The sequence below is a fragment of the Eucalyptus grandis genome, chromosome 2 (genome assembly GCF_016545825.1).
Source record: "Eucalyptus grandis isolate ANBG69807.140 chromosome 2, ASM1654582v1, whole genome shotgun sequence".
NCBI classification, from domain to species: Eukaryota; Viridiplantae; Streptophyta; class Magnoliopsida; order Myrtales; family Myrtaceae; genus Eucalyptus; species Eucalyptus grandis.
The window spans coordinates 39440698-39510950 of record NC_052613.1 but is presented as its reverse complement, the minus strand read 5'-3'; the positions used below and the strand labels follow the sequence as shown (position 1 = coordinate 39510950).

The 70253-nt window shown below is 40.2% G+C and overlaps 9 protein-coding genes, 1 non-coding gene and 1 pseudogene across 11 annotated transcripts; 10 read left to right on the top strand and 1 right to left on the bottom strand.

Annotated features, from left to right (window-relative positions):
* The first annotated feature begins 11525 nt into the window (after positions 1 to 11525).
* LOC104432766 (zinc finger protein ZAT8) lies at positions 11526 to 12335 on the top strand. Its single transcript, XM_010045288.3, has one exon. The coding sequence runs from the start codon at positions 11618 to 11620 to the stop codon at positions 12137 to 12139; it is 522 nt and encodes a 173-aa protein (XP_010043590.2). The 5' UTR covers positions 11526 to 11617; the 3' UTR covers positions 12140 to 12335.
* Positions 12336 to 17365: 5030 nt separating this feature from the next.
* On the top strand, positions 17366 to 18202 carry LOC104432765 (zinc finger protein ZAT8). Its single transcript, XM_010045287.3, has one exon. It carries the CDS (start codon positions 17466 to 17468, stop codon positions 17982 to 17984), a length of 519 nt encoding a protein of 172 aa, XP_010043589.1. The 5' UTR covers positions 17366 to 17465; the 3' UTR covers positions 17985 to 18202.
* Positions 18203 to 22336: 4134 nt separating this feature from the next.
* Positions 22337 to 22410, bottom strand: TRNAV-AAC. The gene has a single exon. It is a non-coding gene; the product is annotated as a tRNA-Val (tRNA).
* Positions 22411 to 34915: 12505 nt separating this feature from the next.
* Positions 34916 to 35616, top strand: LOC104430367 (annotated as a pseudogene). Its single transcript, XR_005547602.1, has one exon. The product of XR_005547602.1 is annotated as a zinc finger protein ZAT11-like (transcript).
* A 5723-nt stretch (positions 35617 to 41339) lies between these two features.
* LOC104432762 (zinc finger protein ZAT12) lies at positions 41340 to 42099 on the top strand. Its single transcript, XM_010045285.3, has one exon. It carries the CDS (start codon positions 41420 to 41422, stop codon positions 41936 to 41938), a length of 519 nt encoding a protein of 172 aa, XP_010043587.2. The 5' UTR covers positions 41340 to 41419; the 3' UTR covers positions 41939 to 42099.
* Positions 42100 to 45472: 3373 nt separating this feature from the next.
* On the top strand, positions 45473 to 46193 carry LOC104432763 (zinc finger protein ZAT8). The gene has a single exon (XM_039307797.1). It carries the CDS (start codon positions 45563 to 45565, stop codon positions 46079 to 46081), a length of 519 nt encoding a protein of 172 aa, XP_039163731.1. The 5' UTR covers positions 45473 to 45562; the 3' UTR covers positions 46082 to 46193.
* Positions 46194 to 47430: 1237 nt separating this feature from the next.
* On the top strand, positions 47431 to 48219 carry LOC104432761 (zinc finger protein ZAT12). The gene has a single exon (XM_010045284.3). The coding sequence runs from the start codon at positions 47572 to 47574 to the stop codon at positions 48088 to 48090; it is 519 nt and encodes a 172-aa protein (XP_010043586.1). The 5' UTR covers positions 47431 to 47571; the 3' UTR covers positions 48091 to 48219.
* A 5178-nt stretch (positions 48220 to 53397) lies between these two features.
* Positions 53398 to 54148, top strand: LOC104432760 (zinc finger protein ZAT11). Its single transcript, XM_010045282.3, has one exon. The coding sequence runs from the start codon at positions 53490 to 53492 to the stop codon at positions 54015 to 54017; it is 528 nt and encodes a 175-aa protein (XP_010043584.2). The 5' UTR covers positions 53398 to 53489; the 3' UTR covers positions 54018 to 54148.
* A 2374-nt stretch (positions 54149 to 56522) lies between these two features.
* Positions 56523 to 57324, top strand: LOC104432759 (zinc finger protein ZAT8). Its single transcript, XM_010045281.3, has one exon. It carries the CDS (start codon positions 56599 to 56601, stop codon positions 57124 to 57126), a length of 528 nt encoding a protein of 175 aa, XP_010043583.2. The 5' UTR covers positions 56523 to 56598; the 3' UTR covers positions 57127 to 57324.
* A 4003-nt stretch (positions 57325 to 61327) lies between these two features.
* Positions 61328 to 62062, top strand: LOC104432758 (zinc finger protein ZAT8). Its single transcript, XM_010045280.3, has one exon. The coding sequence runs from the start codon at positions 61406 to 61408 to the stop codon at positions 61931 to 61933; it is 528 nt and encodes a 175-aa protein (XP_010043582.2). The 5' UTR covers positions 61328 to 61405; the 3' UTR covers positions 61934 to 62062.
* A 4176-nt stretch (positions 62063 to 66238) lies between these two features.
* Positions 66239 to 67028, top strand: LOC104432756 (zinc finger protein ZAT8). The gene has a single exon (XM_010045279.3). The coding sequence runs from the start codon at positions 66319 to 66321 to the stop codon at positions 66844 to 66846; it is 528 nt and encodes a 175-aa protein (XP_010043581.1). The 5' UTR covers positions 66239 to 66318; the 3' UTR covers positions 66847 to 67028.
* The last annotated feature ends 3225 nt before the right edge of the window (positions 67029 to 70253 follow it).

Here is a 70253-nt window from a genome sequence, read left to right as displayed (position 1 = left end):
TAACCCTAGAAACTAAGGCGAAATATAAGGGTTGACCTAGGCTGGGCGTTGCGCATTGCAATTTGCAAGGCACGGGAGCACAGCAGGCTCGAGTACAGAGGCGCAAAAGTCGGTGATGGTGCTATGGACTCTGATAAAGAAAAGCCTCCCTCTCTCTCTCTCTCTCTCTATATACGTATATCTGTCCGTCTATGCTTGTCCGTTTTCAACTTGTAACTTTTGGTCATCGCTAACCTTTGCTCTCTTGGTACCTTAATTTTTGGCGTTTAGTCTCGTTTCGTTAGCTTTTCTCTAAGCAAATGCCATCAAAGCTTTGATGATAGGATTGATGATTTGACTTTGCAACGTGGGTGCGTCTAGGGTTTATCGCCCCCCCTCTTGACTTTTAACGGGCTTTGAGCACTCACGTGCGAGGTTAAAGAAAGCAAAGTATGGGGAGAATGCTGTGCTAATTTCCATGTATAGCGCCTGAAAATCGAGGAAGAGAGCTCGGAGAAGGAGAAGGTTCACCGTCCCGAGAGAACTGAGTTTCCATGGCAAATTTTTGAGTATCAAGATATCATGCGTCTCTTCAAGAAACATTATCTCGCACTCATCTCGCCCGGAGTCAGTTTTATGAGGATCGAGGAATGGCCGGGACCGTGATAATCCTCTGAGCAGTGGTACCATTGTTGAAAAGACCTATTGATACAGAGCGTGCACTCTTATCAATGCATAATAATTCTTTTAAGCGGAAAAATCATAGGGGACCACCGTTATAATGAAGATGTACGTTTAAATATTCTGACGATTTCCTTATACTTAACCTGGATTTTGACCTATGAAAACATGTAATAGAAGAAGTAAATAAGGGTATGGAAATATTTGAACTTATGAAATTTTACTCTAATCCCATGTTGAGATTTTGTGACACAATTTTCATGTAGAATTATGTAATTTAGGAGACAAACAGAGACCTACAAATATTTGAACTAGGAACCCCGGCTCTATTGCCATGTGAGAGTGTGATTTTCTCAAATTATTTATCATACGATATAAATATTTATACAAGGTATTGCTTGATAAAAAGGGAAAAAGGAAGAACTAATCAAATATCTTTGACTAATTATAAGAGATTTACAAAATGTTATTCTAACTAAGAATCAAAAAGTAAATCCTAATTAACGATAAGAAGGACACCAACTATTAAAAAAAAAAAAAAAAAAAGTGAATCTTCACCATGTATAAATATTTGTATTGTACAATGAGCAATACAAGCAAATCATGATTTCTCACATAGTATTAAAGCATGAGATCTTGGCTTCACTTCACTTAACTACCTTTTTGTGATTTTGATTGGGCAAGATACCCAATCACTTGGCGATCAATTACCTGTCACTCTGCTGAAGCTAAATATTGCACTATGGCAATATGGCAATTGAGCACTTCACTTGCATCCCTTGGGATATTGCACAACAAAGCAGTGGCTTATTATCGGACAATCGAGTTGCCTTATACACTTCACAAACGAACAAAACACATCAAAATCGATTGCCGCTATTTTGAAGAACATGTGCAATCCATTATCATTAGAATTGGGTACATATCTATTTGACTTCAATCGATAGACCTTCTTACCAAGGCATTTGGTTGAGGTCGGTTTACATTTCTGGCTACACAAGTTGGGCTTTCATGACCTCCATTTGTCAACTTGAGGGAGAGTATTAGGGAAGATTTAATGAAGATTTACTTTGTGTGTTTTTTTTAAATATTTGGAGTATCTTTTGTCATTAGTTAAGATTTTCTTTTTATTTGTTAATTAAATAATATTCGGTATATCTCTTGTAATTGGCCAATATTTGCTAGATTCTTCCTTTCCCTTTTCTGTGAAGTAGTACTTTATACAATTTTTTTTTATTGTACAATGAGCTATACGAGCAAATTACATTGTCATATCTAATTAGAGCATGATGTCCCAAATTCAAATATTTTCAGACTCCTATTTGCTTTCTTAGTTATATATTTCCACCCTTTGAGCTTAGATAAAAATCTAGCCTACATGAGGTAGAATGTTACATGTATGATAATTGATATGTAACATTTTGCTCCATCTGAATTTTGCGGACATACGTTGACTTCCTTAAAATTCAAACATTTGATAATTTGACACGCATATATACATACATGTGACGTTTTTACATTAACCTTTAGGAAGCACCTTTTCAAAAAATTATAAATGTATGTAATAATATAGTTTTTTCCATAAAAGGGAAAAAGTACCTTTTGCTTTTGTCGGATAATAAACAAATAGGGCTAAGATTCTAGCTATTTGAGACGACACCAGCAAAAATTAATGCTTGCGACTTTCTTGCCGAAACAATTTTCTTTTTTCTTTTTTAAATTTATTGAAGAAATCCATTGTGACTTTACTTTTTTTTTGGTCGAAGAATCCATGTGACTTTAGTTGTTAGGTGACAGGATTTTCTACTTGGTAGGTCATGACAAGGTGATCATATCTATTTTAAGTGCTATAGCGGGTAATGTAAAATTGGGGACCCGGCCCAGGTCCACCACCGAATAAATTCGTTTCGTCAATTATCACAAGTTGGTGCACTACGGCCCAACCGACGTGCTTTGCACGTTTGACCGCGGACCCTCCCATGGGGTGCTTGTCACGGAAAATCTTTCCATTCCAATTAAACCCCATCAGCATGCCTACGTACACACACAAACACACGCACATTATCGTTGTTCATATATCTAAGGATTTTTATTTTTTAACATTCATTTTACAGTAATTTATGTATTGGTTTTACATGACGTCTTGAATTACTTGATTTCAATCGCTCCTCCATTGCCTTGGAAGGACCCCTTAATTCTTAAAAAAAGTGAAGAAACTAAAAAATAAGATGTAAATGAATCGATTGTTTAGATTATGATAGCCGGCACAGTTTTTAATGCTTGACAATTTAATCAGACAAGTGTTACGTTTGATCGATAGCACTTGTATTGCTGCAATAATATCATTTCTTAATTACGTTTTCTTTGTTTGGAGGAACCTGCAAAAGTGCGTCCGTCATACCTCCTTTTGTTTTGTTCATATTTAGAAATTCATGGGAGGACATAAACGGAGAGCTTTGTTGATAAATTTGAAGAATATACAATGATATTCTGCTTACAAGTTATTTCGGAGAAATTGCCCGAGAAATTGCCCTTAACAATCAATATGTAATTCTGGCTCTATAATTTATTTATTTGATCTATTAGAATGAGCCTAGCCAATAGCCTGTTCGCTTTCGAAATTAGTTCAATCGCCAGATCTTTATTATAAATTAATCCGATTGAAAAAATGTGATAGCTTGAAATTTTTACCTTGGATTAAGATTTTCAGGGAGCCTAAGATTAGGAGTGCAACAACGCGTAATCGTTCACTATCATACTTTCTTCCCGTTGTTTTGACCCGTCAAGTCTCTCTCCCTCCCCTGTCCCTTGATTTGGTTCCACGAAGGTAAGCTGTACTGGCCTCCGACCATCTTCACGTGTATCTTGCACAAACGTTTTGAGCTTCAGAAACCTCGTTGTCCTCCTACTCATTAGGCTTCTCTTTCTGCGAAACTGCTGGGAGTTGTTGCTCCTTTTCTGGTCTGAAGCTACATAAGAAAAGTTAGGATAACTTTTCTGAATGGTCCAAGCTCAAGTCTAGAGGCAAACACGTTCTTTTCCATTTAGACCTTGTCCAGGACTCAGACAGTTTGGATGCGAAAGTGCAGAGCGCCCATCATGACTAAAATATACAAACCGCGTGTTATGTTTATCCTGAACGTGGAAGTGTCTGCCACTCGGAGGTTGACTTGCTCCAGGATAATTAAAGATCTGTTCGATGAGATGGACTCGGGCATTCAGCATAACGGGAAGAATGTAAAAGCACGACCGTGGTAGGAAGCTGCCGTCCGTTGCGGGTGAAAGGTAAACACGCAAGAGACTTGCGTTCGGGTCTCAGCAAAAGTAATTTTCTTGGTTTGAACACCAGGGGGCCTAGTGAACGAAAAGTAACACCGTAGAAAACACGGGTGCGAGTCTCAAGGAAAGGTGACGTTCTTGGGATCGCAACGGTGGACGTAACATGGGATTAGTCTCGTGTCTTAAGCGACCCAATGTGTTTTGAGTGATTCTACAGTGGTCTCGTTTCAGTGGATCGGGCGCGCTGCCAAAAGAGCGGCAAATGCTCTTGCCGAAGGGGCACTCCGGATGGCTCTTTCTACACTAGTATCTTTTCGTCCCCACCTTTCGTTGCTGATGTAATTCTCATGTTTACAACGGGCCGGCTTAAGACTAGTTGGACTCATAGGTTGGGCCTAATATGTTGTCCAAGTTTGCACGTGACAATAAAATTTATTTAAGGAGTGGGCCATGGGAGGCTACGATCGTGCTACTTACGAAATGCTTTATAAACGATGTCGAATTTAAGTTTGGCAATATAGAAGATAGGTTGTGGGTTAGGTACGCTGTTACAAGTTAGTTGCACGATCTTGACCAGGTTTATTTAATTACATTTGACCACGCAATAGGAGGAAAAATGATGTTTTCCTTCTGAAATGTTACAAATAGACAACCATGTTGCGTTGAGGATAACAAAGCCGAAGCGAATAAAACGCCATGGGCGGGAAGAGAGAGATGCGTTAAATTTCAGAGAGCAAAAAGCTCACGTTTCATTTTGGACTTTTCTGCGAAATCTAGAAACTCGTAGTCGTCGTTCTGGTCGAGATGATAAACGATAATTCATCATTTCACGTTCAGAAGGACACCAAACAGCGAGATCCATGTGAACAGGCAATATGCTCTTTACACGAGGAATATAGCTTAAGCCGCTTTGAGAGAGAGAGAGAGAGAGAGAGAGAGAGAGAGAGTTCCCTTTCCTCTTAAGTCGGGACTCAACATAAGAAAAAAGGAATATCATAGGTGCGCGTCCCACGCCTGCGATCAGAACTTACAAAACAAAAATCGACTTGCGATGGTTCCATGTATGGTATAAAGTGAGTGTGGCAACGGGAAAACGAAAAGCCCTCATGTGGTTTGGCAACTGGGAAGAAGTTTCCCTCCCCAACCCCAAACGACCAGACAACAAGAGGAAGTTATATCCGCGTTTCGAACAAGAAGACTCAAGACGATAAGGAACACGAGTGGAGGAAGCACCCCAAACATTCCTCGGTTTAGTTTCCTGAGCTCAGTCGCTGGTGGAAAGTGTTGGGCAAGTGAGAAAGAAAAGTATATTATACAGCGGTGACCCGGACATTCAACTTTTTAAATTTATTTATTAGTTATTAATATTCTTGCGTTTCAAAATTGAAATTTGTTGGGGGTGATCATCACGTCAGCGAAGTAGGGAAATTCAATTGGTCGAATCACATCACCGTTACACTATATTTTTTGTAAACAAAATAATTAGTTAAGTGATTAAGTGCTTACTTTATTTTTTATCACGATTATCTTGGTTTGGATGCGGTGGATTTCTAATTCATTTTACAGCTTGCATATTGAGAATAATTCAGAAGGTCACGCCTAAGCCCGTGCCCCGGGCCTAGTTGATATTTTTTGTATGGTTCCTGAAATGTGGCTGCTGAAATAATTAGAAATGTCAATTAGTTTAGCATCACCTTAGATAATGCAACGCTATCATTTCCCTAGTCAGGATCTAGTCTAATAAGCTAAATATCGTTTGCAATAGTATTTTTTTCTACGTATGGTGCAGGTGCTACTGTATTTACTCGTTTGTGTAAGACGCTCCGATAGTTTTATGGTCCTATTTCCACACTTGGGTGGGCTCAATATGTTATATCCATAGGACTTGAGAACCAAGAATGAGAGGTCCTCTACATGACACAAGAAATGCAAATTGAGAACTTCTTCTAGATGCAAGAATGAGGTGGAATTCCACGTACAAGATGGTGAAGAAGCTATGTGATGAGATAGGCGTGTCGATGCTATGAAAGTCCAAATTGTGATTTACCGTTTCAATGACGTCGATCATATTAGTAAATAAGAAGAGTGCTTTTCTCTTTGGTGAAGTGAAATTGGCCTTTCTCAATTTATAATTTTTTGTCCAAAAAAGGGCCCGACACAGTCATGCTTGCTGTGTCACGTAAATAACTTACTTGGTGTGTACAGTAACAATTTTGGATATATCTCACTCTAAAAATTAGTTCAACAGGTAAATTTTTTTCTCATATTTATAAATCGATTACTAATTTTTTTTCAAAATCGATATAGGATAATCTCGGCATGTTTACGGTAGATCTATAGAGATTAATCGGAGTCAAAGGATCTCGGATACGTGGGAAACAGGAAGCAGGTGAGCCGTACATTCAATTTTCCAGCAATTGACCATTGAGATTTCAAGTGTGTCACTTTAAAAAAGTGCAGTCACGTCATAGCTTACGCTCTGCCGTGTCTTCTTTTGAATTCGCTTTCGTTAGGCTGCTGTCGCTAAACGTTGGGAATCTTTTGATTTGTCAATCGTTCCCATAGCGGCGCATCGGCCACGTTCTTCCATAACGCGTGACTGCAGCTTCCTCGGGCCCGCCCTCGTATGGACCACCTTTTGGTATTCTACCTTATTTTATAAGCTTTTTGGACCGAGTAAGAAACGCAGCCTGTTCTGACAAGCTTTGATATACCCGTGTTCTTAGGTTCTGGCCTCGGATGTCATCATCAATTCAATCCTGACGAGCCCTCCTCCTACTTTCTCCACATCCTTCAACGGCTTAAGTTTTCAAAACACCTAATGATGACCTCACCAAATTTTACTTGACATTAGAGTATGAAAACCTGATTTCAAATCTTGGTAGACTTCTTATTCGTCTCATCTATTAAATATTTTTGTGATTAATCTTGCATCGAAGTTGATCTACGTGTAAGAAGGGGAATTACAATATTTATATATTAAATCATATATTTATCTAATAGTTTTTTTTGAAGTATTTAAAATTGGTTTGTCAAAATGAAATCGTCTCCACCACTCTTCCTAATATGCTAATAGTTGAAGTATTTAAAATCGGTTGAAAATGCCTCCACCACTCAATATGCAAGTCTGGTCCTATCCTTCCCAGTTTGTTGCAATGTCAATTGATTTGATTTATTAGAATAGTGAAACCTTTATCATTCATTAATCCTATGCAAAACATGTGACATCTTGAGATAAACCTATTAAAGTTTTTGGGGAGCTTAAGATGCAAGTTTGGCACAATCGTTGACGTCATATTTTCTTGTTGTTGTTTTGAGCTTTCAAAACCTTTTTCTTTTAATTTGTATATGTAGGTTGCTGGTTGTGGACTTGAGTATGTCCTAAAACTATTTCGTCTTAATTCTAGGACATAAAACATCGAGAGTATTCCCTTTTGGGTGGGGAAGACACGTTTACACTCGAGAATTAGGGACCCTTCAGGTGGGGGGTAGACTCCACCGCATCTCGTAAGGGGTATTTGAGATATTAATAGGCTGGTATAATAGCTGCCCACATCGGTGAAGGTGGAGGGGTGGGTGAAATACCCACTGCAAGGTCAGCTTATATTTCGCATAGTGTCTCTCAACCAACTTGTCGGTCTTGTACCCTCGGTTTTCAGCTTTCTTCCCATTGTTTTGAGCTTTCAAAACCTTTTTCTTTTAATTTGTATATGTAGGCTGCCGGTTGGTCATCCAAGTCTTTACATTTGCCAATAAAGGTTCCACGAAGGTAAAGATGCCGTACCAGCCTACGTACATTTCACGAGCATCTAACACCAAACATTGAGCTTCAGAAGCCTCATTATCCTAATCCTTGAGGCTTCACTTTCTGCGAAACTGCAATGACTTATTGCCCTTTCCTTCTAGCTACATAAGAAAAGTCAGGCTCAACGTTTCGACTGGTCCAAGTATAGATCCAGAAGAAAACATGTTCTTTTCCATCTAGAACTGGCCGAACACAGTCTGGATGCAAACTGCAGACCGCGCATTATTTCCAAAGCTAGTCTATTACATAATAGATAACGTTTTCACCCAACGCAGTGGGTCCGACAATAATTAAAATGCGTGAACCATGTATTATGTGGAAAATGCATGTTGACATATCTGGCACTCGTAAGATTTGTTCCATAAGATCTTGGACTTGGGCATTCAGCAATGCGAGAAGAATGTGAAAAGCATGACCGGCATAATTATCAAAAAAATCTAATCTATTGCATATGACAATTTGGTTTTAGTCTTTTCAATTTGGTCAAATTAATTATAAATCTTTTTGACAATTTGCCAAAGTAGTTATTTTGATTTTTAGTTGGATATCATTGATATGGAAAAAAAAAAAGAAAAAAACCAAAAATTCAGAAAATTTAAAAACAAATTGCAAATATTGTCTATGTCAATGACTGCTAGCCAAAATTGGCTGAAAATTTCACTAGTAAATTGTTAAAATATTTAGGACTTAATTTGTCAAATTGAAAAGTTTAGATTTGAATTAACATTTGTACAATAATATTCAAAACATTTTTTGGTAATTTTTCCAGCACAAGGTATCAATCAAAATTTCATGCTTGGATGTTGTTGAAATCCAAATTGGAATGTGTGAAGTTACACTTTCGTTGATGAGGTTTAACTTCTCCAACCCCCATACATCCGAGTCAAAATTACGTGCTTGGATGTTGTTGGAATCAGAATCAGATATTAAAGCTTTATTTGTCAGTTGAATTAACCTAGAGGAAGGAACATAGCTTCTCCTCCTGAAATGTTTGACGTAGAAAGACCATGTCACGTCGAGGATAATAAGGCCAAGGTGGATAAAACACGCATAGCCACAGAGAGAGAGAGAGAGAGAGAGAGAGAGAGAGGCGTTTTGTTTCAGAGAGCGAAAAGACCCGCACATTTCATTTGCACTTTCTCCGAAAGGTAAAAGTAGTAAAAGTCGTTCCCGTTGAAAATATACAGGAGCAGTTTCATCATTTCGCGTTTAAAAGAACACCAAGAAATGAGATCCATATGAAAATGTCATATGCTTTTTGAACGAGGAAGGCCAAATCAGAGCCAAAGAAAAGACTAGTCCAAGTCGCTGTCACAGAGAGATAAAGAGAGTTGAAGGGTCGGTGTTAGGCAGCGCCCGCAGCATGTGCATACAAAGGTCGGTCAATCAATTTTCCTTAAGTGACGCGCTGGAGAACAGTCTTCTGACAAGAAAACACAAGAGAGTTTCCTTCCCTCTTAAGTAGGGACTCGATAAAGACGACAGCATTATAGGTGACCGTCTACCAGAAACATTCAAACACCAAAACGCAAGGTGGCATCCGATGCATCACACGGGGGGATCTCGTCTCATTTGAGTTGTAAAACACAAGCAAACTAAGCAATCGCGTGCACGAACCTTCCGTTTCATTATTCTGTCTTTGCGCTCCTCCAAAAGTAACTGGGAATTGCATTTGCCACTAGCCAGGACCTGATTCTGTTCGTGGGGCCCAATCGATGCCTTCGATAAGCTAACTTCAAAGTGATCGAATAGTCGGACAATATTCGTTTGGACGAGGTATAAAGTGACAGTGGCAGTGGGAAACCAAAATCTCATAAGGCGGCTTGGCAGTTGGGGCGAAGTTTCCCTCCCCGACTCCATCCGACCAGACAGGGAGGAGAAGTTATATCCGCGTTTCAAACAACAAGACTTAAGGAGGAAAGGAAACATTCATCGGTTAAGTTTATTGAGCTCAGTCGCTGCTTGTGGAAAATGTTGGGTGAGTAAAAAGAAACAAAAGTATTTCACACGGCCATGACCCAAATTTTCGCACTTCTTGAATTTCAAACTGCAAATGGGCAATCATCACTGGAGCGAATTGGGGAAGTTTGATTGGTTGAATTAGACCACATCAATGACACCCGTGATATCATTATTCGCTAGATTTTTTAAAAATTCCGAAAGTTTTGGTCAAGTGATTAAGTGCTTTATTATTTTCTTTAATTCAAATTACAGCTCACCCGCTGATTATTATTTAGAAGGTCGCGTCTAGGCCTAGCATCACGCTAAGCACAACCTAGTCAATATTCCCATATGGTTACTGAAATGCGGCTGCCGAAATAACGAGAAATGTCAATGAATTTGGCAACTCCGAGAAAATCATTTGCGTCCCCTGGTATGAATCTGATCTAACAACAAAATGCCGTTTGCAGTAGGATTTTCTTTCCGTGGATGGTGCGTGGGCCATTGCATTAACTTGTGTGTGCAAAACGCTGGCCACCAGTTTTATCACTCCCGCTGCCTCACGTATCTCACCTATTCCGTGGGCAATTTCCGTACATCTATGGATATTAATCTGACTTAAATGATTTTCGATACGTTTGAATCAGGAAGCAGGTGAGCCGTACTTTCAATTTTTCCAGGAATCGACCACACTTTCAAGTTTATCCATACAATGAGCGCGGGCGACGTCGCAGCGACGTCGCACGCTCCACGTTTCCCCATTTGGATCGGTTTGCCCTGCAGGCTGCTGCTGTCATGTTTACGTCTCTGGTGACTCGTTCCCCTCGCGAAGCATCGTGATTTTGTGACGTAATCATAGCGCGTGCGTGACTCCTTCCCAGTACCCACCCCCCGTAACGAATGGTCCACCCCCTTTTTGGTGATTTCAGCCCATACTTTTTACGAGCTTTTTGGAACGAGTAAAAGATGAACGCCGGTCATTACGAGTTTGGTGTTACCGTGTTCTTAGGTCTCGGCCTCGGATGCCATCATCATCATCAATTCGGGCGAACCCTCCTTCCACTTTCTTCACGTTCTTTCGAAATGTATTGGATGGTTTCGTCCCATTGCAGTGGTTGACAGACGGTTGACCTAATTTCATCTTCGTCAGTGTATTTCATTGAAATTGATTTGTGAGTCGCATTGAGAAAGTGGGGTGCGTTAGCATATCCGAATCCTAAATCACACATTCATTTTAATGATTTAAATTTTTCAAAATAGATGGTAGATGCCCCATAAAATGTTGTTACGTAGTATTAAAGTCAAGAGTTGCTATTTTGAAATTTAAATCTTCTCAAACTCTTCATTTGTTTCACTTATAATATATTTTTATGGTTAGTTTTAGATCAAAATCTGATCGAGAGTGAAGAGGAGTATTAAAATACTTGAATATTACATCACAAAGTTGTCTTCCGAGCAGTTGGAATTGCTCTACGCAATAAAAAAAAAAAGAGTTAAAATATCGGATACTCTTGAGCACACGCCTGGACAACTCCAATGGGGCAAGGGAAATGCTTCTAGAAAAGTCAAAGAAACTACGGCATCGCTCCCTTGTGAGTTGTGACGACTTCCCAGTTTAACAAGCGGTGACGCGCTATCCTCGCTCACCCATTGGCGGCCCACATTGCCATATTTGCCCTTCACATTCACGCAAAAGCGACCACATTAATCCCCCCTACTTGCTCCCCAAGAAACTTCAAGGGCCCTTTCGCCACTTGGCGTGAGCGTACGGGTCATCGCTCGCCCCTTGCTTCTCGCCCTCTATATAAGAGAGTCGCACTCCAACCCCCAGTGTCATACTAGTCATCCCGATTCCCGACTCAGCAAGCAAAAGAGGAAACCAGAAAAAAGCAGACACCTCGGTTTCACGTTCTCTACTACAGAATTCCGGAGATGGTGAAGAGAGACAGAGAGGACACGGAGGTCGAAGCCCTGGCCCTGGCCAACTGCTTGATGCTCCTCTCCCGAGTCGGCGAGAGCGCCGACTCGTCATGGCTGAACCACAAATCCCGGCCTACAGAGCGGATGTTCGCGTGCAAGACGTGCAACCGCGAGTTCTCATCCTTCCAGGCGCTCGGAGGGCACAGAGCCAGCCACAAGAAGCCGAAGCTGTCCGGCGATCTCTTCCACCTAGGGCGCTCCGCGGATTCCTCACCGGCCAAGCCGAAGACGCACGAGTGCTCGATATGCGGCCTCGAGTTCCCGCTCGGCCAAGCCCTTGGCGGTCACATGAGGAGGCACAGGGCCGCCATGGCGGAGAGATTGGCGACGGCCGAAAAGCCTGTGCCGGTGTTAAAGAAATCAAACAGTAAGAGAGTCATGTGTTTGGATTTGAACTCGTCACCGACGGAGGACGACTTGACCTTGCGTTTAGGAAAGGCCGCGCCACCTTTGGTGCTAGATCTCGTTTTGTAGGCCTTAGAGAACGTAGATCGTGTACAAAGCAGTTTTTAGTGGATGCCGGACTGTTCCTTTTTCGTTTTTTTGGGTATTCATCGATTGATATTTTGAACCTGAGTCCCTGTATTTTGCGTGGACATTTTTGTTTTGTTTCATGAACACATATTATGTCTGAACGAGATGAGTGAAAGGATGATTACGTTCTGCAGTTTTCGTGGTGCCAGCGTGCATATATGCGGCTATAGTTTTCTTTGTTGGCCTCTTTGTTATATCCGAAGATGATTTACATCTGGGTTGTGCTCGATGATTTATATCAAAGGCGAACCAAAAATACTTGACGCGGAATCGTTTTCAAGAGACGGGCGAGTCTTGGAAGACGGGCGATCATGGGTCCCATTTCCGTTTACCTTCTATTGAGCCGTTAGATCCGCGCCTCATGTGAAAGCGAAAAATTCTCGCCTCATTCTCAGTCTCAATAATCCTCTCGGTTGCTTCTGGCTAGCTCGCCTCGTCAGGCGCTGAAGCACACGGCAACCCGTCGTTAATTTTCCGGCCACCCAGCATCTTGCCACCTACCTTTATCGTCTTTTCTTGTGTCCTACTCCAATCAGTCTTCTTCACGTCTCCGTATTGGACTGGGTTTACTTTCAAGCATAATCCATGTGGAGAAATAATGAGAGGCTTTATTTGGCCTAAATTAACGGGGCTTCTCTCTATTTTTATGTGATATCTGCAAAAGAATTATTAGGCAGATGTAGTAGCAAGAGAGAAAGAGGGTGTTGTCTGGTTTTCATTAAGCTGATAATTGAAGGTCGATTTGTGCTCCAAACATCAAGTTTTTCGTGGGTTGAACTGAATCCGTGTTTTAGTGAGATTTATCATTGATTCCTCAAGTTCGTGTGTATTGCTAATAATGGTGTTCTTGATGTTGTTATTGTTGCTATGTACCTTTAGTATTAGCTAGAGAAAAACTTTGTTTAGCCGATTTTATTGATAGTGAAGATTTTGGATGGAGTCCAGTTTGACCGGGAGGTTTTTCGCATAAAATTACCTTCTATTTGCATACTTGGTAATTGCTTTATCACATGTCATTTTTCTTTTTCCCTTTCTTATTCCTCTTTCCTTAGCCGGTGGCTAGCGTAGTGATAGCCAACGACCGACCAGGCAAAGCTTGAGCTCACTAACCTCAAGCAAGCTCAAGGTCGTCGACGACTAGCAAGGCTTGAGCCTCATCGATTTGGTGAGACTTGGATTTTAGGTTGATCACTGCCGATAGAGGAAAAGGGGGAAGAAGAAGGAAGAAGAAAAAAGAAAAGAAAAAGAAGAAAAGAAAAAAAAAAGAAATAATAATGAAAAATTCAAAATTTTAATAATAATTACAAATTCTATTTTTTAAAATATTTTTCGTAGATGTGTATCCATTTACATACCGGAGAAGTATTTTTAGAGAAAGCTTGGTGTTGTCCACATCAAAATTCAATCAATATCGAAGTAGAAATTCTAAACATTACAATATAATTTTTAATTTGATAAATCCCAATTAAGAAGTTACGCATTCTTGCATCCGAGAAGATTTGATACAAACAAATATTATTTTTCATGTCAATCATTAACTAATCAAACTTTTTCTTATCAAGAATTTTTCGAAAGTATTTTAATTTAAGGTTTTTCACATTTTTTTTTAATTTTATTTACTAATTTTTATTTTTTAATTTGATGTGAAGTTTTTATTGAAGTAACGTCCGTGCGTGCGTGCGTGTGTGAAGAGCTTAAAGTGGATTAAATAGGTGTGAGTGGGTTTTCTTGATTAAGTTAAATATTATTGTGTCTTTATAATATGGGTTGGGTCGAGTATGACCATCAAATTTATACTACATGAAAATGAGTTAAAACGGGTTTAATGGGTCAATATGGACCGGACCATTTTTTACCCAACCCATACCAAACTCAACCCACCCAACTAGGTTACCCTCGGCAAGGGCTTGTCCTCAAGACTTTGTCAATTGCGGTGGCTGTGAAACAGACATATTAGAGACAGAAAGTTGCCGTTGGTAAGGAATACGTTAAGGTTGGTAGTAATTTCATAAACTTGGAGTCATGGAGAACTGTAACACGAATTCAACTCTATGCAAAATGGTAGATGGAAATCAGGCCTTCAATTCCTTAAAATCGGCATAAAAAGTTCGCTCTGTCAAAAACGCTAGTGTTTCCTTTCCTTTGAAGTAGGGACTCAGTAAAAGACTTGAAAACATTATAGGTGACGGTGACAACATTGCACAAGTTCGATCAGAACCTACAAAAGCAAAACAAGAAAGCGACTTACAATGTATTAAAAGTCAATGTACAGATTTGAGGGATCCTATCTGATTGAGTTGTAACACACAAGTATGCGCGTGCACGAAGTTTCCTTCATTTTCCTTGTTTTCCGCTCCTCTAGAAGTGGCTGGGAATGCATAGCCACGACCCATGAGCTCATCGATAGTTTAGGTAGACTTTAATCCATGTGATGTGATCTAACAATTATACAATATCGTTTCTGACGAGGATAGAGTGAGAGTGGCAGTGGGAAACCAAATGCTCGAAGGCGGTTTGGCAGTTGCGAAGAAGTTTCGCTCCCCAACTCCATATGACCGGACCACACGAGGAACTTATATCCGCGTTTCGGAAACAAGACCAAAGAAGAAAAGGAACAGTGGTGAGGAAGCAGCGCAAGATTCCTCAGCTAAGTTTCGTAAAGCTCAGTCGCTTGTGGAAGGTGTTGGGTACGTAAAAGAAACCAACTATTTTTACGGCGATGACCCGGATATTGCCATTTCTCGAATTTCAAATTCCAAACAAAAAGGGCGATCATCTCATTTCGGCGAAGCGGGGAATATAACAGGTGTAGCACACACGATATTGTTGTCATACAATAGAGGTCCTCTACATGACACTAGGAAGGCGGGAAAATTGTCCAAAAAAGGCTAAATCTTTACTAAAGATTTAGTCAATTGAGTCCATCTAATTAATTTTGGTCGGAATTTGCTAAAGTGGACGCCGGCCGCTCTCGCATGGCACGATTAGTTTTGACAAGGACAAATTTTGATGATATTTTACTTTTTATTTCTTCTTTCTTTTGTCAATGGGCAACCACCAGCCATGGCAAGGTGGGCTAGCCTTGCTCGCCATAGGTGAGGTCTGATTGGGCGAGCCCTCACCCAAGCCAAGGCAACCTTGCTAGGTGTCGCCTTTGCCTAGGCACTGCTTAGAGAAAATGCCCTAGCGCAAGCGATAGCCGACCTTGCTAGATTTATTGAGGGGAGCCCTTGCCAAGGCTCTCCCTTGCCCAAGCGAGACTTGGCAAGGGTCGATTGTGCTGAGGCTAGCCCTTGCCCAAGCTAGGGTGGCCTTGCTTGGTGTTGCCTTTGATTGACTAGACCACCTTAGCTTAAGCAAGGGCCGGCCTTGCTAGATTTGCCCTGGCGAGGCTTGACCCTTGTTGGGTCTTGCTTGGGTGAGGGCAAGCCTCATCGAGCCACGTGTAGCCTATCGCTAGTGGCCGGCGACCGGCAAAAGTCAGGAGAAAGAATAAAAGAAAAGAAAAAATTCAGAAAAATAGTAAATTTTTTGAAAAAAGTAAATTATTATTATAAATTATCCATATTAGCATTGACTATCCTATGCGGTAATATTAGCTTCCATATCATCAATTTTTGATTAAAATTGATCAGATGAACTTAATTGGTAAAAAGTGAAAATGTTTATAAATGAATTGATAAAATTGGAATGTTTATGACTAAATTGTTAAAAGTATAATAAGTTTAGAACTTTTTAAACAAATTTCTCTTAAGAAGGCATGTTAAGAAATTCCCTTTAGATGCAAGAACGAAGTCGAATTCCATGGACAAGATGTGGAAGAAGGCATGTAGTGAGAAATACAGGAGGGTTGCTAAAATGTCAAGAGACTTCGTGTAGGTTTTCAGCATCGCAACGCATGCTTTATCGTTTTAAATGCAAACGTATTTTCTTATATATCTTAGATATTATTATATTTCCATTTCTTGTGATCTTTATTGAGTATTGCAATTTACAAATTAAACTCTTCTGAATTTTTCTTTGGAAAAAAATTAAGTTTCCCATTTAAGAAGGGTCGACCCAACCATGCTAGGCCCCACATGGGTGGCCAGTCCTAGTCGCGCATGTCGCCTTGTGTCAAAAAACCCGTCAATACGCAAATTCTGTACATCCGTAGAGATTAGTCCGATTCAAAATGTTATCGGATACGTGTGATGAGGACGCGGAGAGGGGAACGCCGTGCGTTCAATATTTTCTAAGAGGAAACGGACCATTTGAGTGCAAGTTTGTCGATTCGACAAGTGTCATGCGGGTGACGTCACAACTCACGCTCCACCGTTTCCTCTATCGCGTCGCTTTCGCCCCGCTCCCCTCGCTTTCCTTTCCGAGCTTTTCGGAGCGAGTAAAGAACGCGAGTCGGCTCCTACAAGTTTGACATTAGCCGCGTCCTTTCGCCTTGGCTTCGGTTGCCATCGTCATCGATTCAGGTGAACCTTCCTCGTACTTTCTTCACATCCTTCCAGATGTATCGGTTAGTTCATCCCATCGCAATGGTCGACAAATCTTTGACCCAATTTTATATATTTCGCCAGAATCAATCGGCAAGTAACATTGAGAAGGTAGAATAAGTCAGTCTATTTGAATACTAAATCATTCTTTAATTTAAATGTTTAAAATAGTTGGCAATGATCCTGATGTAGAATTAAGATTGATTCAAGATTTCAATTTCAAAATTCAAAATTTTCTAGATTCCTTTTTGTGCCTCTCCCAATATTTCCACGAGTATTTTAGTGGAGTATTAAAATGCTTCAGAGAAAAAAAAATCAATTGGAATTGCTCTTACAAAATTCTACGGAATAAAAGGAGTTAAAATGTCCAGATATTGTTGAACACGCGCCTCCACGACTCCAACAGTGCAAGCGAAAGCTTCTAGAAACTTCGGAGCAACTACCGCCACGCTCACCTGTGACGACTTCCCCGCACTGCACTTCACGCGGTCACGCCATCCTCGCTTCGCTTCGGTGGCTAGTAGTTGCCACGTTTGTCCTTCACATAAACGCGTCCTCCTTACTTACTCCACAAGGAGCACAGGGGTATTTTCGTCACTTCGCTTTAGCGTGGGACATACACGTCATCGCTCTCATCCTATATAAGAGACTCGCGCTCCGCCACCCGCTCTCCATCCCAGACATCCCGACTCAGCAAAGCCAAAGAAAGAAACCAGAAACAGCAGACCAGACCATTCCATTCCATTCCATTTCGCATTCTCTACTACAGACTCGCAGAGATGGTGAAGAGAGACAGAGAGGACGCGGAGGTCGAAGCCCTGGCCGTGGCCAACTGCTTGATGCTCCTCCCCCGAGTCGGCGAGTGCGCCGACTCGAACCGCGAATCGCGGTCTACAGAGCGGATGTTCGCGTGCAAGACGTGCAACCGCGAGTTCTCCTCATTCCAGGCGCTCGGAGGGCATAGAACCAGCCACAAGAAGCAGAAGCTGATCCCCGGCGGCCTCTTCCACCTCGGCTGCACCGCGGATTCCTCGCCAGCCAAGCCGAAGAGGCACGAGTGCTCGATATGCGGCCTCGAGTTCCCGATGGGCCAAGCCCTTGGCGGTCACATGAGGAGGCACAGGGCCGCCATGGCGGAGGGCTTGGCGGCAGAGGCGGCGAAGCCTGTGCCGGTGTTGAAGAGATCGAATAGCAAGAGAGTCATGTGCTTGGATTTGAACTCGTCGCTGATGGAGGACGACTTGACCTTGCGTTTAGGAAAGGTTGCGCCGCCTTTGGTGCTAGATCTCCTTCTGTAGGCCCGAGAGAACGTAGATTGAGTACAGAGCAGTTCTTAGTCGGTGCCTTACTGTTCTTCTTTTTTTGCTATTTTGGATTCATTGATTGATATATTGAATTAGACACTGCATTTTGCCAGCGAGTACATATGCGGCTATATTTGGACTAAATAAACAGGGTCTCTCTCTGTTCAAAAAAAAAAAAAAAAAAAACAGGGTCTCTCTCTATTTTTATGTGGTAGCCAAAAGAGAATGATTGAAGTGATGCAGTAGTAAGAGAGATAGAGAGAGAGAGTAGAAAATCTAGAAATAAGGGTGTTGTCTAGTTTTCATCAAGCTAACAATCGGAGCTCGACTCGTGTTCCTTGCATCGGAATCAAACCTTTGTTTTAATGAGATTTATCCTTGATCTCTTGTGAAGTTTGTGTATTGCCAAGAATGGTGTTCTTGAAGTTGTTATTGCTATGTACCTTTAGTATTAGCTAGAGAAGAACTTTGTTCACCTAATTTTGTTAATAGTAAAGATTTTGGATGGAGTCCGGTCTTGGGGTTTTGATTTCCTCATACTGAAGAGGTTTTCTATGTAAAGTTGCCTTCTATTTGCATGCTTGGTAATTGCTCTATTGCATTATTTTCTATTAGGTTTGCACAAGAGAAGTGATTATTTTATTTCATTACGTTAATATGATGTTGTCAGGATTGTTATTGTTCTCCCAATAACCCCTTTGGCTGCATTCCTTCGTTGATGGGTCTCGGTTCAGGGAGGCTCCAGGGTCGGTTGCCATTGGCGTGATTCGAGGGATATGACATGTAATCTACTACAATTTGAGACGAGAGTTGTCAGCGTTGGCAAGGGCTTACCCTCAAGTCCTTATCAATTGTGGTGGCTACGAAACACACATAATAGAGAGAGAAAGTTGCCGGTGGTACCGGAAGGAAGATGTTTAGGTTGGTAGTAATTTCATAAGCATGAAGTCATGTAGAACTGTGACGCGAAATTCATCTCTATGCAAAAATGACAAATGGGGATCAGGCTTTCTCTTCCTCAAAATCAGTATAAAAAGTTTATTTATAAAATTTGTCGAATTCTTATCGAGCCACTTACTTATGACCAATCTTCATATCGCTTCCCAAATCATGTTGTTCTGGGTAAATTGAGGATTTCACTCAAGACTAATCAGAAGCATATAGTCCAACTATAACACAGTAGTACAAAGGGCCTATGTAGTAATTGCCCTATTTTAGGAAAGGTGTCAAAAAATTTCTAAACCTTTTTCATTTATGCTAATTTAGTCATAAACCTTTCATTGGTGCCAAGTTAGTCCTAAATCTTTTCACTTGATGTCAATTTAGTCATAAACTTTTGACTTGATGTCAATTTAGTCTTTTTCGGCTAATTTTAGCTGGATTTTGTCGACTGGGCACTAGTCAATTGGCGTGGCATGATCGGCACTTACGGCCAAGGAAGCATGGACACGTTCAGAGGGCCTCCGTGTTGTGTCGTACACCTCAACACGTGTCCGACACGCTCGGACACGGTGGGACATGGTTGGACATGCAATCAACTCTTTCCGACACACACGTCGGAGCGTGTCCGGAGGTTTGTGGGTGGATCTGCAGGTGCGAAAGGAAGAAGGTGATGGAGGGTGGAGGCAAGGGTGAGGGAGCCGAGGCGACGCTGTGAGCCACGTCTAAGGAGGGTTGCGAGCGACAACGAGGGAGGGCTGTGACTGCCGACTGTAATATGGAGAAGGCTATGACTGCCGACTGCAACGTCGAGATGGAAAACCGCAACGCCACAATGGAGGGCTGGATGCGAGGCTACGATGGCAAAGGGGGGAACGGAGGCGAGGCAGCAGTGAGAGAGGTGGAGACCGAGCAAGGGAGAGGAGAAAAAAGGCAATTGCTAGGGTTTTTGCCATTTGGGCTGTTACTTTATTGAATGCTTTTTCAATTTTACGAAGAAGAGCAAGGAGAGAGACGACGCGTCGACGGCTTCTAGGGAAGAAAGAAAGCCTCGTGTAGTGTGACTTTTGGGAAGTGATAGGCGTAGGCGGTGGGTGGGGTGGGGGAAGAAAACAGAGGCTGAAATAAATGGGTGGGACCCATTTAGCCCTAAAAAAAATATTGAACGTTAAATAACTTTATTAATACATGTAAGGCTAAAAAATAAATAAATAGACGGGTTAAAAAGTTATTTTGAAAAATAAAAGCACTAGATGTTAAATAATAATAAATTTTGATCATCGTAGAAAAATATAAATTTATTTTGACTCTAATTTCTCGTTAGTTATTTATTTCATCGATAACTTTTGTTAAAGTCAAATAATGTATTTTCAAATTTTTATGAATAAATTTATTAATGTTATTAGTATAGATTTATTATAGGCACTTTTTTATTATTTATTTATTTATTTATGAATTTGAGTAAATAAATTTAACTATAATAATTAATCATGTATATATAAAAATATTCATTTAATATATAACGTGTCGCAACGTGTTGAAATTCTTTACTTTTTAATAAATAACGTGTCGGCATGTCGTGTCGTGTCGTGTGTCTGTGTCGGTGCTACATAGCTTACATGGACAACTTTTAATAGTATTTTAATATTTTTTGATTTTTTGATTTGATTTTATTTTATCGATTGGTTGGAGGAAGGAGGAGGAGAAGGGACAAAAGAAAAAGAAAAAGAAGAAGAAAATAAAAATAAAAATTCAAAAGATATTAAAATATTATTAAAAGTTGTCCACGTTAAGATCGGTCATGTCATGTCTAAATGACCGGTGCTCATTCAACAAAATTATGTCAAAATTAGCTGGAATGACTGAATTGGCACCAAATCAAAATGTTTATGATTAAATTGACACTAATAAAGTGTTTAGGATTAAATTGGCAGCGATAAAAAGTTTATGACTAAATCGGCATAATTACACTTTTCCCGTCCTATTCTTATTAGCTAAGAGCACAATTTTCAATTTCATTGGGTATATAACGGAGAAAAAACAACTTTACGAGGAGTTTCAATCCTCATCTTAGCAGGCCTATTCATACACTAATCGGCTTCTCTCTTATATATGATCGGCTAATAATCCTCTAGCAGATTTAACACTCCTTGCATTCATGCAAAGAAAGGGATTATAAGGAGCCTACAAAAGAAATGGACGATGAGGACATTGAAAAAAAGGGAGACAAGTGAGATTCGGCAAGAAGCTAAAGTTGCTGAGGAGGAACTGGAACCAGAGGTACAACCGCCGGTAGAAGAGATGGTAGAAGATACAGAGATGATAGAAGCCGCAGAGGTAGCAGAACAAACGGTCAATCAATCCGAGGTTTACAGAATTATGAAGGAGATAGAGGAAGAAATGGGAAAAGAGAGAAGACAAAAATAGAACTGATTAAGGTTCTTGATGGTGAGAAGAAAAAGAAGAAACAAAAGATGAGATTCAAATATCTGTAAACTGGTCAATTCGATGAGGGAAGTGCGTGCAAATCAGAAGGAGCTGAAGGGAGAAGTTCAAACCTTGAATGAAGGCATGACCAACTTGCAAGATTTGAAATATGGAATGGCCACATTGCCAGACTCGAAGAATGGATCGGCCAGCTTGCAAGACTTGAAGGTTGGATTGGCCCCTCTATAAGGAGTCGGAAATTATTTGATGACGATCGAACAGAAGCTCCACGCTCTGAAGTGCTATGATCCCATCATAGCCAAATTGGACCATTCTCTACAAAGAAATCTTTCCCATTAAAATGATTTTAAAACATCCTTCCTAGCAACACTTGGAATCAATAAATCTCATTCAAGGATGGACCGTGCCAAGTGCGCTCCCACATGATTGGATGACAATACTGGACCTGCAAATATGATGAGACCGGCCTTTGGCCGGTGAGGTCACATTGACAATAGCCCATGGTCGTCCTCTGCAATTAGGGGGAATTGCTCCAAATCCCCATTTGAAAGCGATATACCACACTGGGAAAATGGCCATGCCCAATGGCCATGCCAACTAATGCATGGGTAAATCTTTCAGGCTTTGGACCAAATCGCTTAAGCATGGATGGCTCATACTAAGCTCAATCGCCCTAAATCTAAAGATGGGTAACGCAACAGGCCTCAAATATGAGCGAGAGAGAGAGACAATAGCTACATGCACGTCTGGCATAAAATTCTGCAGTTCCATATGTGCAAATATATTATCTCAAGATTACTCAACAAGGGCCAATGCACAAAATCTATATAAAACTCTTTTGCCAAGTAATCAATTGTTAGATCTAAAATCAAATCGGATCCATGCATGATTAATTTCTTTAAGCAGACGGTGAAGTATTACCAAACTTACCAGGCAAAAATATTTCCAAAAGGCACATTTGGCGTCGCCCGGGTTCGAACCGGAGACCTTCAGTGTGTTAGACTGACGTGATAACCAACTACACCACGACACCAGTTGATGATGTGTGGGACATTTCTCTATAGGTTGACTAGATCGTCTTATTAAATCATTCCTGTCGCTGGAAACCCTCTCTCCACCGCGAGATGACGTGTCAAGCGCTCTCTGCATGTCTCTCGATGACTTCATCCAGAGCAACAAAAAGTCCGGATCCGGCAACACTAGAGGTCACGCCCGCGGTTCTGGACCGTGCTGCCAACCGCACGAACCCTTACGCCGCCACAAAGGTCAGGTCGCCATTTCCGATCTGCTCCTACTGTTTCAAGACTCGCAATTTCTGTGTGACGAATCAGTCGATTCGATCCTGTCAAAGCTTCGGTGCCACGTTAAAATTTTGAAGGCGTATTTTGGTTGTTTTTCCCTGAAAAATTCTGGGTTTAGGCGCCGGAGACGATGTGGCTGGCATGATGGCTGGCACGATATGTTAAGATCACTACCCATAACTCGACTTGTCGCAATTTCTTCTTCTCATAACGGAACCTGAAGAGCTGATGCTAACCTTGAAATCAGAGTGACCAGATAAGTGAAGAGCGATAGAGTTTTGAGTTACACGATGAAAAGTAACGAGTTTGTGGCCACCGTTCGTAGCTCTATTGAAGACGATTTCGGAAGAAACGAACTCCCTGTTCATAATATAGTAAATTGTGAATGTTGGACTTCGAAATATCATGAGGAAGAAGCTATAGGTAAGATGATGAGGAAAGCATCTTGTTCCAATACCTGCAATGCCAATGTGATATCTGCTTCACCAACTTTTTATGCTATTCTTCGTAGTTTATCTTCTCGAGATTGACCTACTTCGAGAGGGCCCAGCAATTTCAGTGGTGGCCATCAATTGAGCATGTAATATTTGAATTTGAAGACCAATCTCGAAGGTAAGGACAAAAGAAAGATCACGCATTCGGCGATGGTGTACTACCTGATCATTAAGGACTCTGCACATACTAGAAAACTCTAGAAATCCAGCTGCAGGTATGTGCATTGAACTGCAGACGTCCAGGTAACCTCTGTATAACTGTATTTCTATACCAAGTTAGCTAGCAATAGCAACTGCAAAATACTTCTGCAGTCAGAAGTCGAAAATGAGACGCACCTCTCCAACAGTTGTATCCTTCTTCCGAGCACAGAATATTTTTCACAGCAGAGCAAAGTATAATCTGCAGTCCGGTTGTTAAGAAAGTGACAGAAGTGTCAATAGCGTGGCCAGACAAGGAATAGTAAGGAAGAAATGAAAAGCCATGGATAAAAATGGCTAAAGCATTGAAAACATTACGAATGCTCGTGAGATTCGATTTTATACCTATATATCGAACTGTTAGATATACGATGTAATTTGATGCTACTTGTTATTTGTTTAAGCATAGCTGTTGATGTTGTGGAAGAATCTGAATGGCATCCACCACTGGTGATCTAAATGCTCTGTGGATAATGCAAGAACCATGTGATCTAAATGTTCTGGATAATGCGAAAAGAGTTTAGAACTCAGAATTGGCTAAAGAGGTGATGGACAAAAATATTTTCTAGCAATTTTAGATAATATAGTATTTCCACTTGGAAAAAGTTAAAGATGATAAAATGACACATCAACAATTATATGAGATGAAAACAATCTTATCTACACTTTTTCCAGCGAGGCCTATACCTTTAAATCTCCTACATTAATTCAAGTGTCTTACTCTGCTGAAGAGATCTTGTAAGATGCATTATGTAGGCCTGATTAATAGGTTGAAAAATGAAAGGACTTGTTAGCTCGAAGATTTTTTTATTGTAAGGTTTGAAGCTAGTGATCATTTTGGCATCGTTACCAATCTTCTCCTTCAACAAGCATGGTCTTCTTGTGTGGATGCTCTATCGGCTAGGAGAGTCCAACACTTCTTTTCGTTTGTAGATGTTGCTTTATTAGGTAGAATTTATGGATCAATTACTCTGTCGTCTCAATTTCAATTGCTTGTATTTCTTCGTTGTCAAGGAGATCGAAGACGGAAGCAAGCACATGTAGCTCTCCTTCATTGAGAAAGCCTAATCCCATAGCTTTTTCCCTTTTCCTATGAGTGCGCTAGATTGATTTTAATAGATCGATTTCTTTTTTAATTTGTGTGTGTTTTAAGTGGCCATTTGTCTTTAAATATAGGGAGGATTTTAAGAAGCGTTTTATGGAGGAGTTCGAATCTGCGGTGAGTTTTGAAACTCTAATTTTTCTTAGTTCTCAATCACTGAATTGAGTCGACCTAATCAAGCCTCAATTCTCAGTGAAATGCAGCTCAAATAAGGTGTGCAGATCTGTGCAAAAAACCCTCCAAGAGCAAGTAATGGAGCATAAGGTGGTCATGTTCCTTCTCACGGAGCTACGCAATCACCCAGGTAGGCCCTCTCTTTCGTTTCGTTCGTAGATGTGACTTTATTAGATAGAATTTATGTGATCAATTACTCTTGTCATCTCAATTTCAATCGCTCGTATCTCTTCGTTGTCAAGAAGATCAAAGATGGAAGGAAGCACAAGCAGCTCTCTTTCATTGAGAAAGCCCAATCCCATAGCTTTTTCCCTTTTTCCTGTGAGTGCACTATATTGATTTTAATACATCGATTTCTTTTTTAATTTGTGTGTGTGTTTTAAGTGGCCATTTGTCCTTAAATATAGGGAGGATTTTAGGAAGCGTTTTATGGGGAGTTTTGCGTGAGTTTTGAAACTCTAATTTTTCTTAGTCTCAATCACTTAATTGAGTCGATCTGATCAAGGCTCAATTCTCAATGACATGCAGCTCAAATAAGGTGTGCAGATCTGTGCAAAAAACCCTCCAAGAGCAAGCAATAGAGTGTAAGGTGATCATGGTTCCTCCCATGGTGCTACACAATCACCTAGGTAGGCTCTCTCTTTCGTTTTGTTTCATCTCGTTTGTAGATGTTTTTATTAGGTAGAATTTATGTGATCAATTACTCTATCGTCTCGATCTCAATCGCTCGTATATCTTCGTTGTCAAGGAGGTCGAAGATGGAAGGAAGCACAGGCATTTCTCCTTCATTGAGAAAGCCTAATCCCAAAGCTTTTAATACATCGATTTCTTTTTTTCCTTTTTTTTTTAATTTTTGTGAGTGTTTTAAGTGGCCATTTGAGGATTTTATGAAGCGTTTTATGGAGGAGTTCAAATCTGCGATGAGTTTCGAAACTCTAATTTTTCTTAGCTCTCAATCACTGAATTGAGTCGATCTGATCAAGCCTCAATTCTCAGTAACATGCAGCTCGAATAAGGTGTGCAGATCTGTGCAAAAAACTCTCCAAGAGCAAGCAATGGAGCGTAAGGTGGTCATGGTCCCTCCCATGGAGCTACGCAATCGCGCAGGTAGGCTCTCTCTTTCGTTTCATTTGTAGACTTTGCTTTCTTAGGTAGAATTTATGTGATCAATTACTCTGTCGTCTTAATTTTGATCGCTTGTATCTCTACGTTGTCAAGGAGATCGAAGATGGAATGAAGCACAGGCAGCTCTCCTTCATTGAGGAAGCCTACTCCAATAGCTTTTTCCCTTTTCATGTGAGTGCGCTAGATTGATTTTAATAGATCGATTTCTTTTTTAATTTGTGTGTTTGAAGTGGTCGTATCTCCTTAAATATAGTGAGGATTTCAGGAAACGTTTTATAGAGGAGTTGGTGAGTATTGGAACTCTAATTTTTCTTAGCTCTCAATCACTGAATTGAGTCGATCTGATCAAGTCTCAATTCTCAGTGACATGCAGCTCAAATAAGGTGTGCAGATCTATGCAAAAAAACCCTCCAAGAGCAAGCAATGGAACGTAAGGTGGTCATAGTCCCTCCCATGGAGCTACGCAATCACCAAGGTAGGCTCTTTCTTTCATTTCGTTTCGTTTCGTTTTGTTTGTAGATGTTGCTTTATGAGGTATAATTTATGTGATCAATTTTTATGTCGTCTCAATTTCAATCGCTCGTATCTCTTTGTTGTCAAGGAGATCGAAGACGGAAGAAAGCACGGGTAGCTCTCATTTATTAAGAAAGCCTAATGCCATAGATTTTTCCCTTTTCCTGTGAGTGCGCTGGATTGATTTTAATAGATCGATTTCTTTTTTAAATTGTGTGTGTTTTAAGTGGCCACATGTCCTTAAATATAGGGAGGATTTTAGGAAGCATTTTAAAAAGGAGTTCGAATTTGCGGTGAGTTTTGGAACTCTCATTTTTCTTAGCTCTCAATCACTGAATTGAGTCAATCTGATCAAGCCTCAATTCTCGGTGTCATGCAGCTCAAATAAGGTGTGCAGAATTGTGCAAAAAACCGTCTAAGAGCAAGCAATGGAGCGTAAGGTGGTCATGGTCTCTCCCATGGAGCTACACAATCACCCAGGGTAGGCTCTCTCTTCCGTTTCATTTGTCGACGTTGCTTTATTAGGTAGAATTTATGTGATAAATTACTCTGTCGTCTTAATTTCGATCACTCGTATCTCTTCGTTGTCAAGGAGATCGAAGACAGAAGCAGCTCTCCTTCATTGAGAAAGCTCAATCCCATAGCTTTTTCCATTTTTCTGGGAGTGCACTGGATTGATTTTAATAGATCGATTTCTTTTTTTATTTGTGTGTGTTTTTTAAGTGGCCATATGTCCTTAAATATAGGAAGGATTTCAGGAAGCCTTTTATGGAGGAGTTCAAATCCGTGGTGAGTTTTCGAACTCTAATTTTTCTTAGCTCTCAATCACTAAATTGAGTCGATCTGATCAAACCTCAATTCTCAGTGACATGCAGCTCAAATAAGGTGTGTAGATCTGTGCAAAAAACCCTCCAAGAGCAAGCAATGGAGCGTAAGGTAGTCATGGTCCCTCCCATGGACCTACACAATCACCCAGGGTAGGCTCTCTTTTTATTTCGTTTTGTTTCATTTGTAGATATTGCTTAGGTAGAATTTATGTGATCAATTACTCTGTCGTCTCAATTTTGATCGCTCGTATCTCTTCGTTGTCAAGGAGATCGAAGACGGAAGGAAGCACAAGCAGCATTCCTTTATTGAGAAAGCCAAATTCCATAGCTTTTTCCCTTTTCCAGTGAGTGCACTGGATTGACTTTAATAGATCGATTTCTTTTTTAATTTGTATGTGTGTGTTTTAAGTGGCCATATGTCCTTAAATATAGGGAGGATTTTAGGAATTATTTTATGGAGGAGTTCAAATGTGCAGTGAGTTTCGGAACTCTCATTTTTCTTAGCTCTCAATAACTAAATTGAGTTGATCTGATCAAGCCTCAATTCTCAGTGACATGCAACTTAAATTAGGTGTGCACATCTGTGCAAAAAACCTCCAAGAGCAAGCAATGGAGCATAAGGTGGTCATGGTCCCTCCCATGGAGCTACACAGTCACCCAGGTAGGCTCTCTCTTTCGTTTAGTTTGTATATGTTGCTTAGGTAGAATTTATGTGATCAATTACTTTATCGTCTTAATTTCGAGTGCTCGTATCTCTTCGTTGTCAAGGAGATTGAAGACAGAAGGAAGCACAGGCAGCTCTCCTTCATTGAGAAAGCTTAACCCCATAGCTTTTTCCCCTTTCTTGTGAGTGTGCTAGATTGATTTTAATAGATAGATTTCTTTTTTAATGTGTGTTTGTTTTAAGTGGCCATTTGTCCTTAAATATAGGGAGGATTTTAGGAAGCGTTTTATTGAAGAGTTTGAATATGCAGTGAGTTTCGAAACTCTAATTTTTCTTAGCTCTCAATCAATAAATTGAGTCGATCTGATCTAGCCTCAATACTCAGTGACATGCAGCTCAAATAAGGTGTGCAGAGTGCAAAAAACCCTCCAAGAGCAAGCAATGGAGCGTCAAGTGGCCATGGTCCCTCCCATGGAGCTACACAATCACCCAGGGTAGGCTCTCCCTTTCGTGTCGTATCGCTTCGTTTGTAGATGTGGCTTTATTAGGTAGAATTTATGTGATCAATTACTCTATCGTCTCAATTTCGATCGCTCGTATCTCTTCGTTGTCAAGGAGATCGAAGACGGAAACAAGCACAGGCAGCTCTTGCTATTACACAATCAAAGCCTTTTTCATCTCCCCGCGAACCGTACGCACAAGATAACCTTTGATACACGCCACTAGATGTTTAACTACTTTACCTGAGAACAGTCAAATCACACAATTCATTGGCTTCTCCTCTAAGGAAGTAAAAAAAACCCACATGCTCTTTATCATATTACCTATACGAATCCAAAGCTAAACTTAGCACCTGATTCATCCCCTTGAATAATGGGTTTGCCTGCAAGTCTTTCTTTGAATTTATGATGGAGAGACGAGGAAGATGAAAACAATAGATGTGATATACCGAAAAAAAAAAAATGTAGAAGAGGCCTGTTGTCAAGACCCTGTCCTCTTGCAGAGGAGCCAAAGCATCGTAACCGTAATGAAAGTTCAGATCAAGTGCTAGAAGAAATGGTCGACTCTAAAAAGCCTAATCCCATAGGTTTTTCCCTTTTCTTGTGAGTGTACTGGATTGATTTTAATAGATCGATTTCTTTTTTAATTTGTGTGTGTTTTAAGTGGCCATATGTCCTTAAATATAGGGAGGATTTTAGGAAGCGTTTTATGGAGGAGTTTGAATGTGCAGTGAGTTTCAGAACTCTAATTTTTCTTAGCTCTCAATCACTGAATTGAGTCGATCTGATCAAGTCTCAATTCTTAGTGACATGTAACTTAAATAAGGTGTGCAGATTTGTGCAAAAAACCCTCCAAGAGCAAGCAATGGAGCATAAGGTGGTCATGATCCCTCCCATGGAGCTACGCAATCACCTATCTCTCTTTCATTTCATTTCATTTGTAGATGTTGCTTTATTAGGTAGAATTTCTGTGATCAATTACTATGTCATCTCAATTTCAATCACTCATATCTCTTCGTTGTCAAGGAAATCGAAGACGGAAGGAAGAATAGGCAGCTCTCCTTTATTGAGAAAGCCTAATCTCATAGCTTTTTCCATTTTCCTGTGAGTGCGTTGGATTGATTTTAATAGATCAATTTCTTTTTTAATTTGTGTGTGTTTTAATGGGCAATTTCTCCTTAAATATAGGGAGGATTTTAGGAAGCGTTTTATGGAGGAATTCGAATGTGATGTGAGTTTCGGAACTCTAATTTTTCTTAGCTCTCAATCACTGAATTGAGTCGATCTGATCAAGCCTCAATTCTCAGTGATATGCAGCTCAAATAAGGTGTGCAGATCTATGCAAAAAACCCTCCAAGAGCAAGCAATGGAGCGTAAGGTGGTCATGGTCCCTCCCATGGAGCTACGCAATCACCTAGGGTAGACTCTCTCTTTCGTTTCGTTTCGTTTGTAGATGTTGCTTTATTAGGTAGAATTTATGTGATCAATTACTCTGTCGTCTCAATTTCGATCGCTCGTATCTCTTTGTTGTCAAGGAGATCGAAGACGAAAGGAAGCACAGGCGGCTCTTCTTTATTGAGACGGCTCTTCTTTATTGAGAAACCTAATCCCATAGCTTTTTCCCTTTTCCTTGAGTGCGCTGGATTGATTTTATTAGATTGATTTCTCTTTTAATTTGTGTGTGTGTTTTAAGTGGCCATATGTCCTTAAATATAGGGAGGATTTTAGGAAGTGTTTTATGGAGGAGTTCGAATGTGCGGTGAGTTTTAGAACTCTAATTTTTCTTAGCTCTCAATCACTAAATTGAGTCGATCTGATCAAGCCTCAATTCTCAGTGACATGTAGCTTAAATAAGGTCTGCAGATTTGCGCAAAAACCCTCCAAGAGCAAGCAATGGAGCGTAAGGTGGTCATGGTCCCTCCCATGGAGCTACGCAATCACCCAGGTACGCTCTCTCTTTCGTTTCGTTTTGTTTGTAGATGTTGCTTTATTAGGTAGAATTTATGTGATCAATTACTCTATCATCTCAATTTCGATCGCTCGTATGTCTTCGTTATCAAGGAGATCGAAGACAGAAGGAAGCACATGCATCTCTCCTTTATTGAGAAAGCCTAGTCCCATAGCTTTTTTCCCTTTTCCTGTGAGTGTGCTGAATTGATTTTAATAGATCGATTTCTTTTTTAATTTGTGTGTGTTTTAAGTGGCCATATGTCCTTAAATATAGGGAGGATTTTTTTTTTTTTGAACAGGAAATATAAGGAGGATTTTAGAAAGCATTTTATGGAGGAGTTTGAATGTGCGGTGAGTTTGGGAACTCTAATTTTTCTTAGCTCTCAATCACTTAATAGAGTTGATCTAATCAAGATTCAAAATTTTGCAAAAAAAAAAAAAAAAAAAATCAAAAAAATTTTCAAAAAAAGACTAAAATATTCGATTAAAAAAAAAGCTAAAAAAATATTAAAATAAAAATTAAAAATTTTGAGAAAATTCCAAAACTTGGAAAATGTTTAAAAATTTCAATAGTGATAAAAATAGAGAAAAATCCAAAAAATATAAAATCAGAATTTTTGGAAACTTCGAAAATTCAATTTTTTTGAAGGATTTTTAAATTTTTAAATTTTTAAAAAAATTTCTAATTTTTAAAAAAAAAAAAATTAAAAATCCTTCAAAAGGCTAAAATTAATCTTTTGGGTTATTTTCTCATGAAAGGTGGAAGTTTTTCAGTTTAGAATTATGTTCAAAGTTGACCAAGCCCTTAGGATTCTACCTTAGGATTACAATTGTCCTTAGAGACAAATGCCCTTGACTACGTAATATTAATACGTTTATTTTTGCTTCCCTATAGTCTAGTTAGGATTAAGATTTATCTTTTAGTCTCTGTTATTCCATGAAATGTATTTAATGATTTCCTTGGTTGCTGACTATTACATTAATCCAAACTACTTGACAAAATGAATAAGATTAGGTACCGAAATGGCACTAACTAGTTAATTAGTGTAATCAAGTCTCCGACCATACATTCTCTGGTTCGTAAGAAGTGAGACATACTCTCATATCTCACTTGGTTTTTAACCGACCTAAGAGGCTAGTGGCAACTCTTTCTTTAGAAAATTTGTATAGCGTCAATTTAAATACCCAATGTCATGTGAAGTATGGACTTGGGAGAACCCATGCTTGATCATAGGCCATAGGCTTGTCTTTTAGGTAATACCCCTAAATCTATTCCTTCCCCGATGGGTAGGTCGTGATAGCCATGCCACTGGTTCTCTATCTGAATTTGAAATATACAACCTCTTGTAAGCAAAAGATATATACACAATAGAAGAAACATAAAAAAAATTACAGACAAAGATAAGGTACCTTAATCCGAGTGATCAGGAAGTTTGATGGTGTCATTGTCGGGTCTTTCAAGCTCACAGGAGCTAGGTAAAAGCTTAGGGAGAAAGTTACTTATTTCAGGTAAATGATTAGCAAGCAAAATATTGTCATTAAGTGCAACTAGAGCAAAAAAGGGGTTGGGACTGATTTTGATTGATGAGATTGGAAGTCTCTGGGTATGGCCTTGGTTATCTTTGAACAGCAAACTAAGCGCTACGATCTTCTAGATTACATTCCTATTTTGGCTTCAAAGAAGCTGAATTGCCTTGCATAGTAATGTTTTTCCAAGATGACTTTGAAGTAATAAAGAAAAGGAGAGGTGCTTGAAGGAACCTTCATGGGTAGACAATTTAAGAGTCAATAGCCTAGATGAGGCCTCCCAAGTACTGCGCCTAACAAGGGGTAGTGACAAAGATTACGAGAACCCATATCAAAAAGAAACTCAAGATAAAGAGCAATCCAAGCTTGTAAAATCCAGAAAGGACCAAATATGGAACCATTCTTTTCAGCCCCGATAATCAGTGAAGCGTGGGCAAACCTTCTATACAAAGAAGCTAAAACAACTAGAGCCAAGGGCAATGCATCTACCCTATGTGAGATTTTTAGCTAACTAGAGATGATCCTTATTAACCTTAAGCGTGGGACGGCAAAACACATATCTTGATAGCTAGTATAATAGGAAAGTGATACGTTTATTTTCATTGACGGAACCAATTGCTCTATCATACCACTCAAGGAACTTATTGTAAGCAAGAATTCCATTTAGGATTATAAAAGAGATATCAATATAGGCAACTCCTCAAGATAACAACCAATCAGTTGAAAACCTACTATAGTATACATGTCTAGCAGAATGACAGTCATGTGTCCCCAAGGGAAAAAGAAAGAATTAGTCGAGGGGGACCAAAAGCTTACTTTGAACCCATTAGTCCCCGGTTTATGTCATAAGAAAACATGCTGATTGCAAACACCTTCTTAATTCTAGCACCTACCCAAAGGAGTTTGTGTTGGTTTATCATCTTTTAGTCGAAGATACCATTTATGAAAATCTACTTCGAATGAGGAAACCCTCAAAATTTAGGAGAAGTTGAAGACTAGATGTCTTGGAAAGAGCGATATTGGAAGGCCAAGTTCTCATGCTTAGAAGGAAAGCATACCTTGAGTGGAGGTGGGACCTTGTTATGATCAATAAGACTAGGACCCAAGAGGAAGTAGCATTTTATACCTTCAACGGCATCCAACAGGTTAAAGCAACAATCTTTGGCATTTTCCCCTAGAGCAACTAAATTGCTGAGGTAGCTTGATGAGTCAAAGTTGGAAGCTTTCTTTGGTGCCATGGTGGATGATGAAGTGGAGATGAAAGGAAATCGCAAAGAGAATTTGGAAATAGGGTAAGAAGATGAAATACGGCAATGGAATCCTTGAAGAGATACTGATAGAAGACGATGCCTCAAAGAAAAAAAGGAAAATAGTTACCTACGAAATTAGAGGAGACGTGTCGAGGTAATATAGGGAACGAAAATCTATATCGGGGAAAAGATGTTAGAAGACAAAAAGGCATGATCACCTTAGAAAGCCTTGTGAAAACGAGATATTTCTTTAAAAAAAATAAATTCAAATTTATTTCTTTTTTCTTTTGAGGGGGCATATGCTGACATCCAAAATTACCTCTAATATCACGTGCTAACCATGAGGGAATAATAGATGAAACGACTCGTTTTGGTTCATAAAATAAAGAGCAAATAGCTTTCGTGGAGGTAACTTAAGTTGAGCCTTGATGGAACTCTAGAAGCAAATTCTAGAGTCGATGACTAGGCAATTAATTGCCACATGTCATACTATGGGAATAATGCACCAAATTTGAAGATTAAGTGAAATTAACATTAGAACTCAAGCGGGAATAACTGTTGCAAGAAATGCAAATAAAAATAGGAAGCGATTATTTACTTGATGAGCAAGTTATGCAAGCATCGTCGACAGGTCAGGAAGCAGTTGCTTATGGGTAAGGGTGCTAAAAGGGATTGGAAAACAAGGAGAATGTTAAGAGTAGTGCTCGAGAAAAAGAAACTGACTGATGGTTACCAACTAGTCTTATAAATAGCACAGCTTGTTCAACGAAGAAGCCCCTTGATCAACACATCAACTATCTTTTATCTTTACTTTAACACATTTTAACGGTAGTTTTCAAGATTCTTGTCTTTGATAAAATTCTGACGTGCGTCTCTATTTGGTCTAGCATCATCGAATGAATTACAGTGTTGTTCCACAAGTCCAGCATTATTAATTAAATTCCAACATTGTGTTTTATATATAAGAGTATTGCTATCAATTAGATTTTAGCTTTACGCCTAAAAGAAGCTATGTCATAAATTAAATTCTTACATAGTTTGAGTTCAAAGCATAAATTATCCAATTACTAGTGTCCAAACTACACCATTGATTAGATTCTAGTGTAATTTGTACCCATAAGTAGTTAGTCTTTGAGTCATTCAAATATCAATTGTCGGGGTTATATGTACAAGTTGATAAATAAAATTTTCCCTTACATTTGGCATTCTCTGTCCAAACTCAACACAGAACTTGAGTCTCCTATAATAAAACTAAAACGTAGCGTTCGGTAAAAGATTTTCACAAAAATCAAAACCGGCGAAATGAAATAATTAATAGCGGTCTCACAAAATTTTACATGATTTTAGACCAAAATGTCTTGAATTCATTATTTTCCAAGTCTCTTTTCTTTTTTTTTTTTTTTTTTTATGTCTCTAATAATATATTTTCATGAGTAGTTTTAGATCAAAATCTAGCCAAGTTGAGGAGGAATTAAATTTCCTCCTATGATATTAGACTAGAAGGTTTTCGGAATAGTTTGAACTGCTCTCACAAATTTCTACGGAATAAAAAAGAGTTCAAATGTCCGGATATTCTTGCACACACGCCTTGACTGCGTGCACAACTCCAACAGTGCAGTCTGAAAGCTTCTAGAGAAGTCAAAGCGACTGCCGCCTTGTCACCTGGGACGACTTCCCAGTTTTCTCACGCGTTCACACGGTATGCTCGTTCTCCCTTTGGCGGCTCACGTTGCCATGTTTGCTCTTCACCTTCAGGCAAAGCCGCCACAATATCATTATCCTCCTACTTATTCCCCAAGAAACTCGAGGGCCTTTTCGCCACTTCAGTTAGCGTAAGCGAATAGGTCATCGCCCGCCCCTCGCTTTCCGTCCTATATGTAAGACTCGCACTCCACCGGACACCGTCATACCAGTCGTCCCGACTCAGCAAGCAACAACAGACTTCCAGAGATGGTGAAGAGAGACCGAGAAGACACGGAGGTCGAAGCCCTGGCTGTGGCCAACAGCTTGATGCTCCTCTCCCGAGTCGGCCAGAGCACCGACTCGAACCACAAATCATGACCTACAGAGAGGATCTTCGCGTGCAAGACGTGCAACCGCGAGTTCTCGTCCTTCCAGGCGCTCGGAGGGCACAGAGCCAGCCACAAGAAGCCGAAGCTGATCTCTGGCGACCTCTTACACCTCGGCCACTCAGTGGATTCCTCGCTGGACAAGCCGAAGACGCACAAGTGCTCGATATGTGGCCTCGAGTTCCCGCTTGGCCAAGCCCTTGGTGGTCACATGAGGAGGCACAGGGCTGCCATACTGAAGAGATTGGCTGCGGCGGCCGCAGCTGCAAAGCCTGTGCCGGTGTTGAAGAAATCGAACAGCAAGATAGTCACGGGCTTGGATTTGAACTCGTCGCCGATGGAGGACGACTTGACCTTGCGTTTAGGAAAGTTTGCGCCGCCTTTGGCGCTAGATCTCGTTTTGTAGGGCTTAGAGAACGTAGATTGTGTACAGAGCAGTTTTCAGTCGGTGCCTGACCGTTCCTTTTTTTTCTTTTCCTTCTTTTTTGTATTCATTGATTGATACTTTGAATCAGACACTGGGTTTCGCATGGATATTCATTTGTTTCATGCACGCATATTGTATTTGAACGAGATGAGTGAGGGGATGATTACGCTCTCCAGTTTTCGTGGTGCTGAGCCTTAGATGCCAGCGAGTACGTCTGCGGCTGCACTTTTTCTCGTTGGCCTCTTTGTTTGATCCGAAGATGATTAACATCTGAAGTGCGTGCTCTATGTAACAAATGTTTTAATAGTGTGGCCAGCTAAGGAACAGTAAGGAAGAAATGAAAAGCCGTGGATATGAATGGCTAAAGCACTGAAAACATCAAAATACAAACAGCTTTATATCGAGCTGCTAGATATACGATGTAATTTGATGCTACTCGTTATTTGCTTAACTATACCTGTTGATGTTGTGGAAGAATCTGAATGGTGTCCACCACGGGTGATCTCAATGTTCTGGATAATGCAAAAACTATTAAGTTTTAGAAGTTAGAAATGGCTAAAAAGGTGAAGGACAAAAATATTCTTTAGAGATTTTAGATAATATAGCATTTCAACTTGGAAAAGTAAAAGATGATAAGATGACATAGCAACAATTATATGAGATAAAAATAATCCGCACTTTTTTAGGTGAGGCTTTTAATGTTTGAATATCTAAGGTTAGTTCAAGTGTCATAATCTGCTGAAGAGATTTTGTAAGGTACACTTTGTAGGCTTAGTTAATGGGTTGAAAAATAAAAGGACTCGTTAACTAAATATTTTTTTCATTGTAGGGTTTGAAACTAGTAATCATTTTGGCATCTTTACCAATCTTCTCCTTCACTTGGGATTGTCTTCTTTTGCAAATGTTAGGGGGGACCAATTCTAGGTTCCAGGATCCATATAGGTTCCATTTGGAATCTAAAACCTACATGTTAGAGCAAGTTGCTCATTATTTGAAATTTGAAATCTATCTCACATGCCTTGAAACCTATAACCTACCTTATCACGGGTATCACAAGTTTCAAGATCGGTTCCAAGATATGTTTAGGTTCTATCCAATATAATATGCCCATGTAAACCATATATTCACCCTATCTAAATTAGGAAACAAAGGCAATTAGAATAATCAAAAATCCAATCTAACATCACAGCTCAAAAATTTGATTATTAAGATTTTCATTACGGGAATTTTTCTAATTGGGCCATGCCTAAAAATCTCAAGAACATCATGTTTGATTTCAATAATTCAAAATTAGGCAATTTGAAAAGTCAACTAAGCAAAAGAATTAGGAAACTAATGAGATCGGGGTGGACTCACCGGGGGTGCTCTTGAAGGACACGTTGGAGGCTACCTCGGTGGTGCTTGGTTTGTTGACTGGGAGACCGCCTGAAAACAACAAATTGCTCCTCCACTTGTTTTCTTTTCTCTTTCATCACTCTCCCGCTTTCTCGTAAGACCAACCTCTTTGACCCTTGACTCCATTTGGATCCTGTGCTGCGCGTCCCTCCCTTTTTGGCTCTTCCCGTGGAGCTGAGAGCGAGAGAGGGACCAATCAGGTGTGTGAGCTTCATTGTGGTGTGGTCAAGCTCGAGATGTCAGAATAGAGACGTCCCCAAAATCACGGGAAGTGATCAAGGCACGACGGTGTGGCAGCGCGTACGCGGTGGTTGGACGGGTGGGCATCGTCTGAACTCGTCGGGATTTATAATGCTGTCGAGAATTGATGGGCATATATAATGGTCTCCGGGAAACCTGCAAAAACAAGTTCAGATGCAGCAGAGAGATAGATTGAGCCCGGCAAGGATTCGTTGGACACGGCGCTGAAAGCAGCTGGAGGTTGTTTGGACGTGACGGAAAGCTGCTGGTGTTGTGGAGTCGATGCGGGAGGATCATCAGGAAACCTGAAGGCTGCCTGGACGTCGCTGGAAGACGGCGGTTGGACTGAAGACTAGAGTTGCTGGAGTCGCCTAAACCAGCAAGCAAAACTGGGCAAAGGCGAGGTGACTGGTGCAGGTCACGACGGCAGGACTGGTGTGGGTACCTGTAGACGTTGAGGGACGCTTGAGGAACTGGACGAAAGCACCAGAAAGTCTGAAAAAACGCTGGGGTTGCAGGAAACTCGCTGGGTCCACCTGGACGTATAACGCTATTGCATTAAAAGACATTCTCCACCATATGTGAGTGGTTATAAATTCCTTATAGGTTCCACCAAATTGTGAAACCTATCTATTAGAACAAGTTTCTCATTTTTTGAAACCTAAAACCTACCCGTTTGAATAAGTTTCTCATTTCTTTGGAACCTAGAATTACTTTGCATATCTTGAAATCTAGAACCTACCCTATGACAACTTCTAAGATTTACTTAGGTTCCATCTATAATATTAATTAAACGACTATTGTGAATCATTTTTAATGATTATCACTTGTTGTTACAATCCATTGACCACAATTCATATTTCACAAACGAAAAATATGAAAAATTAACAAAGTAAAAGCCTTAGTCTTAAAATGGAAGTTTATATTAGTGGTTTTAGATTATACACTTGTCATCGAATGCCAAAGAATACTACAAGATTGTGTGAAGATATAGATAAAGTAAAAAAAAAAAAAAACTTGTTTGAGATTTTATATCCTAGAAATTGGCGTAAGTACCACAAGCTGCCATAACTTGCAAGACGCCGACACTTAAGTGCCATAACTTCAAAACGGTACACTTAAGTGCCACTTTTTTTTTTTTCGAGTGGGACACTTAAGTGCCACCTCCGCGACCCTTGCCGGAAATCCCTACGCGTGAATATTTTATTATTATTTTTTACCTACGTGGCTCACGGAGCTCCAAATCGGATAAAAATAAAAAAAATTTAAAAAAATTAAAAGTTTTAATTTTAAAAATTTTAAAACTTTTTTTAAAAAAGAAAATTTTAAAAATTTTAATTTTAAAAAATTAAAAAAATTAAAAAAATAAGAAAATTTTAAAAATTTTAATTTTAAAAATTTAAAAAATTTTAAAAAAATAAGAAAATTTTAAAAATTTTAATTTTAAAAATTTAAAAATTTTAAAAAAATTTAAAAATTTAAGAAAATAATAAAATTTAAAAATTTTAATTTTAAAAAATTTAAAAAATTTAAAAAATAATAATAAGAAAATTTAAAAAATTTAAAAATTAAAAAAGGGGGAGGCGGCGGCGGCGGAGGTGGCGGCGGTGAGGGAGCCAGCGGTGGCGGCAAGGAGCCGCCCCATTCGGCCTCCCACTCCCCACTTTTTATAATTTTTTTAATTTTAATTTTTTAAAAAATTTCTTAATTTTTAAAAAATTTTAAAATTTTCTTAAATTAAAAAAATTAAAATTTTCTTAATTTAAAAAAAAATTAAATTTTCTTAATTTTTTTAAATTTTTTAAAATTTTCTTAATTTTTTTTTAAATTTTCTTAATTTTTAAAAATTTTAAAAATTTTTAAAATTTTTTAAAATTTTTAAAATTTTCTTAATTTTTTAATTTTTTAATTTTTCTTATTTTTTAAATTTTAAAAATTTTAACATTTTTAAAATTTTTCTTAATTTTTTAAATTTTTTAAATTTTCTTAATTTTTAAATTTTTCTTAATTTTTAAATTTTTCTTAATTTTTAAAATTTTTCTTAATTTTTAAAAAATTTTAAATTTTTCTTATTTTTTTAAATTTTTGAATATTTTAAATCTAATTTAATTAATTTATATACTATTATTTACACGTAGACGCGAAACGGCGTCGTTTTGCATTTTCCGCCACGTCGGCGTGCAAAACGACGCCGTTTGGGACCGAGCTCGCCGGAAAGTCGCCACGTCAGCCATTTGGCCGGATTTTCGCCGGAGTGGCACTTAAGTGTCCCATTTTACTCGATGATGGCACTTAAGTGTACCATTTTAAAGTTATGGACTTAAGTGTCGTCTTGCGAGCTATTATGCTTTTCAGGACCTGCGTGTCCCGCACTCCCTGGGAAATTAGTATCTATCTTTTGAAACATGTTTCCCAATTTTTGAAATTTGGAACCTATCTTATATGCATTGGAACTTGAATCAGAAAGGTCTCCATTGGTCCATCTTCAATTCTAGGTTCTACTTTGAAAATATGCTCATGCCCATTCTCCACTAGTTTTATTATTCTATTGCCACCATAAGCGGGTGGTTCAATAAATTGAATCCAGCATAAGTGGGAGTTAATAGTTAGAGGTCCTCAAACCACCCGTGGGTGGCCGTGATGGTTTACGCCTTACTACCTCATCGTCGAGGGAATAGGTTCGAATCTCCGGCCACTAACACGACTTAAGTGAAGGTCCCGGGAGTCGATTATTGGGCCAGCTCTCTCGAGGTATTGACGTTTGGTCTGGGACGCACCGCGCACTTTACGGGCCATGGGCTGCCTAGGCATAAGCTTGGCGGGCCCGGTAGATCCTCGGTTACCATGAAAAAAAAAAAATAGTTAGAGGTCCTCCATATGACACAAGAAAGGCAAATTGAGGGCTTCCTCTAGACGCAAGAACGATGTTGAAAAAGTCATGCAATGAGATGAGTGCGCCGACGCCGTACTCTACTACTACTCATGGTGGAAGCTGCTGGTTTCTTACCATTCACGCTATGAGATTGGAGATTTACTGAAGTGTTGGGGGACTTCTTGCGTGTTTTCAATAATGTAATTTATGCTTTGTGTTGAATGATCGGATACGTGTGAATTTGGAAGCAAGTGAGCCTTACATTCAATTTTTATAGCAACGGACTATTTAATCCCAAGTTTGTCTATTGAATAAGTGCGGTGACGTTATGACTTATTCTTCCCGTTCCCCGCTATTTCATCCATTCGCCTGGCTGCTGTTGCATGATGTCTCTGATGACTCGCTACCACCGCTAGATGCTGCGATTCCATAGCGACAGTATTGTCCATGTTCTTTTGTAGCACGCGAGTCAACACCCAGTACCCCGCACTAGTATGGACTGCCTTTTGGGGTTTATAGCTACTTCATTAGCTTTTTTATATCACCGTGTTCTTAGGTCTTGGCCTCGGATGCCCATCATACTTTCTCCTCCCATTGCAACGGGTGAGAAATATCGGCCTAGTTTCATGTGCCTTAATGTATTTCACTGGAATCAATGGGTGAGAAATAGAGCGTGCTAGTACATTTAAATATTAAATTACGCTTTCATTAAGCCTGAATTTTTAGAATAATTAGTAGTGATCTCGAAAATTTTTATATGATTTTAGACTAGAAAGTTTTGGATTCAAAATTGTCCAAATCCCTTAATTCTCCCTTTTTATAATATATTTCCACGAGCAGATTTAAATCAATATCCAAACTATTTGCAGGAGGAGTTAAATCTCCTCAAATATTAGAGTAGAGGGTCTTCGGAACCGTAGGAATTGCTCACACAAATTTCTATGGAATAAAAAAGAGTTCAAACGTCCGGATATTCTCGTGCACACGCTTTGACGGCGTGTACAACTCCGACACTGCAGGCAATAAGCTTCCGGAAAAGTCAAAGCAAGTACCGCGTCGCTCACCTGTGACGACTTCCCCAGTTTTCACACGCGTTCACACGATGTCCTCGCTCTCCATTTGGCAGCTCACGTTGCCGGGTTTGCCCTTCATATTCACGCATAGCCGCCACGATATCACCGTCCTGCTTACTTATTCCGCAAGAAACTCGAGGGCCTTTTTGTCAATCCAGTTTGCGTAAGCGAGTAGGTCATCGCTCGCCCCTCGCTTCTCGTCCTGTGTATAAAACTCGCACTCCGCCGCACGCTGTCATACCATTCATCCCGACTCAGCAGCAGCAGCGAAAGAAGAAGAAAGAAGAAACCAGAAAAATCAGACACTTCCATTTCACATTCTCTACTACAGAATTCCAGAGATGGTGAAGAGAGACAGAGAGGACATGGAGGTCGAAGCCCTGGCCGTGGCCAACAGCTTGATGCTCCTCTCCCGAGTTGGCCAGAGCACCGACTCGAACTGCAAATGGCAGCCTACAGAGCGGATGTTCGCGTGCAAGACGTGCAACCGCGAGTTCTCCTCCTTCCAGGCGCTGGGAGGGCACAGAGCCAGCCACAAGAAGCCGAAGCTGATCTCCGGCGACCTCTTGCGCCTTGGCCACGAAGCGGATTCCTCGCCAGCCAAGCCGAAGACGCATGAGTGCTCGATATGTGGCCTCGATTTCCCGATCGGCCAAGCCCTAGGTGGTCACATGAGGAGGCACAGGGCCGCCATGCTGGAGAGCTTGGCGGCGGCAGCCACAAAGCCCGTGCCGGTGTTGAAGAAATCGAACAGCAAGAGAGTCGCGGGCTTGGATTTGAACTCGTCGCCCATGGAGGACGACTTGACCTTGCGTTTAGGAAAGGTTGCGCCGCCTTTGGTGCTAGATCTCGTTTTGTAGGGCTTAGAGAACGTAGATTGTGTACAGAGCAGTTTTTAGTCGGTGCTTGACCGTTCCTTCTTTTTTCCTTCTTTTTTGTATTCATTGATTGATTGATATTTTGAATCAGAGAATATATTTCGCATGGATATTCATTTGTTTCATGAACGCAAATTGTATTTGAACGAGATGAGGGAGACGATGGTTACGTTCTGAAGTTTTCGTGGTGATTAATATCTGAAGTGCGTGCTTTATGTAACAAATGTTTTAAATAGTGTGGCCAGCCAAGGTACAGGAAGGCAGAAATGAAAAAGCCATGGATATAAATGGCCGAAGCACTGAAAACATCGAAATCCAAAAACCTTTATATGGAGCTGCTAGATATATGATGTAATTTGATGCTACTCGTTATTTGCTTGATTATACCTGTTGATGTTATGCAAGAATCTGAACGGTGTCCACTGCTGGGATATAATATTGCTCTGGATAATGCAAAAACCATTAAGTTTTGGAAGTTAGAAATGGCTACAGAGGAGATGGACAAAAATATTCTTTAGCGTTTTAGATAATATAGTATTTCAACTTGCAAAAGTTAAAGATGATAAAATGACATAGCAATTTTTTTATAAGATAAAAACGGGAAAAGTACCAAAAAAGTCATAAATCTATCACATTGGTACCAATTCAGTCTTAAACTTTTGAATTTGATTAATTTAGCCCTAAACCTTTCTACATTGTTACCAACTCAGTCCATCTAACCAACTCAGGTTAGAAATTACGACGTGAACGCCGACCGGCTAACATGGCTTGACCGATGTTGATGTTGACATTTTTAATAATATTTTAACATTTTTTTAATTTATTGAATTTTTAATTTTTTTTTTTTCCTTCTCCGTTTCTCTTCCTTTTCTTTTCCGGTGACCAGCGTCAACCATCAACTACAAGCCCATTTGGTTTGGCTTTTGGGGAATGCATTTGCAAAAATGCAAATACCTTTGAGTGAAGGGGTTTTTCAAAATACAAATATCGTTTGGTAACATTTGCATTGAGAAACAACTTTGGCCAAAATATTTTTTGGTAAAATTTGCATTTGTAAAAGGCTTTTATTAAATTAAAAAACAAAATAAATATTTGTGTTTTTTTTTTTAAGTCTGGCCACCGAACCGCTAGATCTGGCGGTTGGATTGCCGGATTTGGTGGCTGAATGGCCAGATCTGACCCCCAAACGGCCGCTTGGGTCGCGCGATTTAGGCCACCAGTCGCCTGGGCCGTGCGACCCAAGCATTGCTTGAGGTCTAGCAACAAGATCGCCGGGTCGGGCAACCCTCAAGCAGCGGTCGCTAGCACCAAAAGGTTTGGAAAAACATCGTGATCGCAGGAAACTCACTGGCTCCACCAGGATAACTAATGCTTATAACACTTGCATTAACTTGTGCATGTAAGACATTCTCCACTAGGGATGAATGGTTACAAGTTCCTTATATGTTCTACCGAAGCCTGAAACCTACCAGTTAAAACAAGTTTAATATTTTTTGGAATCTAAAACCTACCTATATAAACAAGTTTCTCATTTTATTAGAACCTAGAACTACTTCGCATATCCTGAAATCCAAAACCTACTCTATCATAGCTTCTAAGGTCTACTTGGATTTCACCTATATTATTAATTGAACAATCGTTGTAGATCATTTTTTATGATTGCAACTTATTATTACGATCCACTGATCACAACTTATATTTAGACACACGAAAAATATGAAAAATTAACAAAGTAAAAGTCTCTGTCTTAAAACGGAAGTTTATATTAGTGGTTCCAAATTATACACTCATTATCGAATGCCAATGAATACCATGAAATTGCGCAAAATATAAATCAAGAAAAATACAAAAATTTGTTCCAAGTTTTATATCCTAGAAATTAGTATCTATCTGTCAAATCAGGTTCTCCAATTTTTGCAATTTTTGAAATATGGAACCTATCTTATATGCATTGAAACATGAACCAAATAGGTCTCCATCAGTCCATCTTCGATTTCAGGTTTTACTCTAAAATCATGCTCGCACATCTTCCGCTAGTTTTATTATTCTATTGCCACCATACATGGGTGGGTTCAATACGATGAATCCAGCATAAGTGGTAATCAAGAGTTAGGGGTCCTCTACATGACACAAGGAAGGCAAATTGAGGACTTTCTCCAGACGGAACAACGAGGTGGAATTCCTCACGCAAGACGTTAAAGAAGCCTTGCGATGAGACGAGTGTGCCGACGCTGCACTCTACTACTCATGGCGGAAGATGTTGGTCTCTTACCGTTCGCGCTACGAGATTGGAGATTTGCTAAAGCGTTGAGGGGCTTCTTGCGTGTTTTCAATAATGTAATTCATGCTTTGCGTTGAATGATCTCGGATACGTGGGAATTTGGAAGCAAGTGAGCCTTACATTCAGTTTTTGTGGCAACGGACTATTTAATCGCAGATTTGTCCAATTGAATAAGTGCCGTGACGTCATGACTTACGCTCCGCGTTCCCCTTTATTTCATTGATTCGCCTGGCTGCTGTCGTGTGACGTCTCTGATGACTCGTTCCCACCGCTAAACGCTGCGATTCCATAGCGACAGCACTGTCCACGTTGTTTCGTAGCGCGTGAGTCAACTCCTTCCCAGTACTCCGCACTAGTATGGACCACCTTTTGGGGTTTTTAGCTGCTTCAATAGCTTTTTTATGTCACCGTGTTCTTAGGCCTTGGGCCTCGGATGCCATAATACTTTCTCTGTCCTTCCAAAATACATTGGTCAGTCCATCTCATTGCAACAGGTGAGAAATATTGGCCTAGTTTCATGTTCCTTAATATATTTCACTGGAATCAATGAGAAGTAGAGTGCTAGTATATTTAAATATTAAATCTTGCTTTCATTTGACTGCTTGAATTTTTAGAATAATTAGAAGCGGTCTCTCAAAATTTTACATAATTTTAGAAATAGAATATGAATTCAAAATGGTCAAAATCTCTCATTTCTCTCTCTTATAATATATTTCCACGAGTTGATTTATCAAAATCCAACCTATGTTCTGGAAGAGTTAAATTTCCGCAAAATAATAGACTAGAAGGTTTTCGGAACGGTTGGAAATTTCCAACTTGGAATTGCTGTCGCAAATTTCTATGGAATGAAAAAGAGTTCAAATGTCCGGATATTCCCGCACACGCGCCTTGACTGCGCGTACAACTCCGACAGTGCAGACGATAAGCTTTTAGAAAAGTCAAAGCAAGTGCCGCCTCGCTCGCTCGCTCACGTGTGTCGACATCCCCAGTTTTCACACGCGTTCACACGGTATCCTCGCTCGCTCTCTCTTTGGCGGTTCACGTTGCCATGTTTGCCCTTCATATTCACTAGAAGCCGCCACGATATCACTGTCCTCCCTACTTATTCCCCAAGAAACTCGAGGGCCTTTTGTCACTCCAGTTAGCGTAAGCGAATATGTCATCGCATGCCCCTCGCTCCTCGTCTTATATATAAGAGTCGCCCTCCACCGCATGCTGTCATACCATTCTCCATTCATACCATTCTTCCCGACTCAGCAAGCAAAAGAAGAAACCAGAAAAATCAGACGCTTCAATTTCACATTCTCTACTACAGACTTCCAGAGATGGTGAAGAGAGACAGAGAGGACAGGGAGGTCGAGGCCCTGGCCGTGGCCAACAGCTTGATGCTCCTCTCCCGAGTCGGCCAGAGCAGCGACTCGAACTGCAAATCGTGGCCTACAGAGCGGATGTTCGCGTGCAAGACGTGCAACCGCGAGTTCTCCTCCTTCCAGGCGCTGGGAGGGCACAGAGCCAGCCACAAGAAGCCGAAGCTGATCTCCGGCGACCTCTTCCACCTCGGCCACGCAGCGGATTCCTCGCAGGCCAAGCCGAAGAAGCACGAGTGCTCGATATGCGGCCTCGAGTTCCCGATTGGCCAAGCTCTTGGTGGACACATGAGGAGGCACAGGGCCGCCATGCTGGAGAGATTGGCGACGGCCACCGCAAAGCCCGTGCCGGTGTTGAAGAAATCGAACAGCAAGAGAGTCATGGGCTTGGATTTGAACTCGTCGCCGACAGAGGACGACTTGACCTTGCGTTTAGGAAAGGTTACGCCGCCTTTGGCGCTAGATCTTGTTTTGTAGGGCTTAGAAAACGTAAATTGTGTACAGAGCAGTTTTTAGTCGGTGCCTGACCGTTCCTGTTTTTCCTTCTTTTTTGTATTCATTGAATCGGAGACTGGGTTTCGCATTGATATTCATTTGTTTCATGCGCGCATATTGTGTTTGATGACGTTCTCCAGTTTTCGTGGTGCTGAGTCTTAGATGCCAGCGAGTCCGTTTGCGGCTGCACTTTTTCTTGTTGGCCTCTTTGTTTGATCCGAAGATGATTAACATCTGAAGTGCGTGCTCTATGTAACAAATGTTTTAATAGTGTGGCCAGCTAAGGAACAGTAAGGAAGATATGAAAAGCCATGGATATAAATGGCTAAAGCACTGAAAACATCAAAATACAAAAACCTTTATATCGAGTTTCTAGATATACGATGTAATTTGACGCTACTCGTTATTTGCTTAACTATACATGTTGATGTTGCGGAAGAATCTGAATGGTGTCCACCATGGGTGATTTACTTAACCATTAAGTTTTAGAAGTTAGAAATGGCTAAAGAGCGGATGGACAAAATATCATTTAGTGATTTTAGATAATCTAGTATTTCAACTTGGAAATGTCAAAAGATGATAAAATGACATAACAACAATTATATGAGATAAAAAATAATATATGTACCTTTTGGGTGAGGCTCTTAATATTTGAAACTCTTATGTTAATTGGAGTGTCATAATCCGCCGAAGAGATTTTATAAGGTACGTTTAGCTCAAAGGTTTTTTCATTGTACAGATTATAGCTAGTAATCATTTTGGCATCGTTACCAATCTTCTCCTTCATCGAGGATTGTCTTCTCGTGTAGATATCAAGAGCGATCGATTCCAAGTTTCATACATGATTTTAGATTAGAAGATCTTGAATTCATAATTTTTGAAGTCCCATTTTTTATCTCTTATAATATATTTTCACGAGTAGTTTTAAATCAAAATCCAGCCGATGTTGAGAGGAGGAAATAATTTCCTCCTGTAATATTAGACTATCTTCGGAACGGTCTGAGTTGCTCTCATAAAATTTTAGGGAATGAAAAAGAGTTAAATTTCCCGATATTCTTGCACATGCGCCTTGACTGGCCGTACAACACCAACAGAGCGAGCTAAAAGCTTCTAGAAAAGACAAAAGAAACTACCGCCTCGCTCACTTGTCAGTTGTCACGACTTTCCCCAGTTTCACACGCGTTCACACGGTATCCTCGTTCTCCCTCCTTCGGCGGCCCACGTTGCCATGTTTGCCCTTCATCTTCACGCAAAGCTGCCAGACTTTCCGTGAGAAACTCGAGAGCCTTCTCGTCACTTCAGCTAAGCATGAGCGAATAGGTCATCACCCGCCCCTCGCTTCTCGTCCTATATTACAAGACTCGCGCTCCTCCGCACACTGTCAGAGCATTCATCCCGACTCAGCAAGCAAAAGAAGAAACCAGAAAAATCAGACACTCCGATTTCACATTCTCTACTACTGACTTCCAGAGATGGTGAAGAGAGACAGAGAGGACACGGAGGTCGAAGCCCTGGCCGTGGCCAACAGCTTGATGCTCCTCTCCCGAATCGGCCGGAGCACCGACTCAAACCGCAAATCGCGGCCTACAGAGCGGATGTTCACATGCAAGACGTGCAACCGCGAGTTCCCCTCGTTCCAGGCGCTCGGAGGGCACAGAGCCAGCCACAAGAAGCCAAAGCTGATCTCCGGCGACCTCTTGCGCCTTGGCCGCACGGCAGATTCCTCGCCGGCCAAGCTGAAGATGCACGAGTGCTCGATATGCGGCCTCGATTTCCCGACTGGCCAAGCCCTTGGTGGTCACATGAGGCGGCACAGGGCGGCCATACTGGAGAGCTTGGTGGCGGCCGCCGCAAAGCCTGTGCCGGTGTTGAAGAAATCGAACAGCAAGAGAGTCAGGGGCTTGGATTTGAACTCGTTGCCGATGGAGGACGACTTGACCTTGCGTTTAGGAAAGGTTGCGCCGCCTTTAGTGCCAGATCTCGTTTTGTAGGGCTTAAAGAACGTAGATTGTGTACAGAGCAGTTTTTAGTCGGTGCCTGACCGTTCCTTTTTTTCCTTCTTTTTTTGTATTCATTGATTGATATTTTGAATCACAGACTGGGTTTCGCATGGATATTCATTTGTAATTTGATGTAATTTGATGCTACTCATTATTTACTTAACTATACTTGCTGATGTTGTGGAAGAGTCTGAATGGTATCCACGATGGGTAATTTGCTTAACCATTAAGTTTTAGAAGTTAGAAATGGCTAAGGAGGAGATAGACAAAAATATCCTTTAAAGATTTTAGATAATTTAGTATTTCAACTTGGAAAAGTCAAAAGATAATAAAATGAAACGATAACAATTATATGAGATAAAAATAATTTATCTGCACTTTTTAGGTGAGTCTCTTAATATTTGAATCTCCTATGTTACTTCAAGTGTCATGATCCGTTGAAGAGATTTTGTAATGTACGTTTGGCTCACTTCAATTGTCATGATCCGCTGAAGAGATTTTGTAATGTACGTTTGGCTCAAAGGTTTTTTCACTAGAGGGTTTGTTGCTGGTAATCATTTTGGCATTGTTACCAATCTTCTCCTTCATTGGGGTTGTCTCTCATGTAGATGCCAAAGGTGATTAGTTCCACATTTCATATAGGTTTTGCATGGAACTTGGAACCTACCTATTAGAACACGTTCCTTATTTCTTGGAACTTGAAACCTAATTGCATACCCTAAAACCTGAAACATACTCTATCATAGTAACCGGTTCCAAGATTTACCCAAGTTCTACCTATATTATTAATTGAATAATTACAGTAAATTATCACATTTTTTTTAATGACCATCATTTATTACTACAATCTACTAATCACAACTTATATTTGAACACGTAGAGAGTATGAAATATTAACAAAATAAATGTCTCAATTATAAAATTAAAGCTTAGACTAGTTGTTCCAAATTATACACTCATCATAGGACACAATGGAATAGGATCACGCGAAGACATAGATAACACACTCGCGCGTGCACAAACTTGTTCCAAATTCTAAGTTTTAGGTTCTAGTATCTACTTACCTAGAAGTTAGAACCTACCTGTCGAGATAGCTTTCCTAATTTTTGGAACTCGAAACCCACCTTGTGTACCTTAAAATCTGGTAGTGGACATATTCCCAATAGTCCTCTTTTTCAGTTTCAAGTTCTATCCCGAAACCATACTCACCCCTAGTAGATGTTGATTTGGCTATGAGAATCCAACACTTGCTTTTTGCAACTGGGGAGATCATTGCTTCTCCGTTGGGGATGACTTTTACAAACTTGGCCTTCGAGCACATCCTTCATTCTTTTCTAATAATTGGGCCTTTTCTGATCAAATTTCTTTTTTTTTTTTGAATTTTTAACACATTTGTTCGGTGTACTCAATGACTAGTTAGACTTGGGCTTTTATGACACCATAAGCTCTTGAACAATTCAACATTTTGGACCCTCAGAGTCTTCATCTTCAATCAACGCTTCAGACCATGCTGTATCAATGCGGTAACTTTACTACTCTGCCCCAGTGTGGGGAATGATCATCAATTGGGTTTTAAAATGAATTTTCATGATCAATTGAGCTATGCAACGGATAAAAGTGTATATGATAGTGAAAGAAATGTTATTCATCATCATAAGGCAATTAAATTTTCGTTTGAGTTCATCTGCAATAAGGTATTCAAAGATTTATGCAAGTGAGAAAAAGAAAGTTCTATCCATTTTTCTCACCTTGTAATGTCAACTTTAACTAAATTATGCCTCAATGTGAGGTAGTTCTTGATAGGGTTAGGTCCAAAGAAATTCTCCAAATTATTTAGGCTCAAAGGGGTTAAACAATGGATTACTACACTGTTTAAGATAGAGGAGTGAAATTAGGGGTGATTGGTTCCCAAGCTGTCTAGTTTCCACCTGGAACTAGGGACCGGACTAGTTCCCCATTTTCATAATCGAGTTTCAAACCAAAGGAAGTTAGAACTGAATGAAACTACACCAATCGTCCAATTTGGTTCCCAAGCGGTCCAATGAAACCGATTACATGTGTTTGAAACACATGTTCCCACGTGCAAAAAAATCAAACTCCACTTGTGTAAACATCGATCACACTTCGTATATTTCCAGCTCAATCTTGGCTAAGAAGGCCATTGACAACATGTTTAAAGGTGTTGCTTGGCTTGTGTTTCATAGACAATTTCTCTTATGCTCTCTAAGTATTTGCTCAATGTGGAACTCTTGAAGGCTTGGAGGGCCTTGTCTCTTGCAGGTGAAAGGGGGTGGAGGAGAGAAAGAGAGAGAGAGGGGGGGTGAGGAACGAGGGTGTGGCTCTTATCACTGAGATGGGAGTTTGATTATGTAGCCCTAACTTGAGCATTATACAAGTACTTAAGGCTCCTTCAGGCCATGGCCACAACTATTATAGTAGGCAAGGCTTGTAAGCAAGCTACGAGTGCCTAGCCTTATGTTATGGCCATGTCCCCCCGGACTTACAACCATGTTGTCTTCCAAATAGTCCCTACACTACCACCTTCTAGTTTAGAAATGGCATCATAGGCTGACTTCATAGAGAACTCACCATTGGATGCTCCAAACCAAGAGATAGCATCTCTGAGTTTATCTTCTCTCATTCATGGAGTGAAGAAAGCGGGGAGTTATGAACGTAAGCGGTGCCATGAAACGTATGCACTCTTTGAAATACCCGTTCCTTGTGTATCTGATGTTCTTGGTGTTACTGGTCGTGTCGAATCTGTAAATGACAAAGTCATTTCATTTCATTTATTTTTCCCAATGTCACTTCCTTCCTTAGATCATATGAAATAGCAGCTTCTTCTTGAATAGTGTATTTTAACTCTAACAGATGCAAAACTCTCATTGACAGTTAGACACAGCCCATCCTGCTGCTCCCCTAAAGTCGCCTACTGAATTGGAGACTTCCCAATCCCCTTACTCCCTATTCTCTCTCAAATAAAGCTGTTGACTTCAAGTCATCTTGAATAGTGCACAATCATAGCAAGAAGAAGTGGGAATAGGTCAACATTTTGAATTGCTACTAAATCCATGCGCCAGCAAGAGACAACTTGGCGAACTGAAACATCTTAATAGTTAGAGGAAAAGAAAGCAAAAGTGATTCCCATAATAGCGGCAAAAGTAGGCTTCCTCTTTAAAAGGCAAGGAACAAGGAAGGGTTTCGGTGGTCTCTTGGCCACATGTGAGATTGCTCTCTCACTTGTACTAAGAAAGGCCTTGAATTAGAGCACTTTTCCATTTCATGAAGATTTTAGTTTAAATTATATTTTTATATGAATTTAATAACAAATTGAAAACTTAAAAATTAATAGTCGGTCCGGTTACTCAATTCTACTCCTGGAACCAGGAACTAAACAAAAAATCATCGATGTCTCTAGGAACCAGACCTAACTGCTCGATTCGGTTTGGTTCGAGCAATTCTCAGTTCGAGTAGTTCTTTTTGCTCGCCCCTAAGTGAAATGCCTCTCCTAAGGATATAGCATGGACTCTTCCAAACCCATACCAAACACAACTTTTAACTTTTAATGCAATTAGCTTAACATGTTAATCAGTTTATTCAAGAGTCACCACTAATTAGTTATCGGTATCGCCACTATTTAGTATGGGAGGGCACTTATGTGAACCAAAGAGTCATGAATATAGCAATTTGATTATGCTAGATTAATCAAACGACATGTTGGTGTCTACCTGTTTTAGTTCTAAGCCACTAACATGCAATGGATATCATGCGAGTGCGCTATCAATAATGTAACACTCAACAAATCAAAGTAATAAATGCATACTAGAGATATAACCAACACAAATACCTCAAGCAAGCAAAATCATAACCTTTCCATGGATAATTTCCAAATATTTGCAAATTTAGGTGTCAACACTACTGTATTAACTTGGGTGTGTAAGCTAATTTATATTATTCTATTGCCACTATACATGGGGAGGTTCAATACGTTGAATCCACTGTATTTGGGAATCGGGAGTTGGGGGTCCTCTACATGACACAAGGAAGGCAAATTTTGAACTTCCTCTAGATGCCGGAACGAGGTGGAATTCCCCGTACAATATGTTGAAGAAGTCATGCGATGAGATGAGTGTGTTGACGCCGTACTCTACTACTCATGGCGGAAAGGTGCCATTCTCTTGCGGTTCACGCTACAAGATTGAATATCTGCTAAGGTGTTTAGGGACTTGTTGCGCATTTTCGATAATGTAACCCATGCTTTGTGTTAAATGATCTCGGATACGTGTGAATTTGGAAGCAAGTCAGCCTTACATCCAATTTTTGTAGCTGCGGACCATTTGATCGCAGGTTTGTCTATTGAATAAATGCGGTCACGTCCCGATTTACGCTCCCCGTTTCCTCTCTTTCATCGATTCGCCTGGTCGCTGCCGGGTGACGTTGACTCACTCCCCTAGCTGAAGGTTGCGATTCTATGGCGATAGCATGGTCCACGCCTTTTGGGGTTTCTAGCTAGTTCATTAGCTTTTTGATATTTACCGTGTTCTTTAGGCATTGGCCTCGGATGCCCATCATAGTTTTTTCACGTCCTTCCAAAATGTATTGGTCAGTTCATCCCCTTGCAACGGTAGAGAATTATTGACCTAATTTCTTGTTCCTAAATGTCTTTCGTGGAAATCAATGACTAAGAAGCAGAATGCATTAGTATGTTTATATATTAAATCACAACTTTCATTTGGACTAGAATAATTAATAACGGTATCATAAAATTTTACACGATCTTAGACTAGAACGTTTTGAATTCATAATTTTGCAAGTCCCTCTTTCTATCTCTTATGCCTACGTCGAGGAGGAATTAAATTTCCTCTTGTGATATTAGACTAGAAGGTCTTCGGAACAGTCTAAATTCGTCTCGCAAATTTCTACGGAATAAAAAAGAGTTCATTGTCCGGATATTCTTGTACACACGCCTCGACGGCGCGTACAACTCCAACAGTGCAGGCGAAAAGCTTTTAGAAAAGTCAAAGCAAGTACCGCCTCGCTCACCTGTGACGACTTGCCCAGTTTTCACACGCGTTCACACGGTATCCTAGCTCTCCCTTTGGCGGCACAGGCTGCCACGTTTGCCCTTCATCTTCGCGCAAAGCTGCCACGATATCACTGTCCTTCCTACTCATTCCCCAAGAAACTCGAGGGCCTTTTCGTCACTTCAGTTAGCGTAAGCGCGTAGGTCATCCCTCGCCCCTCGCTTCTCGTCCTATATTTAGAAGACTCGCCCGCACTCCACTTCACACTGTCGTACCAGTCATCCCGACTCAGCAGAGCAAGCAAAAGAAGGAAACCAGAAAAATCAGACACTCCGATTTCACATCCTCTACTACAGACTTCAAGAGATGGTGAAGAGAGACAGAGAGGACGCGGGGGTCGAAGCCCTGGCCAGGGCCAATTGCTTGATGCTCCTCTCCCAAGTCGGCGAGAGCACCAACTCGTCGTCGCCGAATCACAAATCGCGGCCTACGGAGCGAATGTTCAAGTGCAAGACGTGCAACCGCGAGTTCTCGTCCTCCCAGGCGCTCGGAGGGCACAGAGCCAGCCACAAGAAGCCAAAGCTTATCTCCGGCGACCTCTTACACCTCGGCCACGCAGCGTATTCCTCGCCGGCCAAGCCGAAGAAGCACGAGTGCTCGATATGCGGCCTCGAGTTCCCGATTGGCCAAGCCCTTGGCGGTCACGTGAGGAGGCACAGGGCCGCCATGCTGGAGAGCTTGGCGGCGGTGGCCCCAAAGCCCGTGCCGGTGTTGAAGAAATCGAACAGCAAGAGGGTCATGGGCTTGGATTTGAACTCGTCGCCAATGGAGGACGACTTGACCTTGCGTTTAGGGAAGGTTGCGCCACCTTTGGTGCTAGATCTCGTTTTGTAGGGCTTAGAGAACGTAGATTGTGTACAGAGCAGTTTTTAGTCGGTGCCCAACTGTTCCTTTTTCTTTTTCTTTTTTTCCCTTTTTGTATTCATTGATTGATATTTTGAATCAGAGACTGGGTTGTGCATGGATATTCATTTGTCTCACGCACGAATATTGTATTTGAACGAGAGGAGTGAGGGGTAGATTACGTTATCCAGTTTTCGTGGTGCTGAGTCTTAGATGCCAGCGAGTCCGTTTGCGCCTGCACTTTTTCTTGTTGGCCACTTTGTTTGATTAGAAGATGATTAACATCTGAAGTGTGTGCTCTGTGTAACAAACGAAAAGCCATGGATATAAATGGCTAAAGCACTGAAAACATCAATATACAAAACCCTTTATATCGAGCTGCTAGACATACGATGTGATTTGATGCTATTCGTTATTTACTTAATTATACCTATTGTGATTTGATGCTATTCGTTATTTACTTAATTATACATATTGATGTTGTGGAGGAATCTAACTAGTGTCCACCACTGGTGAAATGCCTCTCTCCAAAGACATAGCATGGACTCTTCCAAATCCATACGAAACACAACGTTCATATTTTAATTTAATTAGCTTAACATGTTAATCAGTTTATTCAGACAACTTTCATCTTTTAATTTAATTAGCTTAACATATTAATCAGTTTATTCAGACAACTTTCATCTTTTAATTTAATTAGCTTAAAATGTTAATCAGTTTATTCAGAAGTCGTCATAATTAGTTACCGGTACTGTCACTAATCAGCGTGCGAGAGCACTTTACCTATGTGAGCCAAAGATTCATGGAAACGGAGATTCATCTATGCCAAGATTAATTGAACATCATGTCGATGTCTTTCCTCTTTATTTCAAAATATTTTGCAGGCAGCATTGGCCAATTTTCGTTTTAAGCCTTTAACATGCAATGGGTAATCGTGCAAGTATGCAATTAATAATGTAACACTCGATAAATCAAAGCAATTAATAAAACTAGAGATATGGTGAACACAAATACCTCAAGCAAACAAAATCATAACCTTACCATGATTAATTTCCAAATAATTGTAAATTTAGGGGCCAATACTATTGCAGTAATTTGTGCATGTAAGCTAGTTTTATTATTCTATTGCCACCGTTCGTGGCAGGTTCAATACGTTGAATCCACCATATTTGGAAATCAAGAGTTAGGGATCCTCTACATGACACAAGGAAGGCAAATTGGGAACTTCCTCTAGATGCACAGACAAGGTGGAATTCCCTGTACAAGATATTGAAGAAGCCATGTAATGAGAAGAGTCTGCTGACGCTGTACTCAACTACTCATGGTGGAAAGTGTCAGTCTCTTACCGTTCACACCACAAAATTGGACATTTGCTAAAAGTGTGTGGGGACTTGTGTTTGGTGATCTCGGATACGTGTGAATTTAGCCTTGCATTCTATTTTAGCAAAGGACCATCTAATCGCCGGTTTGTCTATTGAATAAGTGCGGTGACGTCACGACTTACACTCCCCCATTCCCTCTATGTCATCGATTCGCCTGGCTGCTGTCGGATGACGTCTCGCATGACTCGCCCCCTCGCTAAACGTTGCAATTCCAGAGCGACAGCTCTGTACATGTTCTTTCTTGGCGCGTGAGTTAATTCCTTCCTAGTACCCCACACTCGCATGGACCGGCTTTTAAGGTTTTTAGCTACTTAATTAGCTTTTTGATATACACCGTGTTCTTTAGGTCTTGGCCTCATTTGCCCATCATATTTTCTCCACGTCCTCCTAAAATACATTGATTAGTTCATCTCATTGCAATGGAAGAGAAATATTGGCCTAATTTCATGTTCCTTAAAGTATTTCGTGGGAATCAATGAGTGAGAAATAGAAAGCATTATTATGCTTAAATATTAAGCACAACTTTCATTTAACAATTCGAGTTTTAGAATAATTAATAATAATTTCACAAAATTTTCATGATTTTAGATTAGAAGGTCTTGAATTCATAATTTTCCAAGTCCCATTTTTTTATCTCTTATGATATATTTTCATAAGTAGTTTTAGATCAAAATCCAGACAATGTCATATTAGACTAGAAGACCCTAGAAGGTCTTCGGAATAGTCTGATTTGCTGTCGCAAAATTTTAGGGAATGAAAAAGAGTTAAATTTCCCGATATTCTTGCACACGCGCCTTGATTGGTCGTACAACACCAACAGCGCGAGCTAAAAAGCTTCTAGAAAAGACAAAGAAACTTCAGCCTCGGTCACTCGTCACGACTTTCCCCAATTTCACACGCGTTCACACGCTATTCTCGCTCTCCCTCTTTCGGCGGCTCACATTGCCATGTTTGCCCTTCATCTTCACGCAAAACTGCCAGACTTTCCGCGAGAAACTCGAGGGCCTTTTCGTCACTTCAGCTAAGCGTAAGCGGATAGGTCATCACCCGCCCCTGGCCTCTCGTCCTATATATAAGACTCGCACTCCTCCACACACGGTCAGATCATTCCTCCCGACTCAGCAAGCAAAAGAAGAAACCAGAAAAATCAGACACCCAGATTTCACATTCTCTACTACAGACTTCCAGAGATGGTGAAGAGAGACAGAGAGGACACGGAGGTCGAAGCCCTGGCCAGGGCCAATTGCTTGATGCTCCTCTCCCGTGTTGGCGAGAGCACCGACTCGGCGTCGCCGGACCGCAAATCGCACCCTACAGAGCGAATGTTCGCGTGCAAGACTTGCAACCGCGAATTCTCCTCGTTCCAGGCGCTCGGAGGGCACAAAGCCAGCCACAAGAAGCAAAAGCTGATCTCCGGCGATCTCTTCCACCTCGGCCACGCAGCAGATTCCTCGCCGGCCAAGCCAAAGACGCACGAGTGCTCGATATGCGGCCTCGATTTCCCGATGGGCCAAGCCCTCGGCGGTCACATGAGGAAGCACAGGGCGAACATGCTGGAAATCTTGGCAGCAGCGGCCGCAAAGCCTGTGCCAGTGTTGAAGAAATCAAACAGCAAGAGAGTCACGGGCTTGGATTTGAACTCGTTGCCGATGGAGGACGACTTGACCTTGCGTTTAGGAAAGGCTGCGCCGCCTTTGGTGCTTGATCTCGTTTTGTAGGGCTTAGAAGGTAGACTGTGTACAGAGCAGTTTTTAGTCGGTGCCTGGCCATTTCTTTTTCTTTTTTTTTCCTTCTTTTTTGTATTCATTGATTGATATTTTGAATCAGAGACTGGGTTTCGCATGGATATTAATTTGTTTCATGCGCGCATATTGTATTTGAACGAGAGGAGTGGGGGGTAGAATCTACCCGGTAGATTACGTTCTCCAGTTTTCGTGGTGCTGAGTCTTAGATGCCAGCGAGTCCGTTTGCGGCTGCACTTTTTCTTGTTGGCCTCTTTGGTTGATCCGAAGGTGATTAACATCTGAAGTGTGTGCTCTATGTAACAAATGTTTTGATAGTGTGGCCAGCTAAGGAACATTAAGGAAGAAATGAAAAGCCATGGATATAAAAGGCTAAAGCACTGAACACATCAAAATACAGAAACATTTATATTAAGCTGCTAAACATACAATGTGATGTGATTGATTTGACGCTATTAGTTCTTTTCTTAATTATACCAATTGATGTTGTGGAAGAATCTGAATGGCGTCCATCATTGGTGATCCGAAAGTTTTGGATAATGCAAAGACCATTAAATTTTAGAAGTTAGAAATGGCTAAAGAGGAGATGGAAAAAAAATATCCTTTAGCAATTTTAGATAATATAGTATTTCAACTTGGAAAAGTTAAAGAACACAAAATGACATAGCAACAATTATATGAGATAAAAACAATTTTATCAGTACTTTTTCCAATGAGGCTTTTGATATTTGAATCTCCTATGTTAATTCAAGTGTCATAATCCACTAAAGAGATTTTGTAAGGTACGTTTTGTAGGCTTAGTTAATGCCTAATGGATTGAAAAAGGAAAGGACTTGTTAGCTCAAAGATTTTTTTCATTGTAGGGTTTGAAGCTAGTAATCATTTTGACATCGTTACCAATCTTCTTCTTCATTGAGGATTATATTTGCATGTAGATGCTAAGGATAAGCGGTTTCAAGTTTCATACAAATTTCAATTGGAACTTGAAACCTACTCATTAAAAGAAGTTCCTTATTTTTCGAAACCTGAAACCTATCTTGCATATCCTGAAACCTAAAACCTACCCTATCATAGGTTCCAAAGTTGGCTCTAAAATTTACCTGATTCCATATATATTATTAATTGAATGATTACAATAAATTATCGCATTCTTTAATGATCATTGCTTATTGCTACAATTCACTAATCACAACTTATTTTTGGACACGCAGAGAAACGTTAGCAAAATAAAAATCTCAATCATAAAATTGAAACTTTGACTAATGGTTTTATGTTATACACTCATCATTGGACACCATTGAATAGGATCATGCGAAGACATAGAAAAAAAAAACACACACACACACACACAAACTTGTTCCAAGTTCTAAGTCACAAACTTGTTCCAAGTTCTAAGTTTTAGGTTTCAAATTCCAACATATTCCTAAAACACACACAAACACAAACTTATTCCAAGTTCGAAGTTTTAGACCTAAAATTGTCGAGACAGGTTTTTTTCATTTTTGAAACCTAGAACCTGCCTTATATGTTTTGAAACCTAAAACTGAACATATTCCAACTAGTTCGATTCATCAATTCCAGGTTCTACCCTGGAACCATGCTCACTCCTAGTAGATGCTTTATCGACTATGAGTATCCAACACTTGCTTTTTGCAATTGGGCAGATCATTGCTTCTCTATTGGGGATGATTTTTACAAACTTGGCCTTCGACCACATCTATCATTCTTTTCCAATAATTGGGCCTATGGCCAATCATTTTTTTTTGTGAAGTTCTTTTTTCGACTTTTTCAACACATTTTTTCAATATACTCAATGACTAGTTAGACTCGGACTTTCACGGTGCCATAAGCTCTTGCACAATTCAATGTTTCTGAACTCTCATGGTCTTCATCTTCGATCGACCCTTCAGAGCATGGTGTCTCAATGCGGTAACTCAACTACTCTGCCCTAATGTGGGGAATAATCACCAATTGGGTTTTAAAATGAATTTTCAGGCTCAATTGAGCTATGCAATGGATAAAAGTGTATATGATAGCGAAAGAAATGCTATTCATCATTATAAGGCAATTGAATTTTCGTCGGAGTTCATCTCGCAATCGGCATTTGAAGATTTATGCAAGTGAGAAAAGAAAGTTTTATCCATTTTTCTCACCTGGTAAAGTTAACTTTAACTGAATTCTACCCCAACATGGAGTGGTTCTTAACAGAGTTAAGTCAAAAGAAATTCTCCAAATTATTTAGGTTCAAGGGGGTTAAACAATGGATTATTTGCATTGTTTAACTGTTTAAGATAGATAAGTGAAATGCCTCTCTCCCACAAACATAGCATGGTCTCTTCCAAACCCATACCAAATACAACTTTCATCTTTTAATTTAATTAGCTTAACATGTTAATTAGTTTATTCAGAAGTCGCCACTAATCAGTTATTAATACTGTCACTAATCAACATAGGAGAGCACTTTACCTATGTGAGCCAAAGATTCATGGATACGGGGATTTGGCTATGCCAAAATTAATCAAACATCATGTCAATGTCTTTCCTTTTTATTTCGAAAATATTTTGTAGGCAACATTGGCCAGTTTTCATTCTAAGCCATTAACATGTAATGGGTAATCATGTGAGTATGCAACTAATAATGTAACACTCAACAAATCAAAGTAATAAATAAATACTAGAGATATGGCAAACACAAACACCTCAAGCAAGCAAAATCATAACCTTGCCATGATTAATTTCTAAATAATTGCAAATTTAGGTGCCAACACTACTGTGGTAATTTGTGCAAATAAGCTAGTTTTATTATTCTATTGCCACCATACGTGGCCAGGTTCAATATTTTGAATCCACCATATTTGGGGATCAAGAGTTAGGGATCCTCTACATGAAGCAAGGAAGGCAAATTGGGAATTCCTCTAGATGCACAGACAAGGTGGAATTCCCTGTACAAGATATTGAATAAGCCATGAAACGAGAAGAGTGTGCTGACGCTGTACTCAACTACTTATGATGGAAAGTGTCAGTCTCTTACCGTTCACAAAACAAAATTGGAGATTTGCTAAAGTGTTTGGGGACTTGTGTTAAGTGATCTCGGATGCGTGTGAATTTAGCCTTGCATTCTATTTTTGTAGCAATGGACCATCTAATAGCAGGTTTTTCTATTGACTAAGTGCAGTGACGTCACGACTTATGCTCCCCCATTCCCTCTATGTCATCAATTCATCTGGCTGCTGTCGGAAGACGTCTCGGATGACTAGCCCCAAATGTTGTGATTCCAAAGCGACGGCACCGTCCACATTCTTTATTGGCGCGAGTTAGTTCCTTCCTAGTACCCCGCACTCGTATAAAACCGCCTTCTAAGGTTTTTAGCTACTTAATTAGCTTTTTGATATACACCGTGTTCTTTAGGTCTTGGCCTCAGATGCCCATCATACTTTCTCCACTTCCTTCCAAAATACATTGATTAGTTTATTTCATCGCACTGGGAGAGAAATATCGGCCTAGTTTCGTGTTCCTTAATGTATTTCGTGCGAATCAACAAGTGAGAAGTAGAAAGCATTATTATACTTAAATATTAAGCACAATTTTCATTTAACAATTTGAGTTTTTAAAATAATTAATAATAATATCACAAAATTTTACATGATTTTAGATTAGAAAGTCTTGAATTCATAATTTTCAAGTCCCATTTTTTATCTCTTATGATATATTTTCATAAGTAATTTTAGATCAAAATCCAGCGAATGCTGAGGATATTAGACTAGAAGACCCTAGAAGGTCTTCGGAATAGTCTGATTTGCTGTCTCAAAATGTTACGGAACGAAAAAGAGTTAAATTTCCCGATATTCTTGCACACGCGCCTTGATTGGTCGTACAACACCAACAGCGCGAGCTAAAAAGCTTCTAGAAAAGACAAAGAAACTTCAGCCTCGGTCACTCGTCACGACTTTCCCCAATTTCACACGCGTTCACACGCTATTCTCGCTCTCCTCTTTCGGCGGCTCACATTGCCATGTTTGCCCTTCATCTTCACGCAAAACTGCCAGACTTTCCGCGAGAAACTCGAGGGCCTTTTCGTCACTTCAGCTAAGCGTAAGCGGATAGGTCATCACCCGCCCCTGGCCTCTCGTCCTATATATAAGACTCGCACTCCTCCACACACGGTCAGATCATTCCTCCCGACTCAGCAAGCAAAAGAAGAAACCAGAAAAATCAGACACCCCGATTTCACATTCTCCACTACAGACTTCCAGAGATGGTGAAGAGAGACAGAGAGGACACGGAGGTCGAAGCCCTGGCCAGGGCCAATTGCTTGATGCTCCTCTCCCGTGTTGGCGAGAGCACCGACTCGGCGTCGCCGGACCGCAAATCGCACCCTACAGAGCGAATGTTCGCGTGCAAGACTTGCAACCGCGAATTCTCCTCGTTCCAGGCGCTCGGAGGGCACAAAGCCAGCCACAAGAAGCAGAAGCTGATCTCCGGCGATCTCTTCCACCTCGGCCACGCAGCAGATTCCTCGCCGGCCAAGCCAAAGACGCACGAGTGCTCGATATGCGGCCTCGATTTCCCGATGGGCCAAGCCCTCGGCGGTCACATGAGGAAGCACAGGGCGGCCATGCTGGAAAGCTTGGCAGCAGCGGCCGCAAAGCCTGTGCCAGTGTTGAAGAAATCAAACAGCAAGAGAGTCACGGGCTTCGATTTGAACTCGTTGCCGATGCAGGACGACTTGACCTTGCGTTTAGGAAAGGTTGCGCCGCCGTTGGTGCTTGATCTCGTTTTGTAGGGCTTAGAAGGTAGACTGTGTACAGAGCAGTTTTTAGTCGGTGCCTGGCCATTTCTTTTTCTTTTTTTTTTCCTTCTTTTTTGTATTCATTGATTGATATTTTGAATCAGAGACTGGGTTTCGCATGGATATTAATTTGTTTCATGCGCGCATATTGTATTTGAACGAGAGGAGTGGGGGTTATACCCGGTAGATTACGTTCTCCAGTTTTCGTGGTGCTGAGTCTTAGATGCCAGCGAGTCCGTTTGCGGCTGCACTTTTTCTTGTTGGCCTCTTTGTTTGATCCGAAAGGTGATTAACATCTGAAGTGTGTGCTCTATGTAACAAATGTTTTGATAGTGTGGCCAGCTAAGGAACATTAAGGAAGAAATGAAAAGCCACGGATATAAAAGGCTAAAGCACTGAACACATCAAAATACAGAAACCTTTATATTAAGCTGCTAAACATACGATGTGATTTGACGCTATTCGTTCTTTTCTTAATTATACCAATTGATGTTGTGGAAGAATCTGAATGGCGTCCATCATTGGTGATCTGAAAGTTCTGGATAATGCAAAAACCATTAAGTTTTAGAAGTTAGAAATGGCTAAAGAGGAGATGAAAAAAAAATATCCTTTAGCGATTTTAGATAATATAGTATTTCAACTTGGAAAAGTTAAAGAAGACAAAATGGCATAGCAACAATTATATGAGACAAAAACAATTTTATTTATACTTTTTCCAGTGAGGCTTTTGATATTTGAATCTCCTATGTTAATTCAAGTGTCATAATCCACTAAAGAGGTTTTGTAAGGTATGTTTTGTAGGCTTAGTTAATGCCTAATGGATTGAAAAATGAAATGACTTGTTAGCTCAAAGATTTTTTTCATTGTAGGGTTTGAAGCTAGTAATCATTTTGGCATCATTACCAATCTTCTCCTTCATTGAGGATTATCTTCTCCTATAGATGCTAAGGATGAGCGGTTTCAAGTTTCATACAAATTTCACTTGGAACTTGAAACCTACTCATTAAAACAAATTCCTCATTTTTCAGAACCTGAAACCTAAAACCTACCCTATCATATATTCTAAGGTTGGCTCCAAAATTTACCCAGATTCCATATATATTATTAATTGAATGATTACAATAAATTATCACATTATTTAATGATCATTGCTTATTGTTACAATTCACCGATCACAACTTACTTTTGGACACGCGAAGAAACATTAGCAAAATAAAAGTCTCGATCATAAAATTGAAACTTTGACTAATGATTTTATATTATACACTCATCATTGGACGCCATTGAATAAGATCATGCGAAGACATAGAAAAAACACACACACACACACACACACACACTTGTTCCAAGTTCTAAGTTTTAGGTTTCAGATTCCACCTACTTAAAATCCGAAACCTACTTGTTGAGATAGGTTTTTTAATTTTTGAAACTTGGAACCTACCTTATATATTTTGAAACCTAAAACTGAACATATTCCAACTAGTTTGATTCCTCAGTTCGGTTCTACCCTGGACACACACACAAACACAAACTTATTCCAAGTTCGAAGTTTTAGGTTTCAGATTCCACCTACCTAAAATCCTAAACCTACTCGTCGAGACAGGTTTTTTAATTTTTGAAACTTGGAACCTACCTTATATATTTTGAAACCTAAGACCGAACATATTCCAACTAGTTCGATTCCTCAGTTCCAGGTTCTACCCTAGAACCATGCTCACCCCTAGTAGATGCTCAATCGCCGATAAGAATCCAACACTTGCTTTTTGCAACTGGGCAGATCATTGCTTCTCCGTTGGGGATGATTTTTACAAACTTGGCCTTCAACCACATCTATCATTCTTTTCCAATAATTGGGCCTTTGGTCAATCATTTTTTTTCTGTGAATTTCTTTTTTCGACTTTTTCAACACATTTTTTTTATATACTCAATGACTAGTTAGACTCGGGCTTTCACGGTGCCATAAGCTCTTGAACAATTCAATGTTTCTAAACTCTCATGGTCTTCATCTTCGGTCGACCCTTCAAAGCATGGTGTCTCAATGCGGTAACTCAACTACTTTGCCCTAATGTGGGGAATAATCACCAATTGGGTTTAAAAATGAATTTTTGGGCTCAATTGAGCTATGCAATGGATAAAAGTGTATATGATAGCGAAAGAAATGCTATTCATCATCATAAGGCAATTGAATTTTCGTTGGAGTTCATCTGCAATAAGGCATTTGAAGATTTATGCAAGTGAAAAAAAGAAAGTTTTATCCATTTTTCTCACCTAGTAAAGTTAACTTTAACTAAATTCTACCCCAACATGGGGTGGTTCTTAACAGAGTTAAGTCAAAAGAAATTCTCCAAATTATTTAGGTTCAAGGGGGTTAAACAATGGATTAATTGCATTGTTTAACTGTTTAAGATAGAGAAGTGAAATGCCTCTCTCCTACAAACATAGCATGGTCTCTTCCAAACCCATACCAAACACAACTTTCATCTTTTAATTTAATTAGCTTAACATGTTAATCAGTTTATTCAGAAGTCGCCACTAATCAGTTATTTGTACTGTCACTAATCAACATGGGAGAGCACTTTACCTATGTGAGCCAAAGATTCGTGGATACGGGTATTTGGCTATGCCAAGATTAATCAAACATCATGTCAATGTCTTTGCTTTTTATTTCAAAAATATTTTGTAGGCAGCATTGGTCAGTTTCGTTCTAAGCCATTAACATGCAATGGGTAATCATGTGAGTACGCAATTAATAATGTAACACTCGACAAATCAAAGTAATAAATAAATACTAGAGATATGGCGAACACAAACACCTCAAGCAAGCAAAATCATAACCTTGCCATGATTAATTTCTAAATAATTACAAATTTAGGTGCCAACACTACTGCGGTAATTTGTGCAAATAAGCTAGCTTTATTATTCATTTGCCACCATGCGTGGGCAGATTCAATATGTTGAATCCACCATATTTGGGGATCAAGAGTTAGGGATCCTCTACATGACATAAGGAAGGCAAATTGGGAATTCCTCTAGATGCACGGACAAGGTGGAATTCTCTGTACAAGATATTGAATAAGCCATATACAGAGAAAAGTCTGCTAACGCTATACTCAACTACTAATGGTGGAAAGTGTCAGTCTCTTAGCGTTCACACTACAAAATTGGAGATTTGCTAAAAGTGTTTGGGGACTTGTGTTAGGTGATCTCGGATACGTGTGAATTTAGCCTTGCATTCTATTTTTGTAGCAACGGACCATCTAATCGCCGGTTTGTCAATTGAATAAGTGCGGTGATGTCACGACTTACGCTCCCCCGATCCCTCTTATATCATCGATTCGCCTGGCTGCTGTCGGATGACGTCTCGGATGACGCGCCCCCTTGCTAAACGCTGCGATTCCAGAGCGACGGCACTGTCCACGCTCTTTCTTGGCGTGTGAGTTAATTCCTTCCTAGTACCCCGCACTCGTATGGACCGCCTTTTAAGGTTTTTAGCTACTTAATTAGCTTTTTGATATACACTGTGCTCTTTAGGTCTTGGCCTTAGATGCCCATCATACTTTCTCCACATCCTTTCAAAATACATTAATTAGTTCATCTCGTCGCAATGGTGTTCCTTAATGTATCTCGTGGAATCAATGAGTGAGAAATAGAAAGCATTATTATGCTTAAATATTAAGCACAACTTTATTTAACTATTTGAATTTTTAGAATAATTAATAATAATCTCACAAAATTTTACACGGTTTTAGATTATAAGTCTTGAATTATTAATTTTCCAAGTCCCATTTTTTTTTATCTCTTATGATATATTTTCCTAAGTAGTTTTAGATCAAAATCCAGCCAATGCTGAGATGAGGAAATAATTTCCTCCTGTCAATATTAGACTAGAAGACCCTAGAAGGACTTCGGAATAGTCTGATTTGCTGTCACAAAATTTTAGGGAATGAAAAAGAGTTCAATTTCCCGATATTCTTGCACACGCGCCTTGATTGGTCGTACAACACCAACAGCGCGAGCTAAAAAGCTTCCAGAAAAGACAAAGAAACTTCAGCCTCGGTCGCTCGTAACGACTTTCCCCGGTTTCACACGCGTTCACACGCTATCCTTGCTCTCCCTCCTTCGGCGGCTCACATTGCCACGTTTGCCCTTCATCTTCACGCAAAGCTGCCAGACTTTCCGCGAGAAACTCGAGGGCCTTTTCGTCACTTCAGCTAAGCGTAAGCGAATAGGTCATCACCCGCCCCCGCCTCTCGTCCTATATATAAGACTCGCACTCCTCCACACACTGTCAAACCATTCATCCCGACTCAGCAAGCAAAAGAAGAAACCAGAAAAATCAGACACTCCGATTTCACATTCTCTACTACAGACTTCCAGAGATGGTGAAGAGAGACAGAGAGGACACGGAGGTCGAAGCCCTGGCCAGGGTCAATTGCTTGATGCTCCTCTCCCGAGTTGGCGAGAGCACCGACTCGGCGTCGCCGGACCGCAAATCGCGGCCTACCGAGCGAATGTTCGCGTGCAAGACTTGCAACCGCGAATTCTCCTCGTTCCAGGCGCTCGGAGGGCACAAAGCAAGCCACAAGAAGCCGAAGCTGATCTCCGGCGACCTCTTCCACCTCGGCCACGCAGCAGATTCCTCGCCGGCTAAGCCGAAGACGCACGAGTGCTCGATATGCGGCCTCGATTTCCCGATGGGCCAAGCCCTCGGCGGTCACATGAGGAGGCACAGGGCGGCCATGCTGGAAAGCTTGGCAGCAGCAGCCGCAAAGCCTGTGCCAGTGTTGAAGAAATCAAACAGCAAGAGAGTCACGGGCTTGGATTTGAACTCGTTGCCGATGGAGGACGACTTGACCTTGCGTTTAGGGAAGGTTGCGCCGCCATTGGTGCTAGATCTCGTTTTGTAGGGCTTAGAGAGCGTAGATTGTGTACAAAGCAGTTTTTAGTCGGTGCCCAACTGTTCCTTTTTTTTCCCTATTTTGGATTCATTGATTGATATTTTGAATCAGAGACTGTATTTCGCAACGATATTCATTTGTTTCATGAACGCATATCGTATTTGAACGAGATGGGGGGTTCTGCAGTTTTAGTGGTCCTGAGTCTTAGAGGCCAGCGAGTACGTATGCGGCTGCACTTTTTCTTGTTGGCCTCTTCGTTTGAACCGAAGATGATTAACATCCAAAGTGTGTGCTCTGTGTAATGACAACGGCAATTTGGAACTGAACGTAAGCGATACGACTGCGTACGAGGGCTTCGAGGGCAAGATTTTCTTCTATTTACATTCATATACTGCAGAAGGAATTGAACATGGCACCGATGATAAAAGTGCAATAAAAAGCCAACCACAAAAACTTGATGGAAGATCTTTTTCGAGGAACGGACAAGTCATAAACGTCGTGCGATCATTGGTCCATTTTCCGTTATCCTTATATTGAGCTATTAGATACGCGCCTTACGTCCATCAAAGGAAAAAATTCTAGCCTCTTACTCAGTCTCTATCATCCTCTCAGATTCTTGTGGCTAGCTCGCCTCGTCAGGCGCCGAAGCACGCGGCACCCCTGTTGTTGCTTTTTTCCGGCCACCCGGCTTGCTGCCACGCACCTCCATCGTTTTCTCTTGTGTCGTACGCTAGTCTGTCTTGTTCATTTCCCCCTTTTGGCTGCATCCCTTCACCAATGGGTCTCGATTTGGGGAGGCTCCGATGTCGACTGCCATCGACGTGATTCGATGTCTATGGCAGGTAATCTGCTACAAGATGAGAGAGAGAGAGAGAGTTGTCGTCGGCGTTGGCAAGGCCCCATCTTCAAGTCCTTGTCAATTTTGGGGACGGTGAAACACACATAATAGAAGGAGAAACTTGCCGGTGGTATAGAGAGGAAAATGTTTAGGTCGGTAGTAACTTCAGGAACATGGATTCACGCAGTACTATAACACGAATTCAACTTTACGCAACATGGTAGATGGGAATCAAAGCCCTCTCTTCCTTAAAATCGGTATAAAATTTTATTCATAAAATTTGTCAAATTCTTACCGAGCCACTTATTTATGACCAATCTTCAAATCTTTACAAATCATCTTTTCGGGTAAATAGAGGATTTCATCCAGAGACTAATAAGAAGCCCAAATTCCAACTATAAGACGGTACTTCCTAGGGCTATCCAGTAATGGCCCTATTCTTATAATCTAATGAAACCGTTTTATCATCATCGGGTATATGATCGAGAAAAACAACTTCTTGAGGTCGTTCAATCCCCGTCTTAGCCGGCTTATCCGCACTCTGATTGGCTTCACTGTAGATGTGATTGGCTCTATAATCTTCTAGTAGATTTTGCAACTCTTTGCATTCATGCAAAGTGAATTTTAGTTTCTGTACAAGCTCTTTTCATCATGTGAGGCTTTCAAATGGCAGCATCTAATTCCATTTCAAGGGCTACTGGTGTCGTTTTTTAGGGGTAAAGGACACCAAAAATCCTTAGATTTTTATTCATTTTGCAATACCCCTCTCTCTCTCTCTCTCTCTCTCTCTCTCTCTCTCTCTCTCTCTCTCTCTCTCTCTCTCACACACACACACACACACACAATGCTGTCCTTAAATTTTCTTTTCTTTTGTTCAACGTGATTCTAAAGATTTGACGCGATCTACAAACTTACTAAATTATCAATTTCATTGTATATTCTCCTTTATATTTTGGTCCTTTCTCTACAGCAATCTCCATATGAAAATGTTAAGAGTCATCAACTATTAGTCAAGATAAACCTCGATGACCCTTATGAAGGATCATTAATTTTCTAAACAAACCCCTTGACGGTACTTACACACTATAAGTGTTGATGTGTTTATATAAGCTTGATCGTGGAGGGTGAGTTGACCCTTTTTCTTTACTCACAACCTGCCCACACTTGTTTAGTGGGAAATTTAAAATATCTCTCGTTTCTACACGACATGTTTAGATATATAGAAATACTTGCACATTTATATATGTATAAGGATTCATATCTTAAATATTTCTTGTAGTGTAATTCATTTAATTAATGTGTTGTGTTTGGGTTTTAACATTGAAACATGATTAATAAAGATTTTGTGGTGGGATTAAATCTAAATTTGAAATAGTGTAATTGAGAGGAGAGAATAAAAAACAATTCTGTGATTAAATCAACCGTATAAATTTAAAAAAGGGGATGAAATTGAACAAAAATAATAATAAGTGATAAACTAAACAAAATATATATCCACGTCAACAAATTCTAGCAATGATTTCATCACTAACGAACACATTGATCTAGCTTTTAAAAAGTTGGGGAATCACATTGAATAATAAAAAAAATCAATAATGATAGCAGATAATTAGCAAAAGTCGTATGAACTCCTGGTATGTTGCACTTTTATTTTAATAGTCATTGATTGTTATGTTTTGAAATCCGAAACGATATGATTGGGGTAGAATGAGAATGCATCAGGATGAGAGAAGATATTACCATTTCACATGATAATTTGGACAAACCTCGGTCTGGTTACTTTAGCCTTTGTCCTAAAGATTGGGTAACTTTTCCTTCGCGAGAGAATCTGTCGATGATTTTCATGTGTGTTTATAATTTCCTCGGAGGCAAAATCCTCATGTGCACTTGGTGGAAAAGCACATGAAGTTAAAATACTTTCTCGAGCAATAGTGGAAATCGAGCTGTCTTTGATTTGTCTACAACTCTATCTTCCTTCGTGTTTAGCTGGAGCATCGGATGCCCACTTGCTCGTGATCACGACATCGCATTTTTCACCGCACAGACTCTATTATTTAATTCCGCATCAATGAACGTATCAAATCTTTATAAAAATTAACTTTGTTTTCCTCGGAGGTATACTCGTTCGGACAAAATAGAAGAGTTAGGATTTAGCAGTATAATTGAAAATGGACGACAGAATATTCCGAATTTCGCACCAACTTGAAACTGAAATCATCATTAGTAGGATTTAACAGTATAATGAGAATTCAGTTGACAGCCAAAAAAAATACCCAGTCATGAAATCAACGAGTAACTCTGTAACAGGCTCCATTGACGAGAATGAAATTTGATCAAGCTAAGATAAGCTTGTCGGTAATGGAGAAAGTTGACAGCACGGTATGAATCATCGACAAGAACCTTTGAGATATTAAGTTGATCGCCAGATCATTAACACCAAGCTATCCCAGACTTTGGGTTGAGCACTAAATCGGTGCTATCAATGAATAGAGTGAAGGTCTGCCGGGTTCTTGATTGAGGATAGAGATGGAAGATTGACATCGATCAATAATAAGAACACGATTCTACGAGTAACCGT

What these genes read in the sequence shown, in the direction of transcription:
- LOC104432766 (XM_010045288.3), top strand. Translation starts at nt 11,618, where the DNA reads ATGGTGAAGAGAGACAGAGAGGACACGGAGGTCGAAGCCCTGGCCCTG.
- LOC104432765 (XM_010045287.3), top strand. Translation starts at nt 17,466, where the DNA reads ATGGTGAAGAGAGACAGAGAGGACGCGGAGGTCGAAGCCCTGGCCGTG.
- LOC104432762 (XM_010045285.3), top strand. Translation starts at nt 41,420, where the DNA reads ATGGTGAAGAGAGACAGAGAGGACATGGAGGTCGAAGCCCTGGCCGTG.
- LOC104432763 (XM_039307797.1), top strand. Translation starts at nt 45,563, where the DNA reads ATGGTGAAGAGAGACAGAGAGGACAGGGAGGTCGAGGCCCTGGCCGTG.
- LOC104432761 (XM_010045284.3), top strand. Translation starts at nt 47,572, where the DNA reads ATGGTGAAGAGAGACAGAGAGGACACGGAGGTCGAAGCCCTGGCCGTG.
- LOC104432760 (XM_010045282.3), top strand. Translation starts at nt 53,490, where the DNA reads ATGGTGAAGAGAGACAGAGAGGACGCGGGGGTCGAAGCCCTGGCCAGG.
- LOC104432759 (XM_010045281.3), top strand. Translation starts at nt 56,599, where the DNA reads ATGGTGAAGAGAGACAGAGAGGACACGGAGGTCGAAGCCCTGGCCAGG.
- LOC104432758 (XM_010045280.3), top strand. Translation starts at nt 61,406, where the DNA reads ATGGTGAAGAGAGACAGAGAGGACACGGAGGTCGAAGCCCTGGCCAGG.
- LOC104432756 (XM_010045279.3), top strand. Translation starts at nt 66,319, where the DNA reads ATGGTGAAGAGAGACAGAGAGGACACGGAGGTCGAAGCCCTGGCCAGG.